We start from the raw sequence: 70,906 nt of genomic DNA, 5'->3' as shown, positions 1-70,906 counted from the left end.
CACGGTCTTTCCTATCCCCTCACGGCCATATACTTGAGGTGGGAGCCGACGCCGCTTCTGCAGCCATTTAGATGCTGCCATTTGCACCCCCATCTCTGTAAGCAGCTTGATTCTCTTTTATAAAATTTGGCTGCCATGTTATTATTATTATTATTTTCTCAGAAGAAAGGCTGTCAGGATGATGGCTTGCTGGGCTTAGGCCTAGGCAGCTGGCCCCTGATTTCCAGGTGATCTTGCCTCTGGGTTTCTTTACCCCATCTGTAGGCTAGGGACCCTACCATCTGGGCTGCAGGTTTGTGGTGAGGATGCTTTGAGAAGATGCACAGAAGTCCCCAAGGAGGGTGGCTGTCCTTAGGATGGCCTGCCACCCGTTAGACAGTGAACAGAGATGCCTCCCAGGAGTGGCTTTAGTGACTATAAAATGCTTGAGTGGATACAACAGGCTAAACATAAACGAAAGGATAAAGCAAAAAAGCTGAGTCTTCTGGAGAATTTTGCTTCTTGCTGGGGCAAGAGGGGCTGCCTTCCTTCTTCCCCCACCTTAAAATAGAGGAGAGGAAAGCAGAAAAGAGAGGAAAGAAAGGGGAAAGAGAACAGAAAGGAGCGAGACTTTCCCGAACTTTCCCATCCCTCCCTGGCCTGCTGCAAAGCCTGAAATTCCATCCTGTGTTTGTTGTCATCCTTAGCCCGTTTCCATAGTTACCCAGATTCCAGGGACTGGCTCGGGGCCCACCACAACCCATCCCTCAAAGTCTCCCTGGCAGACAGAAAGCATTCCTTCTCCCTGCAGCAACGTCAGAGCCGTCAGAGCGAGAGGCGACGCTGCTGTTCCCCTCCCAAAGCCCCCACCCCGGCCCCGCTCCAGGGTGACTTGCCCGGTTTAAGCAGTTCTGTTTGGCAGCATCTTGAGGGTAAACACAATATAACAATCTCCCCCATTTCTCTCCTCTTCATTTGAGCTGAGGAATTACTTTCTCGTTCCAAACATTGCGCTCTTGGAAAACACTCCAGATGGTTCTCATTAAAATTCCAGCTCTTCCCCCCCACCCCCCACCCCCCTTTTGCAATTCCTTTTCCCCCCATTCTTCTCAGACTGCTATCTCAAAAATAAACACCAGGTTAAGGAGCAAAGTCCGATGAATAGGGTCTGTTCCGAGCCCTCTGGCTGGCCACGAGGGGACCGCCATGGCATCTTCCCGACAGTGCCACCTGGCTCTTCCTGAGGCTGCTAGGAGGCATTACGCTTTCTTTGGGACATGCGTTCTGTACACCGTCACCAGCTAGAGTCCAGACACACCTGGGGGACATGTATTGAATTAAAGGGTCAAGAAGAGAGAGTGGAAGGCCAGCTTGGCGTTTGCTCTCCAGCAGGGCCTAGTCCTCAGAGGGCCTGTCCACCAGTCATTGTCTACTGTGGCCTCTGCAAGACACTGGCCACAGGGGTGAGGACATGCTTACTCTAAGCAGCTGGGGTGGGGGAGGGAATGGAGGAATACCAATAGCTTTTGGCCGTAATTACAGCTGAGCAAGCCACAGGCTTTGCTTCCACATCTGGAAAAATCTGCTTATGCAGGAAAACGGTGTGTGTCCAAGGACTTTTATTTACTGTGCTCTTATTGTACGTTATGAAAAGAATTCAAGTTGTAAGACTAGCTCAGCGAACATTCACATCCTTCTGCCTAGATCCCGGAAGTGCTACTACGTTCTGTCCTGCCTCCTCTTTCTCCCAGCTTCCTCTAGGAAATATCCACACATATCTTTTCTTAGACATTGGAAAATTTGAATCTTGCTCCCTAGAGAGTTTAATTGTATGCTAATGTGATGTGTGAGTAGACTGCCATAAGACAGTCCAACAATAGAGTTTAGACGAGAGAGAACATGAGCGGAAGCTGTGCACAGATAGGCTCTCCTGCCACCCTCACCGTCCCCCAGGCAGCTTCGCTTGTGTCCTTTCTCACCTTCCTCCATGTTTATGCAAGTGCATGTGTGTTGAGACCAAAAAAAAAAAAAAAAAAAAAAAAAAAAAGCATGATTTCAGTCACAAATGAGGTCACACTCTACCTGCTGTTCAGTGGTTTACTTCTCACTCGCAGCGATGGTCTTGTCCATCATGTGGGTTCCTCTGTCTTATTCTTTGCTGCCAAGAATTGCCAGGAATGACTCTAGAATGATTCTTTAGGCTGTCCCTCTTGATGGGGGCTTCAGTTCTTCCTTTATTATCCCTTCCCCATTCCGCATAGTGATGCAACTGTCAACACTGGAAAGTGTTTCCTTAAGGACACGTGCCTTGTTTCTCTTTGACAGCGTCCTCTAGGTACAATCCCTGATGAAATAAACTTGTCACTTCCAGGTGTCTACTACCAAACTGTGCTAGACAATGCTTTCTTCAAGACACAGCCTTCAGTACAGACAGTCTTACCAGTGTGAGGTCCTCCGCTAGTCTTTGAAAAAGTGTGGACACTGATGAACGAGATATAACAGCATTGTTGATAATCTATATTTCTTTAATTATTAGTAATGTGTCTTAGCTCAGCTTCAGATGACAGAAAACTATTTACTATTGAAAAATCAGTTGATTAAAATTACAGCAAACTAGATGGAATAGAAGGTTCCAGGTTGAGATTCCACGACTGAATCTCAGTTACAGACTGACCCATGGATGCAACGCCCCCTTCTGCCATGATCTGGAAGCTGGGGACTTGAGAACTTGGGACCTAATCACAGACGTGGCAGACAGGAAGCCAGGAAGCCTCGGCCATACTTTGTCTCCAGGACTGTGCTATCTGAGCTAAACAATGGATACCTACATTCTATCAAGCACATCCATGAACCTGGAGACCTATGGATGCAGAGAAATGTATGCACACCACTACCCCCATCCCCCTCACTCTCTAGACTAGTGATTCTCAACCTTCCTAGTGCTGCGACCCTTTAATACAGTTCCTTATGTTGTGGTGGCCCCCCAACTATAAAATTGTTTTCATTATTACTTCATAACCATAATTTTGCTACTGTTATGAATTATAGTGTAAATATCAGTGTTTTCTGATGGTCTTAGAGGCTCCTATGAAAGGATTGTTTGCTCACCCCACCACGAGGGGTCAATACTTACAGGTTGAGAAATGCTGTTCTAGACCTTGTTTGCCAGCATCCACATGGTAGCTTGTGGTGATATATTGTGTACCCTAATAAACTTATCTGGGATTGGAGGGCGGAGCCAGCTACTAGACTAGACATAGAGGTCAGACAGCCGTGGCGCATACCTTTAATCCTATCACTCAGGAGGTAGAGATCTGTGGATCTCTGTGAGTTCAAGGCCACACTGAAAACAGAGCCAGGCATAGTAGCACATGTCTTTAATCCCAGCACTTGAGATCTCATGTCTTTGCTTGGATGCACACACGCCTTTAATCCCAGGAAGTGATGTCAGGGCAGAGAAAGGCATATAAGGTGTGAGGAAATAGGATTTTCTGGAGGTAAGCTAGTGGCAGCAGCAGTTTACCTGAGATCCTAAGGGGTGAAGACTCAGAGGTTTTCAGTCTGAGCATTTGTGAAACAGGATTGGCTGAGGAGTTGGCAAGGTGAGGTTGGATGTGGCTTGTTCTGTTTCTCTTATCTTTTAGTTTTCACCCCAATATCTGGCTCCCAGTTTTTTTTTTTAAATAAGACCTTTTAAGATTTGTGTTACAGTGGCTTACAACCATCTATAATTGTAGTCCCATGGGATCCAATGTCCTCCGATGAGTGATGTCACTCTGTATGCTGTGAATGTGTTGCTCTGCTTGGTTGATAAATAAAATGCTGATTTGCCAGTAGCTGGGCAGGAAGTATAGGTGGGATAAGAAGACAAGGAAAATTCTGGGAAGAGGAAGGTTGAGTCAGGAGTCGCCAGCCAGACACAGAGGAAGCAAGATGTGAAGGCAGAACTGAGAAAAGGTACCAAGTCACGTGGCTAAACATAAATAAGAATTATGGGTTAGTTTAAGTGTAAGAGCTAGTCAGTAATAAGTAGTCAGTAATAAGCTTGAGCTTATAGCTAAGCAGTTATAATTAATATTAAGCCTCTGTGTGATTATTTTATAAAAGGCTGTGAGATTGTGGGTGAGAGATTTGTCCCGACCATGGGCCAGGCAGGACACAGGAAAACACTACAGTCCTATTTTAGTGTGCAGATGTACATGCACACAAAACACCCATATACATAAAATACATAAAGGAACAAATCTTAAAAATAAAAGAAAAAGGAGTAAAAGTTTGAAACCCACCTGATGGAGACAGTGAGTTCCAGGCCAACCAGGGTTACATAGTTAAACCCTATCTAAAAAGAAAAAAAAAAAAAGGTGGTTAGAACAGTTCTTTGTTGCAATGTATTTAATGGTCTTGGCTAACACCCCATTAAATACATTAGTACTCCCCGACACCTACCTACCTCCTATGCCATTCAGGACAACCAAAAAAAAAAAAAATGTTCTCACATGCTTGTAAGCATACCATTCCAGTCCCTTAGTTGAAAAGGAGGGTGGGAGGGAGGGAGGAGAAAACAGACTGAATGCCATTACTATAAGGCGTCTTCTCAAGCCCCCTTCCAAAGTCCAGGTGTTCATAGCCAGGCTCTCAAAGGCTACCTTTTCTGCCAAGCTTTCCTAAGTTCCTTTAACTGCCAGAGGCCTTTGTCTTTCTGAATCTTCTCTTGCATGGTCTCCAGGTCCATCTCAGTCCACCCATATATCCTTGCATCTTATGTATCCACACATACATCCAACCAGCAGCCCATTTATCCATTAAGTATTGAGCATTAATTGTGCACTGAGCTCTTTTTATATTGTACTAGTTACAGGACTGTCTTATCTGGCCTCACACACTATACTTTCAGGCAGAGCCCCAACTTCAGATCTATTCTATACTTGCATTTCCCAGAGTGCTTTGTGTGTCTGCTGCTTGCTGCTAAATATTAGCAGGATGGAAATTACTGAATACAGATAAGAGTTTTGACCCATGTCCCAGATCCTCATTCAAAAGCAGTGAGAAGAGGTTTTTTTTTTTTAGATTTATGTTTATATTTATTATGTATACAGTGTTCTGCCTGCACGTATCCCTGCAGGCCAGAAGAGGGCACCAGGTCTCATTACAGATGGTTGTGAGCCACCATGTGGTTGCTGGGAATTGAACTCAGGACCTCTGGAAGAGCAGCCCGTGCTCTTAACCTCTGAGCCATCTCTCCAGCCCATGTTTTTTTTTTTTTTTTTAATAAATAATACTTTTCTAAGTTTTGCGGTATTTATATGATTATCTGAAAAAATTACCCAAAGAGCTACTACTTTTTCAGAAAGCTAACTGTAGAATTTCCTTCCTCAGCCTGTCAGATCTTGTCCCTAGATATGACCCTTGCTAGTAGTCCCCTTCCAAGAGTGTATAAAACAGGTTTGTGTAGATTCATAGACGGCTATGCCCACACAGACATCTATCAAATTAGCACACAGACACTAAGAGCTGTTAAAACATGAATTTGAGAAAACCCTATGAATTCATGCAGGAAATGGAATTTGGATGAGTAACTTAAATGTTTATCGTTCTTTAAGCGACAAAGGAGTTTTGAATGCATTTTTATTTACTCTCTGATCCTGGAAGGCTCGGAGAAGTTGGCAGTCAGACTGTTCCTGGTCCTGGAGTCAGCAAGGGGACAATTAGGACTTAAGCTAAAGTCAGGCTGGGGATGTAGTTCAGTGGGATAGTGCTTGTTGAGTATAATGGAAGGTCCTGGGTTCAACTCCCAGCACAGTTTTCCTTAAACGATAACTCGAGGGGTTGGGGATTTAGCTCAGTGGTAGAGTGCTTGCCTAGCAAACACAAGGCCCTGGGTTCGGTCCTCAGTTCTGGAAAATTAAAAAACAAAAAACAGAAAACAAAACAAAAAGATAACTCGAGCCAGGCAGCCTAGGCACACGCCTTTAATTCCAGCACTCGGGAGGCAGAGCCAGGCTGATCTCTGTGAGTTCGAGGCCAGCCTGGTCTACAGAGCAAGATCCAGGACAGGCACCAAAACTACGTAGAGAGACCCTGTCTTGAAAAAAGCAAAACAAAACAGAGCAAAACAAAAAAGATAACTTGAACCCAAGCCTTCTGCTTCATTGTTGTTTTTAACTTGCCATCTCTGAAGGTCATGAAATTATTTTTTAACTCCAGAGCTTAATGTAGGATGCCTTTGAAATGCTCATTGTGAGGCTGGAGAGATAGCTCAATGGTTAAGAGCACTGGCTGCTCTTCTAGAGGTCCTGAGTTCAATTCCCAGCATCCACATGGTGACTCACAACCATCTATAATGAGATCTGATGCCCTCTTCTGACCTGCAGGCATACATGTGGACAGAACACTGTATACATAATAAGTAAATCAAAAGAAATGCTTTTTATTGATAAATGATCATAGGTTTATGGGTGTTTGCCATGGGTCCCAAACTGTTCTAAGCACATCTCCTGCACTGCTAATTGGACCTTCTGAGAAGCATATGCTACAGGCAGTACTCAGTTCCACAGAGACCTGGGTTCAGAAAAGCGATAATCCATGAGCAGATGCTCAGCCGGAGTGTTTCTTGGCTTTCGATTTTGAACTCAAGTCCTTCTGTTTCAAGGTCTGTACACTTAGTTACTATACTATGTGCATTTTATGCAAACATAATATTAGATAAGCAACTATTGTGTGAAACAAATGAGCTGTGAATTTGACATGAAGTCTATGTCAGAGACTTCACGATATGAAAGCAGAGAGGAGGAGAGGTATAAAAGCTTCTAGATGTGAAGATCGATGCTTAAGTAAGAGTACAATAATAAAAGAAGCACATGACAGAGAAAACAAGGGAACATGGAATGATGGGCTGTGTTGACAGAGAGAAAGCTACTGGGTGGAAAGACCACTGGAAAAGAGGGCCCGGCTCTCCCTCCACTTCTGCCATGAGTCCTCCGAACCCAGCCCGGGCTCTGATGCCTTGGTGCCTGTAGACTCCTCCCTCCCCTGCAGCCTGGGTAAGAGCAAATGAGTGGAGGGGCAGGTGCACCTCCTAGCTTCGCCACGGCTCTGCGAACAGGGACTGGGAGGAGCGAGGCTGGCAATGCAAGAGCCATGGAGATGAGCCTTGAAAGACGATAGGTCAGCCCGTGAGGGGTCTCAGTCAAGGGCATGTGTGCGGGTGAACTCACTGGCGAAGAGGAAGAGGCGGGGACACAGCTGCCTCTCTCTTTGGCAGGAGGTTCTCCAGTACCAGCACGGGTGCCAGTTAGAGTGAGTGGCATTCTGGGAGAAGGCCTATGGGGGTGGGGGGAGGACCCTGCTGAGAAGGCAGGTGGGGTGGAAGCTGGGGGCAGAATGGCCAAAAGAGCAAAGACCAGACCAGAGACAGGGCGGAGGGAAATTGTTTTTTTGCCCTTGGGTGGTGGCTTCTCCATAAAGGGGGTCTGAGTCACCAGGGAAGACATGGATAACAGGGATGGGCTTTTACATCACCCTCCCTTACTTCCTCTCCAGTCATTTGGTATTTTTGAATTCTTCACCCATAGTCCCCTTCTCCTGCCCCCAGCAAATCTGGCTCGTGTGTGTGTGTGTGTGTGTGTGTGTGTGTGTGTGTGTGTGTGTGTGTGCGCGCACACGTGTAGTCACGCATATTTTTCTATATATGTACAACCCAGTCTCAGAACAATATTAGCTGAAAACAAAGGAAACTGCTATGCTTTGGCCGATTTTGAACTACAAAAATTGCTTTTGTATATGGTCAGTGAGCTGGGGAAGCAACCCAAATAAAAGCATGGGTAAAAGTCTTTATCCTACTGAGTAATGGACTGAGGAGTTGAACACTGTCCCCAGCTGTCATCATGCGTTCATACTTTGTTTGGGTCAAAGGGTCTGTTGTGAGACAGGGCTAGGGAAGGAAGGGTACAGAGTCTCTGGCTCTGAGCCATGGCAAACGGCAGGAAGGACATGCCCTGAAGTCAGGTGATTGATAAGCTGGCCTCAAGTGCTCCTAGCTGTCCACACACCTGTCTCGTTGGGCTTACAGAATCTCTGTACCTGCCCGTCCCCCACGGTCACTTAGGCAAGGCTTCAGAGGCAATGCCCGAGAGAGTTCAGTTGGCAAACACCTGGAGATCTTGAGAGAAGCCAGAAGCCCGACAGGGCCGCAAGGATGCTCATCCCAGCTCTCTGTTCTGCTTCTCTGGGTCCTGCCTGGTTTTCTGGCGCTTTAAAGTTTGTTGATACAGGACCTTAAATGCTCACTCTTTCAACATAGTACCATTTGAGTTACTCTCTATCCAATGTGGAACCTCGACAGATGGCTGCCATGGATTAACTACATAATGTTTGGAATCTATTGCCAGATGAAAACGTGGGCCCTTAGTTAAAGGCCATTGAGGCATTCAAGATAAGAAGGGTCAAGCATTAACCCAAATGCATGCTTCTGGAGGTGCACATTCATGGAGCCAGTCCTGGTTAGCTCAGAGGCAGAGGCCGGAGGCATCCATCACCTGGATCCCAGATGCCCTCCTGGGCCAGCCCCTCATGCCTTGCTGATTTCCACTGGGTTTACCGAAGGACTTTGGTACAGGAAGGAACTAGGAACTGAACATCAACTTTTTTTTTCTTCTTAGTGTTTGTGCTATCAGTGTTTTCTTTAGAAAGCATTTCCCCACTTTAACTTCTATCAGATTTAGTGTATCTGGCCTTACGTTGAGGTTGAATTTTGTGCATTGTAATAGGTATGGATCTGTTTGCCTTCTTCTACATGCAGAGATGTCCAGTTTGACCAGCACCATTTTTTGAACATACTGTTCCCCCCCTCACTGTATATAGGTTACTTCGTAAAAAGACAAAAACCAAAAAATAAAACAGGTGTCCACAGATGTGTGTATTCATTCCATTGATAAACATGCCTGTTTATGTGGCAATACCATGCTGTTTTTATTACTATAGTTCTGTAGTACAATTTGAGATCAGGGATGATGATACCTCCAGCAGTTATTTTATCATTCAGGAGTAGTGTGTGTGCACGTGTGCGTGTGCATGTGCGTGTGCATGTGCGTGTGCGTGTGTCTGTGTGTATTTGTGTGTGTGTGCGTGCATGTGTGTGTGTGTATCTGTGTGTGTATGTGTGTGTGTGTGTGTGTTTCCATATGAAGCTGAAGCTGTACATTTTCTGTGAAGAATTATTTTGAAATTCTGACGGGGATTGCATTAAATCTGTAGATTGCTTTTGGTAGGATGGCCATTTTTACTGTATTAATCCTATCGATCCATAAGCATGGGAGATCTTTCCATCTTCTGATATCTTCTTCAATTTCTTTCTTCAGTGAATGCTAGCTTTTTTAAAGGAGTTGGGCGGCCCCTGCTGGGTACAAAGAGGCATTGACACCAAACTCTGGAAACCAGTGAAATTGTGATTTTTGGGGGGAGGTAATCATATTATTTTGGTAATTAAACAGGAATATCTAGTGTTTCATGTATCTAAGGTCTCTAATAAGAATTATCTCAATTCTGTCTCCATTCTAGAAATAAGACAAATGAGAAAATTCCAAGAATTCTGATGGGATTTTCTAGGGCACTAATGTAGCCTTTGGAAGGACATAGGTTTAGAAATGTGACAGTCTGGGTTGGAAGACACTTATTATTTGAGTGACTTGTCTTTTAACCTGCAACGAGCTAATTTTAACTTGCAATGACATTAAATTTTAAGTTACCGTCTCCTGTTCAAAGGGGGACAGTGACACCCAGCTGAAAAGAGAAAGCAAGGCTGGAGATCCTCGAGCCACGCAAGTGTTCTATCTATTCCAGCTGCCATTGTTACTATACCACGAAGGGGCGGGTCTAAGCCGGGCTTCGGATGATGGGCAGTTCCTGGACTCTGGTTGTTTTCTTGGGGCCAGAGGCTATATCTGCAGGCCTGTGTCTGGCTCCAAGAAGTCAGTCCTGCATTCTAAGACAGGGCTCACACTACATATGAGTCTCTTTAGAACCATACAGCCACAATCCAGGGTTCTCATTGCAGGAAATACTGTGCAGTGAGCAAGCCTGGGCAAGCCTACCTGGAAGAGCTATCCCAAGTTCCTCTGCTTCTACCTTCACCTTGCTGGTCCAAGCCACCAGCGACCAGAATCTCCTTCAGTGTAAAGTTCTTTGGTTTTTGCACTTCCTGTCTTTATGAAATCCGTACATTATGGCAACTTACATTAAAACAACAAACAACAACAAAAACCAAAGCTGGGTGATGTCCCATGCCTTTAATCCCAGCACTTGGTGAGTTCGAGGCCAGACTGGTTTGCAGAGCTAGTTCCAAGACAAGGGTTATACAGAGAAACCCTGTCTTGAAAAAATGAAACAAAGCAAAAAGACCAAGCAGTCCCCTAGCTCTGATCAAACTTTTCAATGACTCAGGAAAATGTTGAGACGCCTCTTGTCCACCCAGGTCCCTTGCTTGTAACACCAGTTCCACTTAGGGCTTTGTGCAGTTTTTGCTCTGTGGTCAATAGTCACCTCTCATCATGTCCCCTGTCCACTCAGCTCATACGTCAGGTGTTGGTGCACAAACTCAAGGCGGGCATAAGAAATGTCACATTTTCTTTAAAGCAAATGAAATCTATTTGAGTCTACTTTGCTGTACCCCAGCAATACCCCTTTCTATATTTTTTCACCCATTCTCTAGCCACGGTGTCTCTGCGTGTTGGCTGTCGAGGGTACCCAGGTCATGTCCTCTGGAGTGCTGTGTTGATACTGTCTCCAAGGGATGCCTGGAAGCCAATAACTAACAAGTCATAGCTGTACCTCTGTCCCAAAAGTGAGATCTGGATGCCATAGCAGTACCTCTGTTCCCAAAGTGAGAGCTGGATGCCATATGATCCAGGGTCCTTGTGGGATCAGGCTGAGGCTCTGCCCTGAAAACATTTCTTGCTCAGCTCTCCCTGGTCTGCCCCACTTCTTCGAGGCTTCTGGAAGCTTCTTGCCTCATCATACTTGCACAGGAAAACACCATGAGCTCTGCTTCTAGGGGCCCAAACTCGCTCCCATCCTTTATCCTTTCTAGATACATCCGATTTGAATATATAGTTTGTACAGTTATTAGTTTAATATTTATATATCCCTAAGTAAACAAAGATCCCATAGAAACAGGAGCCTTTTTTTTTTTTCATTCATCTTACTATGTAGCCCTGGGTGACCTGGAACTTGCTATATAGAACAGATTAGCCTCAAACTCACACAGATCCACTGGCTTCTGCTTCCTGAGTACTGGGATTAAAGATGCTTGGCTCCCTGCTTTTTTTTTTTTTTTCCATTGCATATTACTAGCACTAAGTATAGGGAATACTATATGTGCTCCTGAAAAACCCAGACCTAGTATCTGAAGGTCCAGAAAGAAGATCACTTCTCTCTTTAGTGAGACTAAAAAGAGTCAGAGATCCACTCCTGTGGAGTGCAGTGTATACTGGGGAACTTAATGCCAGAAGCATGCTTCCTGGGGGCAGCAAGCCCAGGTGGCTCCTTAAATTTGGGCAAGAAGGTGGGGGCAGATTTAGGCTTAGGATAAAAATGACTTCATATAAAGTCACGTAGGATAAAAGCCAGGGCAGGAACGTACATGGTTTTTCTCAAGGTAACATGCAAGGGTCAGGTCCATCCTGGGAGCCAGGGTCTAGGTATAAAGCTCCAGATGACAAATGGTTTTTATCTACTTAGAGTTTGCTAGAGAGCCTTGCAGGGAAAACCAGCTGGGGTTACTGGGTACAGTTGTAATGGCTATGATTCAAGATGACTACAATAGTGTCAATCTGAATTCATGCATACAATGGAGAAGGTGCCAGACGCCAAGGGTCACAGAGCCTCATAACCTCTATCAGTGGATACTTTCCCCTCTGGGTGTTTGGGAGAGAAAGCCACCCTACAGCTTCAGCTTGTCTTCTCTTGTTTGTTCCCCTCAAATTCCATAGTCAATCAGAGTTAGCAGTCTCTGGCTGGCCCTGTTTAGGTCACTTAAGCGGACATAAGGGACCACAATTCTGTTTTTATCAGGTCAATCTAGCCAATCAGGTCATTCCTGGGCATGGAGGTCTGCCTCAGATGAGAGCCAGAAGCCAATCAGACCAACCAAAAAGTGTCTTAAAGAGATTATATCCCATTTCAGTCAAAATCAAGGTAATACTCTCATTTTAATGGCACTCCAATGTTGCCAGGAAAGGCTAGATGTCAGGTCCAAAAGAAACTCGGGACAAAGAGTTATCTATGGTCTTATTAGCATATCAAAGCACTCGCTGGCCTCCAGGCTCCCTCAGTATCACAACTACCTGTGGTCCTTCCCACCCTGCCCCCTACCCTAAACTTCAGCTCACCCTCCCCACCCCTACCCCGCTTCTCATTCCCTTATGACCCTAGGCTAGGCTTCTCTTTTGTCTCCTTTCTTTGGGTTGTCTCCTTCTCTTCCTCTTTCTCCTCTCTATCAAGTCCAGTCTGCCGGCCATTTTCAGAATAACATTTTCTCTCTCTGCTCTGGACCCTTCCAGATACCTCTGGCTGTTCTCTCCTATCTCCAGCAAAAACCTTCCCTTCAGCCATACCTTGAAGCGGCCGTATCCTCAGGTTTTATGTCTGATGCTGAAACCCTCAGTTTATACACTGGATTTATTTTTTATTTTTATTTTTATTTTATTTATTTTTTTTTGATACAGGGTTTCTCTGTGTAGCCTGTCCTGCCTTGGAACTCACTCTGTAGACCAGGCTGATCTCAATCTTAGAGCTCCACCTCCTGAGTGCTGGGATTAAAGGCATGTGCCACCACTGCGAGGCTCAGGACTGTATTTTTTTTTTTAAATTAACTTTTATTATTGATCCTTTGCCATTTTCCTATCATGCATCCTGACTGATCGCACCCATCTTCCCCACCCATCTGCCCTCTGCTCTTGCAACTTCCCCACCAAAACAAAACAAAATTGAAAAGAAAAAACAAAACCCAAACCAGACCAACAAAGCAAAACAAGAAAGAAGAAAGGGAAAAAGAAAAAAAAGGAGTTTCATTGTGGAAGCTGTGGTGTGTCTTCATTCTTCAGTCCTTTTGTCTTCGTTTGCAAGTCAGTACTGGATTCTTTGAGTTTTTGAAGTTACCTTAGTTGAAAATTTTATCCCCAGACAATTAGATAACTGTTTGTCTAGTGATTGAAGGGATGGATGGTGCCATGGGTCTTAACTTCTGATGATTCCTAGGCAGCGCCACTGAGGCAGGTGAGCCTACATGTCTGCGGGTCAAAAGCTGCTACAACCAAATTCCTGGTTGAAACTAACTGTACATGCTGAAGAGATGGCTCAGAGGTTAAGAGCATGAGATGCTCTTCCAGAGGTCCTGAGTTCAATTCTCAGCAGCTACATGGTGGCTCACAACCATCTGTAATGAGATCTGGCGCCCTCTTTGGGTGTGCAGTCAGAGCACTGTATACATAATCTTAAAAAAAAAAAAAAAAAAAAAAAAAAAGAACAAAAGAAACTGTACATGTAGCTCATTTGTTTTGAGATACACTCTTTCTTCTGAAATCTATAAAGACAAAGGCCAGTGAGGGGCGAGAAGAAATGTCCAGTGGGTAAATACGTATGAGTATTTTGGCAAACTATGGATTCTTTTTTTATGTAAGATTTATTTTTATGTGTATGTGTGTCTTTGCCTACATGTGTGCACATGCACCTCACATGTGCAGTCTCCTCAGAGGCCAGAAGAGGGAAGGGAACCCGGTGAACTGGGGTCACAGACAGGTGTGAGCTAATATGTGGGCACCAGGAACCGAAGCCAGGTCCTCTGCAAGAGCACCAAGTGCTCTTAGCACTTGAGCCGTCTCTCCAGCCTCAGCAAGTTCTTCTGTACATCTAGCACTGGCTGCTGCCTCTGAGGTGTTGTATATTTGAAGGGGCGCTGAGATATGAGCTGCCATTACTGTTCTGAATAAAGGGGTGCTCCATTCAAATGGAGACCCTTGCCAGTGGCACAAGGCAGCAACCACAGACAGGGAGCAGAGGGAACCAACAGCTAACTGGGATTACAAGCACACACCACTATGCTACCAAGCCCAGTTTTTACTGGAGTCCTAGGCATCAAACTTAGGTCCTGACTAAGCCAGCCCCTAACTCCTCAGAGATAACTTTTTAAATCTGTACATTTATGCAAAGTCTGAAAACAGTCTGGGAACCTCCGGAATGTCCGTCATCAGTGAGTGGGGTGGGGTGAAGGGTGGGGGTATCCGCTTGAGGCATGCGGAACTACAGGCTACTTCCACCCAGACGCTTCCAGGTTCGGAAATACAGGTCTGTGATTCTCTTCCCGTCTGGCTTCCTCTTTGTCTTTCCCACTCATGGTTTCAACTACCTGAGCCAGAGGACACATGGGAGTAGCTGGGAAGTGGTAAACGTTGACAGGAGCAGAACTGGAGCGAAAGGCAAATGTTTAATCGACTGTGTTCAAACACTAGTGAGTGAATGACTAACCGTAGGCTTGAGAGCCACATAGTCTGCATTCCTGAGAAGTCTCAGTTTCTCATTCAGAACATTTTCACACTGCGCTCTGCTGCTAAAAAATCAAGTGGGCGTATGTTTTTGAGTGTTGATTTATTACTCAAAGATCTGAATTTGGAGAGAGAGAGGAAACATGCTTTATCTACATAGTTTTGAAAACCCAATCCATGGGAAAGAAAGCCAGGGTCAGTTTCCAGCCGGTGGGACGTTCTCGTGGAGGCACTGCAAGGCCAGGTCTGTCCACTTCATCTCCTGCTCTTTCACGGACTCTGTGGTGCCGCCATTGTCCTGCTCAGGCTCTGGAAGCTCACTCTGAAAGGGAAGGACATCCACAACAGCCATGAGAAACGTGTCTTTCTGTATATTTTTGAGATGAGTCTCAGGTAGCCTAGGCACTGTTTTTGGTAGGAACTGAGCCCAGGGCCTTGCGGATGCTAAGCAAGCGCTCTACCACTGCGCCACATTCTCAGCCAATCACCTTGAACTCTAGCCTATCTTCCTTTGCCTCCCAGGAGCTGGAATTACAGGTGTGGACCTAGTGTTGAACAGTTACTTCTGAAAACACAAGAGCATTAGGAATTAAAGCCTGTGAGGTCCTGAGAACAGCCAGCATAGCTGATATGCATATTCTAAACAAAGAGTCAAAATAAACAGATATATGGAAAATACCAGAGGTTCTGTTCAGCGTGGCTTGCTTCCCCTTTGGACACTGTGACTCTGGTTTTCTTAAAAAGGCAGAAGGGCTAAGGGCAGAGACTGGAGCCCCAGACTACTCTTCATTTGCTGGCTTATTTGGGTGAGGTAATTCAAACTCATGGGGTCTTGATTTCCCTTCTCACAAACGGAAGGAAAAAAATAGCTTTTTTCACGCCTCAGACTTTGGTAAAGAGAGAATGAGGACCTCAGATCGGTGCTTGGCACCGTGGAGGGTGTCCAGTGCTCCATGGCACTCGCTAGTATGAGCGGCTGAGAACACAGACAAGAGCCAATGCGGAACCTTTTTGAAAGTGCTTTAAAGGCAAATCAGATTTGCTGGAATGTGTTTCTAAATATAGGACATGTATCAACAACAACAACAACAACAAAAAATGCTACACCCAAAATGCTTATGTGACAATTAATATGGGCTGGATGAGGGACACAAAAATGTAACAGTCGAGACCTCCCCCTAGTGGGAAAACACAGTAAAGACCAACTCACATCCCAATAGCTGTTTTCTAAGTGATAAGCCATGGGACCGCATTAGACAAAATCTGGTATCCTTTCCTGATATATGTGAATTTATTACTGCTGAATCTGTGCTGGGCTCCAGAGTTCACCATGTATTTCTGTGCAGTTACCAGAAGTTACACTTTGTGTTAGCAGACTGCTGCTTAATATTCAGTTAGGATTTCCCACTGAATTCTTGTCGTCTCCCCCCGCACCCCCACCCCCCCCTACCCCCCACCCCGCCCCAGGAAAGGGTTTCTCTGTGTAACAGTCCTGGCTGACCTGGAACTCGCTTTGTTGACAAGGCTGACCTCAAACTCACTGAATTTCACTTGCCTCTGCCTCCCAAGTGCTGGGATTAAAGGCGTGCGCCACCATTGCCCGGCTCCCACGGAATTCTTGTTTTTCCTCTTTAAAATTAACATGTAGTTAAGTGGTATTTATCTACAATCTGTACAAACGTATTTGAATGGGACCAGTGAGATGGCTCAGTGGGTAAAGGCCCTTGCTGCCAAGGCTGGTGACCTGAGTTCTACATGTGTGTCACAGCACACAGGTGCACACACACACAAGAAAAACCCAAATGTGTTTGCATCTGTTTTACAAACATATATTGACATTTAATATTCCTTATACAGAGCCAAAGAATTGTCATTTTTCTTCATTCCCTACCACAGAGATGGTCCCTTAATTTTTGTGTGCAGAGTTCACGTCGCCACACTTCTTGGTGGTGTTCTGGCTTCCCCCCTTGCCTAGACTGCTGCACTGCAGTACCCCCTACTTGGGGCCCCTTGCCCTTTCTTCTGTCAGGCTGTCTCCATCTATGCTGTGAACCCCACTTTCTTTTTTTAATTGATTTTTTAATTACACTCATGATATTCATTAAGTACACTCATGATATTAATTACATTTGTGGTATTCATTGATTACACTTGCAGTATCCACTCCATAATTATATTTATGATATTCACTAATTACATTGATTGTATTGATTTATTACATTCATGATATTATGTCCTGATACTACTGCCCATTTGTGGGGTTTTTCCATCACACAAAACAGAGATTCTGTCCTTAGGAAATCATTGCTCTGTATTCCTTTCTTCTCTATCTTGAGATAACATCTGATCTTTCTGTCTCTATTAATTTGTATTGAATCCCACTTTCTGAGAGACAAATCTGAGCATGGCAGCCTCACTCTGCAGACCTTTCATCCCTAGAGCCTTCGAGGAGGAGACCTAAGTGGGCCACAAACACCCTCTCAAAAGCTGTTCCCAGCTTTCTGCCTCCGAACTACCAATGTAACTGCTGCCCCCTGCTTCGCTGTCTCCCACTGTGTTTCAGACCCTGGGCCTGTCACACGCCTCTCCTCTCTGCGTCAGTACCCTATTTAGCACCGTTAAACTTCTGGTTCTTTCGTAAGCATTGCATCTTCTCCGAAGCATTTCTGCTGCATGCCAGCCAGTAGGGAAGAGAGGACACACATGCTCCTTGCTCCTCTTCATGATTCACTTCACTTGGGAAGCAAGGACACCCATGCTCCTTTGTACGTGATGCACTGAACTCATGCTTGGCTCACCTCTGGCTTTCGATGGGGTGACACCACAACATGGCTCCGAAAATCTAGGTTCCAGCCCTGGAATGACCCCTAACTAAGGTGGTTATACCAGCCAGTTCTCTGAGCCATGAAGGGATGAACTAGCTGTTCTCCAGAGGCTTCTAGATTTAGAGGATGCCACGGCGTGGATGTCTGGGCCCTGGTATTTCACCCTCCTGCCCCCATCAGCCTCCACTAGCCTTCCCCACATTACATCTCTGACTCATTGTCCTGAGTTCGGATCACAACCTACCAGTGGGATCGCCACATCCTCGTATGGCAGCTTGTCCTCCCGCCAAGCATCATCAATCAAATCCAAGATCCTTCCATCTCGTTGTACCTCGCTGTCCATTTTCCTGCAGCTTTGGTCTCGTCAGTTCTGTAAGCCAAAGAGGTCATTTCTTCAGCATGAGGGGACCGTAATCCAGAGGGGACCAGTAATACCAGGATTCCCCATACTTTTAGCTTGAAACTGGTTTTGTTGTTGTTGCTTTGTTTCTTAACACCACCCCAGGAAACAAACATAATCTTATGCGGGGCAGGTGACAACATAAAAGACCACAGTTCCTTTCTCACTTCAGCTAACAGGTGCTAGATTGTGTCGAGATGCAGTCTAGTTGACAGACAAGTTCCTAGTGTAACAGCAACGCCTTTCTGAACAAAGCCCTGGAGGGCACTGTATCTAAATGTAGCTTTCTTTACAATCATATACAATCTTTCCTTGTTTGCAAGGCCTTTGCCAGTCTCTTCTCCAGCTCCTTCAGCCCTCCCCCATTATTTGGCACAAATTTCCAACTGCCTTGGCTCAAACCTCGCTGTTCTTAAGGCACAGGAGCTCAGGGAACACGCAGGGTGACACTGAGCTGGAATGTGTGGAGTAACCGACCATAGACCAGCTGCTAATCCTTTAAAGCAGGAACAATGTGGGCAGCTGGGCTTACCCGGAAACCACTTCCTTTCTTAAACATCATCCATCTCAGTGAGTTCGAGGCCAGCCTGGTCAACAAAACAAGTTCCAGGACAGCCAGGACTGTTACACAGAGAAACCCTGTTTTGAAAAAACAAAAACAAAAAAACCCATCCAGACTGAGCTCTGAAAGCAGCATGCCATGATCAGCAGTGGCAGTTCAAAAACAAAAAAACCCATCCAGACTGAGCTCTGAAAGCAGCATGCCATGATCAGCAGTGGCAGTTCCACATTCTGTGTCCCTCTGGGCTACCTCTTCCTTGTCCTCCCTCCCTCTCTCTCTTGCTTTTTTATACAAAGTTTCTCTGTGTAGTCCTGGCTGTCCTGGAACTCACTCTAGACCAGGCTGGCCTCGAACTCATGGAGTCTGCCTCTGCCTCCCGAGTGCTGGGATTAAATGCGTGTATTTAATGCGTGACTGGGCCCTCCTCTTTTTTTTTTGGGACAGAGTTTCAAACTCTCTCCCTTAAGCTTCTAATCCTCCTGCCTCCACCAATGGGATTATAGGCGTGTGCTATATCTGCTTTGTGAGATTCTGGGAATTGAACCCTTGTGTATACTAAGTAAGCACCCTATCAACTGACCCACATGCCCAGCTGAGGGGGACCCTGCAGGTGTCCATGCAGGGAAGCAAACTGTGAAGAGGTAAGAATGAAAACGCAGTTCAGACTGACTGCATCAACCTGAATCAGACTTGGGGAGTCTGATGCCAGGTGGTTTATTCCCAGCACATTTAAACACAGCATAATCTGGAAACAAGTTCCCTGGTGTAATACAATCCCCAGTGCACAAAGAAGCGTAATCAGAGCAAGACTTGACTCAGGGTACATGTCATTTCTTCCAAGAAGATGGGTTCTAGAGACAGGCTACTTGTACTAGCTTAAGGGCCTAAGGAAGGGTCTGGCCAGGTCTTGTCATACAGCTAGCATGGAGGTCATTTGGGCTATTAGCCACCTCTGGCCCTGGTTGGGGGAGCTTGGGGGAGCCTCTGGCTTGATTTGGCCTGGCCCAGCAGATAACGCAAATCACCAGGCCATTAATCACTTCCAATTCCCTCTTCCTCCTAAAAAAATAATAATAATTACATTTATTTGTATATGTACATGTGGAGGTCAAAGGACATCTTGGGGCAAATGGTTCTCTTTTTCACCAGGTGGGTCCCAGAGTTGAATTCAGTGCCAGGCTTGGCAGAGAGTGCCTTTGTGCCACTGAGCCATCTTGCTGGCCCTCGGCAGTGCCTGGTTCAAGTGCTCGGGATGCTTACAGATCCCTGACTACAGAGCATTCCTCATTTTCCTCCTGAAACAGTTGTAATCTAACTCACAAGACTGGTCATCACGGAGCACTTCTGGGTTTCCAGCTTCCAAGTTTGCTCCTTATCACAAACCGGCCCTACTGTGTCCCCTGCTACAAAGTGGCAACCCACAGGCCTTGAAACCACTAGGGCCAGTGGTTGTCTCAGGGACTCTTCCATTTCTGAGAGAAGGGAGACTCGTGTAAGAAACATCCTTTGGCATTGGAGTCTAACTTTGCCATACAGGTATGCGCTTGCCTCCAACAGTATTAAAGGCAAGCTAGCACTCTCTATCTGGTTTGGGGGTGGGGAAGGGCTTTAACTTGAAAAGATTAGACAGAAGGGGCCTGGGAGACAACTCAGCAGGTGAAGTGCTTGCTCTGCAAGCAAGAATACCCAAATTCAGATCGCTGGCACCCACATAAGAAGCGGGGCACAGTGGCACACACTTGCCATCCCAGAGCTGGGAGGCAGAGACAGGAGGATCTCTGGGAGATTGCCAGGCCAGTCAGGCTAGTTGAACCAGAAAGCTCCAGGTTTAGTGAAAGATTCAAAGAGGAGGTGATGGAGGATGTTGACCTCTGGCCTCCACCCCCCCCCCCCACGTCTAGGCACAAACCTCCTCCACCACCATCGTTCCCTGTACACGCACACACACACACACATTAAAGCAAAAGGTGGCCAGCTCCTACTGCCACCTGGGAACCAGGTGACGGCTTAGCATTTTTACTTGGATTTAACTGCATCTAGCCAGTGGATAATGCAAAGCTAGCAAAAGGATCCCATCTGCAGAAATGTATAACTAGTCCTTCCTGTCAGTTCTGGTCACACCTGCAGAATCTGACAAGTTTTCCTACTTTCCTGTCACTCCTTTGTTCTTGGAGCTGTGCCTTGGGCTACACGTCACACTTCCTCTGCTGATTTTCCCAGGTCTTTACAGATTGCTGCTTTTTTCCCCCTGAAGTGTTCTGACTTCCCTCGAGCTTTAGTAGACTTTCTGTCCTCAAATGCTTGCTGTTGCCTTAACTAATGTATGAAACAAGTTAGGTCAGCTTTGTGACTGATTGGCAGGGTACTTTTGTCTTCAGTGGTAAAGTATAAAAGCTGTACCAGTGATTCCCAATCTTTCCACAAGTTGGCCTCAATATTTTGTAACATGTCCCTCTTCTACACGCTTGCAACCTGGCATGCCTTCCATCCACCTCCTGCATTTCTTCCTCAGCATGCTTGGCCATCCTTCCAAACACAACACGGATGACAGATCTTTGGGGGAGGCACTCAGGTTCTCCCCCTTTACACGAACTAAGAAGCAAGCACAGTAATGCCCAGACAACGGCCACTGTCCCAAGCCCTTACCGCACAGCAGAAACTCTCCGGGCTTTTTAAACCTATTTTTTACACACGTACTCTTCTCTTTCTAGCCCCCCCAAACCCACCCCCCAGCCCGACACCCTCAGTAATACAAAATCTTAGCTCTCAGGCTGTCTCCTTAGACGCCAGGCTGAGCGCAGTTCCCTTCACCAGTCCCCTAGATCTCTGGGCACAATGCGTGACAACAGGGTAGCCTCTCACACTGTCTAGACAGCTCTTTCCAGATAGTAGACGAGCGCGTTTTATGCATTTTCGAAATCTACAGCTTTGTAAATCTATTTCTAAGCTAAAAGCACGGCTCCTATTCTAAAATTGGTCCTCGAGGGCCACCATCCTGGGTCACTAGACGCAGAGTCGCCCGCCGCCGCCGCTTCCGGCCCGAAGGCTTGGCGCTACCATATGCGGAAGTGCAAAGGGGAGGTGGAGCGTCGCCATGCGGGCTCCCTTGCACTCCGCGCGGCGTGCCATGAGGAAGTGGCTCTGAAGGCTGGCTGAGAGCACCTGCTTGCGCCTCTGGAAGCACCGGACGCCCGGAGCCTAGGGCGAACGCTTGGCCACCCTCCGAACCCGGGCCGCTGGCGCGAAAAAAATTCCCCTTACCCACAGAGCGCGCATCGGCTTCCTCCCGGCCCCGCCCTCCTGCGGGGTCACGTGACTCGCGGCGCTCTAATACCCCGTATGTGGGTGAGTCCCTTCGCGGCTGCGGGAGGCGGGACGAACGTCAATTTGTTGTGACGCGTGCGCGCTCCCGAGGAACGGCGAGCAGGCCTGGGGGCGCGCTCGGCCGGGGACGCGCTCTGTAACCGCCTGCGTCCCCAAAAGACGGGCGAGCCGCGGCTTGTTGTGGGGTAGACGCGGCCCTGGCCACCGCGGTGCCGCTAGCCTGCAGGCCGCATGGCCCGCGGCCGCTGCCCATCGCTGTCCATCGCTGCCCGCCTGCAGCCAGGCCTTCTACTGCCCGCCCGCGGCTACCCGGGCGCAGCACCCCGGGGTCTCTCCGACTGCTCCATGTGCGGCTCCGTGCTGGCCGGCCAGGTGCTGCGGCCTCGGCGGAGGCGTGCGGGAGGGCGGCAGGCGGCGGGCTGCTGCTGCAGCTGTCGGAGGACCAGGCTTTTGGGTTAGCAGCTCAGCGGGAAGCCCGCGGGCTTCCCTGGTAATGTTAGTATGAGAGGTGCCAAAACTTGGCGGGAACCCGGATGCAGAGGATTTGCAGATGGCCTCGTGCCTTCAAGTCAAGCATCGGAAGGAAACAAGATTGGTAGAGTGAAAGTTTTGAAAGGGCAGTTCCATAATGCTTTAGTCACGGAGACACTTGACAGTGAATCTGGACTGCAAATAGGGCTTTTGTCCTTGATACAAAACCCGTGGAGTTAGAGCAAACTGTTGTTTCATTTAAAGACTGTACACTTACTTGCCCAAAGTATACCCTCCCCGCCCAGCGCCTGCTCTCCATCAAAACAGGGTCTTATGAAGCCCCGATTCTGCACGCCTTTAATCCCAGCACTTGGGAGGCAGAGGCAGATGGATCTCTTGAGTTCCAGGACAGCCTGGTCTACAAAGCGAATTCCAGGATAGCCAGGGCTGTAACATGTTACACAGAGAAGCCCTGTCTCGGAAAAACCAACATCCCTCCTCCCCCACTTCCCCAAAGAAGCCTTGACTGGTCAAGAACTCACTATGTGTAGACAGGCTGGCCTCCAACTCTTCAGAAATTGGCCTGTAATCTTGCGGTGGTGGCGCACACCTTTAATCCCAGCACTTGGCAGGCAGAGGCAGGCAGATCTCTGTGAGTTCGAGGCCAGCATGGTTTCAGGACTGCCAAGCCTACACAGAAAAACCCTATCTCGAAAAAGCAAAACAACACAAGTTTTACGGTATAGATATTGTTAATTATGCCAATGTTGCTTCCTCCTATGGAGTTGTAGAGGACCTTTACTTAGCCTAACTTCCTGCCCTCAAGTCCTGTATAGGAGCTGACGGTAACATTAGTCCCCACCCCCTTACTGTCATAGCTAATATGTTCCCCACCCCTCTCACTGTCATAGCTAAGGTGCTTCCCATGCCAAGGGCTAGATTTGCTTTTACAAAACCACAATACTATTTTTATATCAGTACAGATTTATGGAAAATACACAGTGTCAATATCCAGTGGGATCAGGTTTCTTCAGCTACCCCATATGTGCTTGCAATACCTTGTTTGGACCACAGTTCTGCAGAGAACTGTTTGCTGCATATGGTTGCTAGGCATTTAAATCCTCTAATCAACTGTTTTTACCTCCCTTTTCTCTTTACCATTTAAAATTTAGCTGGTTGAGTGTAGAACATGTGCCTCTACTTCCTCTATGGCCTCCCCTCCACTGGCTAAGTCTTGAATTCCACTGCCCAGTGTGGTAGTCATCGGATAGCCATGCTATTTTAAATGAAATAAAAGTTTGGTTCCCCAGTTGAATTAGCCACATTTGAAATGCCCAGCAGTCACAGGTTGCCTAGTGGCTACTGTTTGAGTAATGCAGATAAAAATGTTTCTATAATTACAGAAAATTCTGTTGAAATACAATGATCAGAAGTGTTAGATTCAACTTTTTTTTTTTTTTTTGGATGGGAGGTGCAGGAAAAATGCCATAGGTTTTATATTCTGAAAATTATCTGTTGCGCCGTTCGTTATCAGGGAGACATGCAATGTCTGAGTCATCTCATTTGGGATGTTGCAGTTGAGCTGTGTAGTGGTTCCTGCTCTGTCAGCTCAGTTGACCCACCATGAAATTGCTCAAGGGTCTTTCAGTTACTAGGGAGGTCTTTCCTGGCTAACAGTGCCTGGGGCTCTTACTGCATGATGGCCACAGCATGGTGCTTTCTGGTTTTGCCATGTCTTAAGTGCTTGCTTAGCTGGCACTCTTGCAAAGAACTTGCCTTCCACCACTGACTACCCGAAGTTCAGTTGGTACGGGAATGGCAAGAAAAATGCTTAACTCTGTTCCTTTCTTTTCAGACGACAGCAATGAATTGGTGGCCTAGCAACCTCCAAAGGTAACCTGAAGGCCTTAGCTTTAAAACCAACAGGTAGACTTTAATATGTTTAAAGCTGTGGTCTAGCAACCTCCAGAGACAACCTGAGGGCATTACCTTTAAAAACAAACTAAGAGACTTTAATGTGTGTAAGTTTTTTGAAGATACTGCAATTTTTTGATACCCCAAATTGTTTTGTTTTTAGCCCACTGGAACCCTTCAAGACCCATAGTTTTGATAGCTTCCTTTTAGTTTTGCTTTAGCTGGGTTCTATGTAGTCCAGGCTGTCCTTGAACTTGCTCTGTAGCCAAGGATGATTTTGAACTTATGATCCTCCTGCTTCCACCTCCCAAGTGCTAGGATTACAGGTGTGAGCCACCATGTCCAGCTCAGTACTGCTTCTTTTTCTTTTTCTGTGTTAGTTATCAAACGTCATCACAGTCCCTATAAAACAACACAAACCCAGACTTAGCTGAGGCAGGTTAGCTTTAGCCCATCTCCTCCACCATGATTATTTCCCTCCTTAGAGGTGTAGTGTTTCTTTCTCACTTTGTTCTTCAGAAAACAAGCACCCCAAGGCAAACACACTTCCTTCTTTCTACTGTTTTGTATCTTGCTGTTTTTACCTTTTAACAGATCCCTCCATAAAGGATGTAGTGACTGTTATCTCTTTTTTGTAGCTTCATGTATTCCCTCAGTGAATGAATATGTAGTGAGTTTCCTACTTTATAAATAATGCTGCAGGGAATGCCCTTTATATATCTCATTTTGTATTTTTCCAGTGTGTAAGACTGAGCATCTTTTCATTAAACTAAGAACATTTGCATTTCCCTTTCTGTTCTGATTGTTCCCATCTTCTACCCATTTTCCTATAGCTCTTTTTTTTTTTTTTGCTTTTTGTAAGTTATTTATATGTTTAGTAATTACCTTTTGTGATAAAACTATTTCTTTCTTTTTTGTTTTGTTTTGTTTCTTCGTGTATCCTTGGCTGTTGTGGAACTCGATCTGTAGACCAGGCTGACCTTGAACTCAGAAATCCTCCTGCCTCTGTTGTGGCATTTTTCCATTTAAAAGTTTAAGTAGTCATATTTCTTAGTCTTTGTAATTTTACTTTCTGATTTTGGTCACAGTTTGGACGGCCTTTTAAAACTTTCATCTTTATTTTGAAAAATTTCTCTAGTTTACAACCCCCCAACCTTTAAAGGGTGGGGTTTTTGTTTGTTTGTTTGTTTGTTTTTTGTAAACAAGGAACAGTGTTGATTGTTCTTTCCACAGAACTTTGTAATGATAGGAATCCCAAGGCAGGCAGAGTGACTGCACACCTTCTTCTCCTTTAAGGTGCTCCTTCTCTGAGCATCACACATTTACACGTTTACTCATAGTTTTTTTTTCTTTTTGTGTTCCATTTTATAGTGTGATCTTTGGTGTATACGTTGGATATTTCCTCTTAACCTGTAAAGAGAAAAAGTTAAACTAGAGACCTATGGTGCCTTCTGTCCTTTAAGTCCAATATGCTAATGAATTTAAAAGATTTGCATGATCAGGCCTCCTATTTCTGTTCTCCCCCCCCCCCCCCCCCACACACACACACATACACACTTAAAGCATGTGTTTTCTGTTCCTTGGACTTGATAAAAACCTGCATCCCCTTTAATCATTCAGGGCCAGATTTGAGTGACTGAAAACAGCCTTTGAAGGGACACTAGCCAACTCGAGCATGTGGCTCTGGCAGGCCTTGCCCTTCTCTCTCATTCTCTCTTTGTTATTAAAAACCATTAGATTACATTCCTAAAGACAGCAAGGTCTATTCCCTCTTTTGGCCACTTCCTCCTCTTGAGACTGACTACTAAGGTCCAGCTGTCAAAGTATTGAAGTCTAGCAATCAAAAGCACCCTATGGCTCACCTAATTAATATGCCCAATTAAAATTAAACACCTCATCCTAACACAGGGTTTCCCCTTTTACCTTTATAAACCACCATTTGCCTATGGGGCGCGTCTGTCTCCTCTCTATCCGGAGGCAGTCTTTTGTTCTCTGGGACAAATATCCCTTCCCCCTCTCCCTTGTTCTCCTCCCCTTCTCCCTCATCCTCTGACTCCTGTCTTTGTCTCTTATTCCCTGCGCTATGTCCCTTTGGGGCAAATAAATCTCCTTTGTGCTGAGAACTTGGTCTTGTTGGGTCCTGAGCCCATAATTCCCCTTTCAGCCTTCAGCCCAAAGGCTGTTGTGAATTCCGAGTTCTGCCTGTTGTTGGCTGGCTGTGCGGCCCATGCTAGTGTTTGATGTTAGTGGTGAGGAGTGGCCGACCATCAGACAGTTTCTGTGAAATCTGTATTGACTGTTAGGAACTCAGGCTACTCTGCTACACAGCCTTGTGTCACATGGCACCATCAAAGAGGAAACAAGTAACTTGTCTGAAGTGAACAAAGGCCGTGTTAGTTAGGGACACAATCATGTGGCTGGGAGAAACTGAAGACAACCAAATGTCCACAAGAAATCTGAGTCCTCGAAGTTTGTCTGATCCTAGAGAATGGAAACTGGTGCAGAGGGTGTTGCTCAAGAAACACACCTCACATTCGAAGGCTTTTTTTCAGGGTGTGTTGCTGGTCTTCTGTGCCTGTTTTAAACTAGAATTTCTTTGTCTCAGCCCTAGGATTTCAATTTGAGCGGGTGGCTCTCCTTAACCTGAACAGCTTTATCACAGTGCTGCTGCCACCTAGTGGCCAAGAGGCCTTATGCTTCGGTTTTATTCTGTTTCCCACTGAGAAGGCAGAGCAATATAAAAGATGGCACATTGCTTGCACTGGAGAGTCACACTGCCTGGATTTGAACTTCAGGAATATAACTTGTAGCTTTACATAGTCAAATCATCTCACCCTCTAAGTGTGTTTCCTCAAAGTGAGAGCACCTGTCTTTTTTTTTTTCTTTCTATTTTATGTGCATTGCTGTTTGGTCATGGGTTGGTCCCCTGGAACTGGAGTTACAGACAGTTGTGAGCTGCCATGTGGGTTCTGGAAATTGAACCCAGGTCCCTTAGAAGAGCAGTCAATGCTCTTAACCGCTGAGCCATCTCTCCAGCCCTAGCACCTGTCTTTTATGAGATACGGAAGATAGAAAGTGTGAGAGGCAGGCAGATAGTGAACAGTCAGTAAAGTTAGCATCTGTTATACACATTGTTAGTTATTAAAAATGTGATACGTAAATGCCAACAAGCTGTATATTATTAAGTAGATTACTATTTAAGAATAACATGACCTTAAGAGGTAAAATTTTAGTAGGAATAATTTTGAGAAATAATTATAAAGATGAAATTAAGACTTCGGTAGTTACTGTTCATACCTTCATTTTACAGATGGGAAAACCAAAGTCTGACAACACCTAGCTGGTTAGTTGCTGAGCAGAACTGCTTTATGGGCCTCTGTTTAGTGTTGAGTGAGCTCTACTGCCTCCCAGTTCTGGAGCAGAGCAAAGGCGGGCCTGTGTGGTGTAATTTGACTGTCACTGTGGTTTGGAAGAAAGTGGAGTTGAATGTAGGGTCCTTTCCTGTAGGGTTTTCCTTTGGGTCATGGTGAAATATATCAGAACACTCGCTGGAGGCTGGAGGCAGGAGCCCTCCGCCACATTGTGCACGAAAGCCCACGGTCCTTGTTAGGATGTATAGAACTAGGCACAGATACAGCACACGGCTGTGCTTGTCCAGTCTTCTAATCTCACCTCTGTCTCGGGAGTCTTCTGTGTGTCTCTGTCCTACATTCATTGCCAGGGGATGGTGAACATTTTTGTTTCTTTTTCAGCCCCACACTGGGGTATTCCTTGGGAAGGAGCATGCCTTTTATTATTATTATCTAGAGAGCAGTTTGTACAACACTGAATGTGTTGAATAAAGTAACTACTTCCCTGAGAAATACAATTTTTGGTAAAGCGTTCAGACAGAGGGACTGAATATTTACGCCCTAGCCTTCGGCTAATTCAGGGTTGAAACTTTGAAAGTGTGAGGAAAGAGGACAGTTTTCTTTTTTAAAATTTATTTTCTGTGTATAAGCTTTTTGCTTGCATGTTTATCTGTGCACTACACACGTGCCTAGTGATCCCCTAAAACTAAAGTTATGGATAGTTAGGAGTCGCCATGTGGGTGCTGGGAATCAAACCTGGGTCCTCTGCAAGAACTACAAGTGCTCTTGATCATGAAGCTTTCTCTCCTGCCCAATAGGATACTTTCTAAGGAATGAAAGGTGGTTTGCCAAGCCACATTTTGAGGATTTATGAAGACGAGAAACGTACCACACAACTCAGGATGCTTCTGAATTTAAGGGTCTTTCTTTTTCTTTTGTGTGAATTTCCTTTTCTGTCTCCTCCCTTTGTCCTTCTTGGCAGTCCTTCGGTTGTAACAGTCTGCACAGTGGGGGAAGGGGAGATGGGGTCAGCCCAAGGCATGCAGCACTGCCTTGTTGAAACACTGGTCTCAGCTCTCCACTGCAAAGATGAGTCACATTGGGTTTCTGTCCTCGAGAAACCAGTGGTCTAGAAAGGAAGAGGAGAGGGCAAAACCTTTATTTTCAAATTCTGTGTAATTTGGGGTGAAGAATGGGGGGATGTGTCAAAGACAAGGAGTTGTGAGGTGCTGTTGACCTTGTATTTATGTTTCAGGGAACAGAGGATGATGCAGGAAGTTTTCTCTGTTTTGGAGTCAGTGGGGTCTAGGGCTGACTTGGGAGCTTAATTTTTTAAAGACTTCCTTAATTTGTTTTATGAGTATGGGTGTTTTGCCTGCATGTATGTTCATCATGTGCATACCTGGTTGCCTGCAGAGGCCAGAAGAGGGTGTTGGAGCCCTGGAACTGGAGCTACAGCTGTGAGTAGCCATGTAGGTTCTGAGAACCGAAGTCTTCTGCAAGAGCAGCAAATGCTTTTGACTACTGAGCCATCTCTCCAACTCCTGACCAGGGAGTTTGACCTCATTATAATGGCTCTAGTTTTGAAAATCAAGAAACATGTGCTTAAAAACAAACAAACAACCCCCCCTCCCGGTGCTGTGTGAGTGAAAACCGTTTTCCTCTCATCAGTGTCCCAGTTGACTCCTCTCACTCTGTCAAGAGGTCTGTGTGAATGTCCCTTGAGAGAAGATACTTTCTGCCCTTACATTCTTCAAGAAGTAGCCTAGAGAGGGTAGAGGGACTGCCCAGTAGTTAAGAGCATTCACTGTTCTGAAGATGACCAGAGTTTGGATCTTAGCCCCCAGATCTGCTGGCTCCAATGCCTCTGGCCTCTGTGGGCACGTGAACACCTGTGTACACACCCATGCATAAACACACATAGTTAAAAAAATAAATCTTGACAACAGAAACAACAAAAGAGAGAAAGGCAGGCGTGGTGGTGCTACTCAGGAGGCAGAAGCAGGTGGACCTCTCTGAGTTCAAGGCCAGTCTGATCTACATAGCATAGCTGGTTCAAGGCCAGCCAGGACTACATAATGAGACCCTGTCTGAAAAATTAAGTTAAGTCCAACAATAAATAAAACGGCCTAGAATAATGAGATGTTTTATTGATTTTGCAGGGTAGTGTCAGAAGCAATTAGGATTTGTTTTCTTTTAGAATGTATTTGGTGCTAGCATTTCTTAAATGATATTCCTTGCTTGTACAGCCATCTGTGTTTTCTCACTGTGACTCTTTGCTGTCACTCACATTAGGTTGGAATGTTGGAATTCAGAACAGTGACTTTTCTCTCTCTTCACCTTTCCTTTTCTTTTTTTCTCCCCAGTTGCCAAAACAAAGGAGATTTGGCGATGGAGGCTTTGTTGGAAGGAATACAAAATCGGGGGCATAGTGGGTAAGTTTGCCTTTGACTGTGAGCTTCTCGGTGCAGTTTAAAAGCTCATCTGGTTCTGCTAAGCAGATACTAAGCTGAGCCACTGCACATTTGTGGATGGCATCCCTCCCTACATCATTTGGCTTAGCAGTACCAGGGTGTACTCTTGCTCCTATCCTAGCCTGAGTTTTCTCCTGCAGCAGCTCAGAAGGAAGGCATCAGTAGGCTGAGAGCAGTGAGGTAGGCTACAGTGTGTTCCCAATAACAGTTGGAAGAAATAGTTGCAATAGATCTTGCTCAGTTGGAAGAAATGGCAATAGATCTTGCTCAAGGATGAATTTCTTGAAACAGCTTTTATTTTATTTATTTATTTTTTTTAATAGTATCTTTTCCCTGCACAATAGCCCATTTGCTGCCAAGGCCATTCATTTTGGCTGAAAGAGATATGACCTAGGCTTGCCTGAATTTTTCAGAAGCATCCCTAAAATATTCCACAAGACTTGGTTAGTAGTAGTGAAAGTCTCACTTGAAGAGCCAGATGTAAAACATCCATCTGTGTTTCACCAAGTGGCTTCAGCTTTAGGGTACTCCTTAGAGGAGAGCAAACTATTGTGTGGAGTAAGCAGCCATAGTATATGACAGCATGGAAAGCAAAGGCGCAGACGTCCTGCTCTTTGCCTCCGTGGTCTTTCAGTTCTTCAGATAGCTTCAGTCTGTGATATTTTTATCTGTGAAAGATGAGAAGGCACTTGGACATAAGTTGTGTTTGGTCTGTCGGTGTTTGTAGGGGATTTTTAACATCCTGTGAAGCAGAACTGCAAGAGCTCATGAAACAGATCGATATAATGGTGGCTCATAAGAAATCTGAGTGGGAGGGGCAGACGCACGCCCTGGAGACTTGTTTGGACATCCGTGATCGAGAGCTGAAGACTCTGAGGAGTCAGCTGGACATGAAGCACAAAGAGGTAAAGTGGTTGCTTGGCTCTTCCTGCTACTGTCACCTCTGGTTTTTAGATTAAACAGGGCTCGAGCCGTGTCCAGGCTTGACTGTGATGCAGCTGGAGCAACCCCATGTCCCAGTGCCCTTGATTCACTCGTGATAGTTGCATCTTTTGTACTAAACATGTTTCTTAAGTGTTTGTTAAAAGAAAGCACTTGTTCACCAAGTTAGTTTCTTTTTTTTTCTTTTTCTTTTTGGTGTTTATTATTATATTTATTCTTTCCTTTAGGAGAAAATATTATGAAAGTATAATAATATTAATATTTATTTCAGGGGCCCTTTTTACTTTGGACACTATATATAATACACACCTTATGTAAGAGAACATCAGAGGAGACTAGGGATGTGGCTTTGTTAAGTGTTTACTGTGCAAGCTAAGGCTCTGACTTTGCATCTCCAGAGCTCATGTAATGAAGTTGAGTGGTGGTTACCTTTGTAACCTAGCACACACAGAAAGTGGAAGAAGGGTTACAGAGTGTCTGCATAACTTTCATCCTATTACATGTCCGTATGAACATGACCAAGTTTAAGAGGGGTTGGTTTTGTCTTCACTTGTAAGGTTAGGTAAAAAACAAAGTTGAGGACTGGGGGTACAATGGAAGAAGGACACCCAATACTGGAAGGGAAGCAGGATCATTGCAGGTGGAAGCATTGTCTCTAAGTTCCATACCAATTAGTCTGGGAGGGAAGGACAAGGGCTGTAGGTAGATGCTAACCCCAAACCTCATGCTTATTCGGCCAGACTTGCCTATGTGGGATTTGCCCTCATCAGGGCAAGTTGGCTGCTATGCCCTGTATACTGCCAAGACTGGCAGCATGAAATTGTGACTTTGGATACTGTATACGTGTATGAAATTTTCAAAGAATTAAAAATTATCTCCTAGTGGTTGGCCATTTGCACTTAGAGTCAATATCACTTAAGCAATATCGGCTCTATCAAATTTAGATTTCTGCAAATTGTATTTGCCAATCTAGAGTTTATTCTAAAGCTTAGGTAGATTGTTTTTAAGAACACAGTTTACACACAGACAGGGAAGGTGATGAGAAAACACACCAAATGACAGTCACACTGGATTAACAAAAGTAACAACAACCCTCCTCCCCCAGCAGTTTGGTGGGACTGGAGAAATAGGTCAGTGGTTAGGAGCCCTGGCTGCTCTTTTAGAGGACCCAGGTTCAATTCCTAGCACTCATATGGTGGCTAACAGCTGTCTGTAATTCCAGTCCTAGGAGATCTGACACCTTCTTCTGGCCTCCATGGGCACTAGGCATGCATGTGGTGCACAGATACATGCTGGTAAAACACCCATACACATAAAAGAATAAACAGACAACCAAACAAATGACACAGTTTGAGTAGACCCATCCATGCTCCTTTCCTGGGAACTACCTTGGCTTCTTCACTTCCCCTGGGGTAAGACAGAGCAGTTATACGCTGTTATTGAAGTGACAGTGGTTTCTTGGTTCAGAAAAACCACAGTACATGTTGATTTCTAAGTTGTTTATTTTGTTAAAGTCTATCAAAGAAACTCACATTTGTGATTGTTAGACTATTTCTCCATTCTGAGGCTAAGTTTGAACTTAATCCTCTGTGGGGCGTTTACCCACCAACCCCACAGCTCCCCAGAGTTTTCTTGAGTGCGAGCAGCAGGAAATATTAGATAGAAGGATTTATAGCGGAGAATCTTGTGGAGATAAACAGATAGAAAATAAAGGATAGCCTCGAGAGGGCCTGGAACCTATTCCAACGGGCCCCGACTGTCTCTGGCCCAGGGTTTTTATAGAGACGCCAAGGGGTGGAGCAAAAGACCTCCTCCCCCAGCACAGCCAAGTGCAGACCATCTCAGACACCTGCACTCAGGCCTGTGGTCCTAATCATCCTCTATTCGGACCAGCTGGGTAAAGCCACGAGGAACCCGAGAACGGGCTCCCACACTCCTCTGGCTTAGTCTCCATACCACAGGTATTATTACCGTTACGTAATTGCTTCAAAGAGAAAGTGGACTGAATGGCAGGTTCCTAGGTAAGGATTTTAAGATCTTGAGTTTGGCATGGGATAGCCAGGAAATTTAGAATTGCAGATGTCTAGTTGACTTGCTGCTTCTTTGATTAGTTTCTAGACGTTATGTACTTTTGTCAAATATCAATAATGGGCTCTTGTCCAGAGTCTGTGAAATCTTATTTCATGAACACACTTACTTCTAGGGCTAGGGTAATGATTTGGGTGGATAAAGTGCTTGCTGTCCAAGCATGAAGACCAGAGTACAGATCCCCTGAACCCACTTAAATCCCAGGTGGGATGGTGGCCCTTTTAGCTCTTGGAAGGCAGAAATGGGGTCATTGGAGCAAGCTGGCTAGCTAGACTAAGCTGTATGGCAAACTCTGGGTTCAACCGAGAGATCCTTCTTCACTGGTCAAGTAGAGGGCAGTTGGGGAAGACTCCTGATGTCAACCTTGGGGCTCCACATGGCGTGCTCTAGCAGGTTTTGTGTGTGCACCCACACAATGAGAAACACACACACACACACACACACACACACACACACACACACACACACACACGCACGCAAAAAAAACCCCACTTATTTCTAATGTGTTAATAATCTCACATGTTGTAACGACTAGAAAATAGTTCTTTAAGTTTTTGTATTCTGTCTGAGAGGTGCAGGCAGAAGTTGTACTCCTCAAAGGACAGGTACCTGATGAGATGGAAAGCTTGTGGCAGAATGTGAATCTGCACTGCGTCTTTGGTGAGAATGTTTTATTGTGTGTGAATGTCATTTACACTAAGCTTGAGTTTCATGGATGACTGATTTACACCCTGTCCAAGGCTCCTTATCTCATGCTGGGCTGCTGGTTTTGGCCAGCACCAGCTGCTTGCAGACCATGCTTGGAGGAGAACCAGTGTAAGAGTCATTTTGCTAGCTAATGTATTTCTCTTTAGAGAGTTGAGCTAGGGTTGATTTTGATGGAGTTTCTGCCACTGTTGTCTCTAACTCCCCATGGGACAAGTTAACCTAGTGGAACAAGTGAGAATTTAGAGCCCTGTTTCTGTGCCTGCCTTCCTTCCTTCCTTCCTTCCTTCCTTCCTTCCTTCCTTCCTTCCTTCCTTCCTTCCTTCCTTCCTTCCTTCCTTCCTTCCTTTTTAAAGATTTATTTATTATGTGTACAATATGCCCGTACGCCAGAAGAGGGCACCAGATCTCATTACAGATGGTTGTGAGCCACCATGTGCTTGCTGGGAATTAAATTTGGGACCTCTGGAAGAACAGCCAGTGCTCTTAACCTCTGAGCCATCTCTCCAGCCCATGTTTCTGTGTTTTTCAGCTGAATGTTTTTGGACAAGAAACTTCAGCCTGCTCCATCATGTACAAAGTGGGGATATGACCCCTATGCCAGTAGTGCTGTGAATACTGAGACCACCTAGATAGAAATAAGTGATATTTAAAGTGACCACTGCAGGTTGGGGATAGCTCGGTGGTAAGGTGCTTGCTGACTCTGCAAGCTTTCCCCTGAGTTCCTCACATACACCATGGCATGCATGTGCACACAATAAATGAAATAAACAATTTTAAAGAAGAACATCATTTAGATATTAATGAGAGATCTAGATAGACGGCCAGAGCTCCAGGAAGAAAATCTAAGTGAATAGTGGTCAGATATAGCAGCTTATCATGCATTTAGTATTATGTGCACAGTTAAGTCAGTTTGGAGATGAGTGGAATTTAATTACAGGTTTAATCTCAGGATTACCAGGGAATTGGAAAGGCAACCAACTGACATTAGACTTGTTATGGCAGTGATCCCCGTGTCAGTCTGAGGGAACCTTAAAGTATATACTAGCTGAGATATCCTCTAGGTTTATAGAAGGAGAACATGGAATGATGAGAAAGGAGTCAGTTCAAAGAGGGCAAGCAGTAAGGAAAAAAAGTCCAGGACTTATTAAGTATACATAGCACATAAGACAGTAGACTTAAACCCAGGTAAGTCCATCAATTGTAAATGCAGCCACTGACTCAATTAAAAGACCAAAATTAGCCAACGAGGTGAAAATAATGAACCACAATTTTTAATGATTGTAAAAGCACATGAAGGTTGAAAGTACAAGGTAAAATAAAAATGCCTGCCACCCAGACACTTGAAGAGAAAGATGCTGTAACTGTATTCCTCCTAGAAAAAGCGTGTTTGAAGCAGAAGGGAAGAGCATTACTAAGGGAACAGCAATGCTTCATCACGAGGGAGTAACAGTCTCAGGACATGCAATTATCATGACACTGTTTGCATTCTGTACCACGTTCCTTCCCTCCAATTTCATTCGTAGCCATTAAATATGGCTCTTTGTGTTATCAGCATTCTACTGCCCTTGCTCCTCTCAGGACCTCAGGAAGCTGCTCACCCTAAATCTAGAACTGTGGAGTAGTTGACTTTTCCAGGACAAACCTCAGCAGGGTGAGGGTGAGAAAGGTCAGCAGCTTCCCATTGTTCATAGAGACAGTTCTGAAACACATCTGTCTGCTTCCTTAGTGGGTTCCCAGTAACACAACCCCTGCTGCTTACTGTGGTCATCTGTTCAGGAATAGACCCTGTATGGCTCTTCCTTCCTGTCCCCTCACTGTGCTTTCCAAGGTCACTCCAGTTACCTATCCAGAAATCCACATCTCAGATTGTACTCTTAGGAAAACTCAAAATAGGACACAATAATACAGTAAGATAGTTTTAACCTTCCTTATATGTATGCAAAAGGTACCGGGGCTGTCAGTAGGAAACTATGAAGCCACAGTCATGCTTGGGAGCTTTAACACATTTTTCTTAGTAACTGATGGAGGACATTCATAAAGATACAGATTTGAACAGCGTGATCAGCAAACTTGACCCAGTTTATAACTATAGAACACAACATAAGAGAACTGCAGAGTGTGCATTTCTTTTCTAGCACAAACTGAATGATTACCAAAATTGGCTCTGTACTGGGCTATGAAGTAAATTTTGCCATAAACAAAGGCTTGAAATCACAGATTAGCTCTCTTACATAGCAGAGACAAGTTAGAAAAAGATAACCCTGAAAAATCTGTGTATTTGGAAATTAAGAAGTAAAGTTCTGAATGACTGGGAGAAGTCATAATAGAAATAGAAATAGTTTCAATGCAAGATAGAACTGTAATCGGAGTTGCAGGATGCAGATAGTGTTGAAGAGGACAATTTATTGGCATAAGAGTATCAGGAGAAGATAGGTTGAAAATCTATAGGTAGTGATTTATTTCAGGGGATTAGGAAGAAAGCTTGTTAGATCCAAAGAATTTAGAGGAAGGAAATTTTAAAAATATACACCAGAATTTGAAAGTAAGAATTTGGAAATATTGTGCCATGAAAAGACTTTGAAAAGAACATGGATGTAACTTGAGCTAGCGAGATGGCTTACCGGTAAGGATGCTTGCTGCCAAACCTGAAGGTCTGAGTTCAATCCCTGGGACCCACAGAGTGGAGGGAGAGGACCAACTCCCACAGGTTATCTTCTGACTTCTACTCTGGGACTCTAATAATCCAGCTGTAAGTCGTTAATAACAGCCTTAAAATGTACAAAGCAAACACAGGATTTAGGGAGAAATTATATTCATGGAAACTGTAGAAGTCTTAACACAGCTCTCTGGCTACTAATAGAACAAGCACATGGAAAGGCAGTTAAGGTAGAGAGTTGATTAAAATCAACTTGACCTAATTAATCTTAAATGTGTTCTTTTTAAGTGACTGAAGTATTTTATTGCTGTCAAGCAGCTGCACAGATTAAATTATGTATTTTTGTAACAAAGTAGTTTTAAGCTAAAACTCAACACAATAAAAGACAACTTTTCTAGTACTTGCAAATTAAGCGATATACTTCTAAAAGACCTTTCAAGTACTTGGAAAAAACAGTATACTTCTAAAGGATCCTTATTTTAGATTTGTTTACTTTATTTATGAATATGAATGTTATACCTGCATATATCTTTGTTCACCATGTGTGTGCCTGGTACCCATGGAGGTCAGAGGGAGGGCATTGGATCCCCTGGGACTGGAATTGCAGACAATTGTGAATCACTGAGTGGATGCTGGAAACTGAACCCCAGTCCTCTGTAAGAGCAGCCAATGCTCTTAATTGCTGAGCTAGCTCCTCAGCCTCCCAAATACCTTTAAGTCATAAAGAAATCACAGTGAAAATTAGAATATGCTTTGATAATGAATGATAATGAACTTCTTATGGTTCACATTTGTGGGGTCAGGGGAATGGACAGTGGCAGAGAGTGTGCTTATACTTGCAAAGGCCTGGGTTCAGTGGCCTGTGGATCAATATTTGTGGGATTGGATTAATGGTACAGTGGTAGAATGTGTACTTTTTTTGTTTGTTTAGTTTTCCGAGATAGGGTTTCTCTGTATATCTTTGGAGCCTGTCCTGGAACTCACTCTGTAGACCAGGCTGGCCTTGAACTCACAGAGATCCACCTACCTCTGCTTCCCAAGTGCTGGGATTAAAGGTGTGTGCCACCACTGCCGGCTCAGAATGTGTACTTATATGTGCAGAGCCCCTAAGATCAATCCCCAGTACAGAACCAAAATAAACAGAAAAACAACACAGGATGCGCCTCACATGGTACCTAAAGAGCATTTTATCTATCTGTATCTCCAGATATGTTACTATAGGAAGGCTGAAAATCAGTCATTTAAATATCTGTTTTAAGAAATCAGAAAAAGTTGGGAAGATGACTCAGTAAGTGGGTAAATTGTTTGCCCCACAAGCATGAGGACCTGAGTTCAATCCCCAGCACCATGTCAACTCCAGGTATGACTGCATACATCTGTAATTAGCACTGGAGGGACAGAGACAGCAGGGTCTCTAGGGCTTGCTGACAGCCAGTCTAGCTGGACAGATAAGCTCTAAGTTCAATAAAAGACCCTGCCTCAAAAAATAAGGTGGAAAATTATTGAGGAAGACACCCAACATTTACCTTTGTTCTCCACAGGCATGTTTATATATATATGCATGCACACCTACATGCACATGAAAACACACACACACACACACACACACACACACACACACACACACACACACACGAGACTATCTGGACTCCTGTCTTCCTTTCTATTTCCATGTACTGGTTAAATTCTACCTGGTTGTCAGGAGGATACTGCTGGATATTCACTTAGAGTTGAGGGCTACCTATGAGATTGTTGTCACTGGGACCAAATCACTGAAGAATGGATTAGGATTCACTCCCTTACCCTGCGTGGTCAGAGGGATTCTGAAGTGAGGAGGAGCCACTATTGTCTTCCAGCCCGTTTCAAAGATTACTGACTTGTACTTTATGTGCAGAAATTACTGTTCAAGTTTTATAGGTTTCTAAAAATGAAATATTTTTGATTATCAAAAATTTTAAATTTTGTATCTGCTATTTTTATGAGGATTTATTATTTATTTTAACAAAGGGTTGGGGAGAATAAATCAGACAAAGAGTGTGAGTCTTGAACTAACTTTAAATTTGTAGAAGAATTGGTCATGTTTTTAGTTATTATGTAGATTATTGACTCAGCCATTTTTTTTTGCCTTCCTGGGAATAAGGCTAACCATGTAGATACACTGAGAACGTTAGCTTGCAAGAAAGTACAAGGATTATTTTCTGTTTTTATGTCTCAGGGATGTCATTTCAATGCTAATATTGAACTGTATTACCCGTTCTGCTTTTAGGTTGGAGTGTTGCATCAGCAGATAGAAGAACATGAAAAAACTAAGCAACAAATGGCCCTGGAGTATAAGCAGGAGTTAAAGAAGCTGCAGGAGGAAGTGAGGCTTTAGTTCTGTGCTGTGACGTGCGGTGTTCTTTCTCTGTAACCCTCGACTGTTGTCTGGAGAACTGGTTTCTACTTCTTATGGTGGGAAGTGCACAGCCTGGGTGATAGCCTGTGGGAAGTATGCAGTAGAAATCTATCTTTCTGACCTTGAATCTAGACAAAGAATATGCTTGCTATTACCTAAACCAGCAATTGGCTGAGCACCTAAAGGTAGAATACTGAAGTCTTGAGACCAGAAAACTTATTTAATCCAGTTGCTGATTTTTAAATATTGGAAGAAACAAAAGGCTTAGAAATACTTTGGCATTAAGAAAAGCAAGTGCTGTGAGAAGGCTCCTTGGGGAGAGGCACTTGTCACTAAGCCCCATGGCATGAATTTGATCCCTGAACCTGCATGGAGGAAGGAGAGAACCAGCTCCTGCAAGCTGTCCTCTGACCTCCACTTGGTGGGCTGTGGTGTACACACACCTCCCCTCCCCAACATGCCACCTCCCACAAATAAAGGAATGTTTTAAAACTTTTTTTTTAAGCAAGAAAATTGGGAGGCAAGAGACAGCTCAGCAGTTAAGAGTGGACTGTTTTTGCAGAGGACCCCAGTTCAGCTCATAACCACCTATAACTCTGGCTTGAGGGATCTGATACCATCTTCTGGCTTTCATGGGCATCTATACCTACATGCACTTACATACCCATGTAGAAACAAACACACATAGTTAGAAATTAAAAATAAAATCTTTAAAATGAAGAAAATTTTATTATAGTATTCAATGTACTTTTTAACTTTGGGGAAAATTGCTTTCGTTGAAGTCAGTCTCCTGTTTACTGTGCATCAGTCCCCTTAGGAGTATGTCTTGAGAACCACTGGCCTAGAGGGGAACAGTTACTGCTTCCTCTCTTATGTGGAGTAGATCATGGGGTCTATGAATGCATAGCAACTGTAATAAAACTAACTTTTTTTTGTTTTCTTTTTTTTTGGCCTGGAAATTTCATTGTTAGCATTTATTTCTCATGCATATACATACAAGTAGGGATGTACTTTGAGATAAGGTATCTCAGGCTGGCCTCAGATTCTTCATGTATTTGAAGATGACCATGACCTTTGGTTTTTCTGCCTCCACTTAATTGTGATCATTGCATTTACTACCACACCCCAGGGCCCAGTGCTTACTAGATCAGCACTCTACCAACTGAGCTACATTCCAGCCCTATAATTTTTAGGGTTTCTATTTTGCTTTGCAACTCTAACATGCTGCCAATCTCTTTTCAATAGGATAATTTAGCACTGCTTTTGCTTTATAATCCCAATTTTTCTGACCACCACAATTTACTAATTCTTAAATTTTAAGTAATAAATAACTGTTTTTACAGTTAGGCAGACTGAAGAGAAGCTATGAAAAGCTGCAGAAAAAACAACTAAGAGAATTTAAAGGAACTAAAAAAAGTCTGCGGGAGGATCGGTCTGAGATTGAAAGGTTAACTGGAAAAATAGAGGTATGTTCACAGCAATAGTCCCAGTTGCCACTGTCAGCTGATGCGTAGGAAAATGCTGTTTCCAGGGGAGCTGTTTCCTGAAACCAGTTCCTGCCTTCTAGGGGAAGGCATTGCCGCTGAGCTACTCAGTGGTGGGTGGGTGATCCACAGTACAGCCCATCAACACTTGCTCGCCTGTGGCAGATGGGGTTCCAAGCCATCAATAATTCTCAAGAGGGTAGTTCTACCCTACAGGGCACTTGGAAATGTATGGAAGTTTTGTTTAGTTTGTTTGTTGTTATTGTTAAAATGATGGAGCATGGAATTAGCAGTTAGGGTACAAGGAGCAGAGGTAGCCAACATGCTTGGGACTATATCCTAGAGAAGATCCTAGTATTCAGTACCTCCCATTCTGAGAACTGTGACCATAAGTTAGTAGCAGCATCCTGTGTCTCCACACCAGAGTATGTGTTAGTGAATGTGGGGAATTCTTGGCTTTGTCTTGCAGAGATTACTCTGCACATCAGGAGGTTTAGTTTCAGTTCCCATTTAGATAGAGTGGACATTACAAAGGATTTGCCTCCCTCTGCTGAATTTGTACTTGCTCTATAACTCCATGATTACTGACAGGAGGCAGTGAGTTCCCTCTCTTCTCTTTGAGCTCTGCAGTGCATTGTAACAGTCACCTCGGGTGCTTTGGGACCTCAGAGAGTCTGATCTAGAAGTAGGCATGGGATCTAGGAATCTGCGCTTTACCCAATTTGAGAAACACTGTTCAGCAACTTTGTGTGACTACTTAAAAATTTTCTGTCACACACAAATGCCAGTATACTTTACTGTCTGGAAATGTAATTTTTATATTTAGTGTCCTCTTGTACTTTAATATTTTTATAGATTTAGAACTTAGAAGACCACACAAATACTGCTTCCCCTCCAGCCTTCTTCACTGCTACCTTTTCCTCCCAGCCCTTCACATCCTTATCATCAACCTACACTACCAACCACGAGCACAGAGCTTCAGAAGTTATCCTATGGTCCAGGTTGCTTCACTGGCTCTGAGATTCCACTTCCAGCTCATTATTATCCTCTTTAATATTGCTCTCATCATAATCTTCGAGGGTTTCCTCCACAGACATAGTGTATCACACATATCACACTCTGGCATTTCTTAGCATCCTTTCTTCTGTAGCTGTTTTGATCGTCTTATTCACTTAGTCCTATTGGCATTCCTCAGTTCTTGCCTTTATGAGATGCTTTCAATAATATAACCATTTCCATATTATTTCTGCCAATCCATGAGGCCTTTCCATCCTCTGGTGTCTTCTATTTCCTTCTTTGGTGTTTTAAAGTTTTCATTGAAGAGATTGTTTACTTCCTTGGTTGTGTTATTCCACAGTATGTGTATGTGTGTGCATATGTATACTTATTTAATTCTGCAGTATTTTTAAAGCTGTTGTGAATGAGATTACTCTTGAGTTCTTTGTTAGGGTGTCCATTATTGGTTATGGAAAAGCTACTGAGTTTTGTGTGGGGGCCATATATCTTGCTCCTTTTCTGAAGCTGTTGGTTAGTTCCTGAAGCTGTCTGGTGGTGGGATTAGAGTCCAGGATCATTGTGTCTAAAGAAAGGATCATTTGATTTCTTCCTTTATTTATATACCTTTTCTTTCCTTTAGTTTTTTTGCTCTAAGACTCCAAAGACTGTTGAATAACGGTGGAGAAAGTCTATGTCTTTGCCTCTCATTCCTCATTTTAGTGGCAGTGCTTTGGGCTTCTCCCCATTTAATATGTTGGCTATAGGTTTGCCATATGTATCCTTTATTATATTGAGCTATAGTTCTTTACTGTTAGTTTTTTCAAGGCTTTTATAATGAAGGGCTATTGTGTTCTATCAAAAGTCTTTTCTTCATCAATTAAGAGGATCATGTGATTTCTGTCCTTGCATCTGTCAATATGATGCATTATATTTGTGTGTGCTGACTCATCCTTGTATCCTTGCAATGATGTATACTTGGTCATAGTGAATGGTTTATCCTTTTCTTCTAATGCAATGTTTGTGTTTGCTAGTAAGGTGTATTTCTTGCAGGCAACAAAAATAGATATAGATGGATCCTTTTTTTTGGTTTTTCGAGACAGGGTTTCTCTGTGCAACAGCCTTGGCTATGGTGGAACTCACTGTAGACCAGGCTGGCCTCGAACTCCCAGAGATCCACCTACCTCTGCTTCCTGAGTGCTGGGATTAAAGGTGTGTGTGTGCCACCAACACCTATTTTTTAATCCAATCAACTAGTCTGTGAGGGAGGGAGGGAGGGAGGGAGGGAGGGAGGGAGGGAGGGAGGGAGGGAGGGAGGGAGGGAGAGAGAGAGAGAGAGAGAGAGAGAGAGAGAGAGAGAGAGAGAGAGAGAGTTGTGCCCATATGAGCACATGTGGAGGCCAGAGGGAGAAATTGCCTGCCTGTCTTCTGTCAATTTCCAGTTTGTTTTGAGACAAGGTCTCCCTGTAAACTGTAAACTTGCCAATTTGGCTGGGGTGACTAGCTAAGCAAGCTCCTGGAATCCTACTGTCCCCTCCTCCAAACACTGGAGTTACAGGGACACATAGCCATGCTCAACCTTTTACATGGGTGCTGGGAACTTGAACTCAGAGACTCTTGCTTTCTCAGCAAGCAGTCTTACCTCCTGAGCCACCTCCCTAGCTCTCGTCCGTGTCTTGTGGTTGGAGAATTGAAAGCATTACTATTCAGAGAGATTAATGAAAGGTGTCGTTCCTGTCTGTCATTTTGTTGTTTCTTAGTGTCCGGTGTTCTCCTAATCCTCATTTGTTCACTGGAGTTTGTTCTTCCCTGTCGTATCATGGATGTTGAGCTTTCTCTTCTGTGTGTAGATTACTTCAGTATTATTACAATGAGGCCAAGAATTCCTTCAGTTTGTGTTTATTAAGGACATTTTTTCTTTCTCCTTCAGTTCTGAAGAATAGTGTCTTAGTAACATTCTGTTGCTGTGGTAAAACACTATGACCAACACCAACTTGGGGAGAAAAGGGTTTATTTCAGCTTACAGCTTATAGTCTATCAACAGAGGAAGCCAGGGCAGGAGCTCAAAGCAGGAGCTGCAGGGGGAACTGAAATGGAGACAATGGAAGAATGCTGTCTTCTGGTTTGCTTCCTGGATTTGCTCAAGTACCTTTCTTACACAGCCCAGACCCATCTGCCCAAGGATGGCAGCTCCCTCAAGTCACTAATCAAGAAAGTGCCCTGCAGACACATCCACAGGCCAGTCTGATGGAGGCAACTCCTCAGTTGAGATTCCCTCTTCCCACATATGTCTAGTATGTGTCAAATTAATAGAAATCAGCTAGCACAAATAGTCGCAGTGGTTCTAATAGTCTGGGCTGGCAGTATTGTCTTTCAGAGTTTGAATTACATTGTTTCCTGCTTTCTTGGCTTTTAGAGCTTTTTTGAGAAACCCTTTATTCTGATGGCTTTAGCTCTTTGTATGTATTTGTACCTCTTTCTTGCAACTTTGGTATTCTTGGTTTTGTGTGTTTAGTGTCTTAGCTAAAATATGATATAGAAAGGTTCTTTTCTGGTCTTGACATTCTAAATGTTTTTTGTGTCTTGATGGCTCTGTCCCTATATTTGGGGAATTTTAACCTATGATGGTAGTGTATTTTCTGCACCTTTATCTTGAACTTTTCACTCTTCTATGCCAATGAGTCACAGATTTGATCTTTGTTTATGTGTGTGCTCGCATGTGTATGAGCATGCATGCATGTGAATGCGTGTGCGTGTGCGTGCGTGTGCGTGCGTGCGTGTGTGTGTGTGTGTGTGTGTGTGTGTGTGTGTGTACCTTTATTTTAGAGACAGAATCTCTCACTGAACCTGGCACTCCCTGATTTAGCAAGACTGGCTGATCTGTAAGCCTAGGGAACCTTCTGTTAATACCTCCTTAGCACTGGAATTTCAAACGTGGGCTGCCATGCCCAGATTTTCTACTGAGTGCTGGCCTAGATGCTTGCATAGCAAGCATGTTTACATACTGAGCCATCTATATTTAGTCTTGTAACGGTGTCCTGTGGATCTTGTACATTCCCTTCATACTTTCTTATTATCTTTTTTAAAGATTTAATTTAATTTAATTTTATGCGCATTAGTGTTTGTCTGCATTCATGTCTGTGTAAGGGTGTTATAGTCTTGGAACTAGAGTTTCAGACAGTTGTGAGCTGCTATGTGGGTACCAAGAATTGAACCCGGGTTCTCTGGAAGAGGAGCCAGTGTTGTTAACCACTGAGCCATCTCTCCAGCCCCAACTTTATTATCTTTGTTATTGTTCGAATGCTCTAATTCATCCGCTTTGTTTTCCGGCCCTAAAACTCTGTCTTCAATTTAATTTATTAGAGGTGCTTTCCATTGAGTTTTTATTTAATTCAATGAGATTTTCATTTACATTTTTTCAGTGTTTCTGTCTCTATTGAATTTCTCTTTCATATTCTGTATTGACTTCATTTCATTCAGGTGGTTGTTTGCTTTCTCTTTGAATTCCTTCAAAAGTTTATGTCCTGTTTGATTTCAATTAATATTCTTATTTACTCATTCATTTAGTGTGCATGCCATGTCTATCACCCTCCAGTGGGGCCAGTTTGGGTTTATTTTTATTAAAAACTTTCCTAAATCAGTGCTGGCACATATGATGGAATGCCATACAGGAAGACTGATTGACTGGACTGTCAGAAAGCTGACTGATAACAATCTAAGGAGCAATCTAAAGCTGGAGATTCCTGGAGGACAGATGGGAAGATTGAGGGTCTTTTCCTTTGGTTTGCCTGAGTGTCAGAAATGTCGGGCTCATTTCATGAAGTATAATTTGGAATTGCTGTTGACTAACCATGACTTTTGAACTATTTGTCTCTGGGTTATAAATACCCGTTAAAATGTGGTGCATATTTTCCATGTTATTCAAGCGTTTACAATTCTTCTGTAAAATAATAAAACTTTGGCTATCAAAAATATTGTTTTAGCAGAATTTGAAGTGAGAATTGGGTTACTGATTTGGAAATCTGTTTGAATCTCTTCAATTCTGGGTTTGGATGTCAGGAATTTAGATGGCAAGGGAAATATTTTAGCATCATTTTCTGAAAAATTATACAAAATGGTAATAACCCTTAGGTGGCAGCAGATCTGTGAAGAAGCTCCTCAGCCCACTGCCATGGGTCTGTTTCCTCTTCACCATTAGGGTGTTAAATTTAGAAAGACAGACATCCAGAGGCACAGTGAGAGCAAAATTCAGTTTCCTCTGCAGCTCAGTCAGCTAAGTGAGTAATGGAGCCCCTGCTGAGGAGAAGGGTGCAGCTGTACCCAGGGAGTGGGGGCTAGGAAAGCGAAGTGAGGAGTCATCGCAGTCGGGAAGCACTTAGGTGTTAAGTACCTTAATTGCCTCCTCAGGAATTCCGACAGAAATCTCTGGACTGGGAGAAGCAGCGGTTGGTCTATCAGCAACAGGTGTCTTCTCTGGAAGCACAGAGGAAGGCTCTTGCTGAACAGTCGGAGATAATCCAGGTAGGCTTCAATTGTCTGACAGATGGGTTTTGATTGAATTTGACCTTCTGCCATGAACCTTCTGATGGTCGGTCACCATTGTCTTTCTTGGATCGTCTCTGCTAACCGTTGTGAACTAAGCCCATCTTCCTCTCCTGTGGCTCAGCTCTTCAGCATCCTGAGCTCAGATTCCCATGTCACCCTTCTTCCACACAGTCTTCACTCTCCTAACCTTGCTCTTCACCCACCTCACGCCCCTGCCCTCTGTCTGTCTGCTTCCCTATTTCTTTCTGCTCCTGCCATTGGTTTTTCGGCTCTACTTCTGCCTGCTTTGTCTGTCTCCATGACAGCTTGAGCACTTTGGCTAAGGTGCCTTAGCTAGGGAGCTCAGGTAGTTTGACTTTGGAAAGAATCTCACTGCACTGGTATGCACCCAGGGAAAGTGATGTCTTCATGGCTACAGACATGCTTTTTTAGTATAGTGGTAGGAACTTGTAAAAAACTAATGACTCCAGCAAAAACTAAATAGAACTGAATTTAGGATACGTCTTCTTGGGACATAGCCAGCTCCTTTGCCTTTTTTCCTTTAAAAATCAAGAAAACAGGAGGAATGAGCAGAGAGAGTGTGGTTTAGTTGCCCTCTGTTACCTGTTAGATGCTCATCAGTTATGTATATTATTTGTAGTATGACAATCCGTCTACACTGGTAGTTACCCCAGTTTCTAGAATGCCAGGACAGACTTGGTAAGTTCAAAGAGCTAGAGGGAGATGTTTGGTTTTTTCTTTTAAGCCTTCATCTTCTTTGTCCCCCTAAAATACCAGCTGTTTGATACATTATTGTGAATGGTTTTGCTATGAGTAACTCCACTGAGACTTGCAGGATGGCCCTACACCCCACAGAATAAAGACTGTATTGTCATAGTCAAGAAGCTACCAGCCAAAATGGGACAGTGAAGTCCTCATTGGGGGAGGGGTGGGATAAGGGTGAGGATTTAACCTGATTGAGAAGCTCTCTGTTCTTAAAGACTATGATACACTGCTGTATTTCAATTATAGCCCTTAGACTGGGAAAGAACAAATTGAGGTTTTATTTTCAGCCCTCATTTTATTAATGTTGTTTATTGATTACATCATCTTTAAGCCACTGCTATCAAATTACTATTATGATTAATTCTGTGTAATTCAGACTTCATTGTTAGTAAAAATAGAGTTTTTATTTACCATTTACTTGACAGGAGCTACAATAAGACACCTTTAAAGAGCTGACATCTGTTGTGCCCACTAAAGGTGTTTGAATAATTCTTCTCATAGTTTTGTTTAAAAGAAAGTTATCTGATTAGTTAAAAGTATTACTTATAAATCTAGTTCTCTTTCTCCTTTGGCAAACTAAGCAAGAATTAAAGCTTCCTGTGACTAAGTTTGTGTCAGTCAATGCTGTATGATTATCTTTACTAAACATTTAATTAAGTCTCTGTGTGCCCATTACCTAGTGTTAATGGTTGTCATCATCTTGACAATCTTGTGTATGAATGGGTCTTAGAAATGTATTACAGAAACTGTACCTAAATATCTTTTCAGTGTAATGTTGAACCCATGGCCTTACTCATGCTAGGCAAGCATTGTACCAGCGAGCTAAACCCCAGGCCATCTAAACTGGCTTTCTGTGTGCAGTTCATTTGTGTTAACAACATGTGTACATTTTTGTGCAGTTGTTATTTGGAACTTTTTCCCTCTTTCTTTGTTTTCAAGAGGGACATGGCATTAAAAATTGGATTTATTTCCTTTTACTTATGTGTATGGGTGTTTTGCCTTAAAGTATATGCACCACTGTTGTGCAGTGCCACAGAGCCAGGGCAGGGCATTGTATTCCTTAGAACAGATGGTTGTGAGCCACAGAGTGGGTGCTGGGAACTGAATCCAGGACCTCCACCCTTCAGTCAGTAAAAGAATGCTGAATGCTTAGTGAATAAGGAAAATTTCTGGTGTTTTGAAGTAGTTTGTACATGAAAAGATTTCTAATATATTTACCTTTAAATGCTTCTAAAGCCAGCTGTTTAGGAGAAGTAATGATAATTTTAGGAGTTGTTTCTGTGATTTTTCTGACTTGCTTAGTATTGGAAGAGGTATTCTTGAAGTTAGTGCCATTGTAGGAGTATAATGTGAGTTGTACAATTTACCTTTTTTTGTAGTTAGATTAAAAAGGTAAAAAGAAATTAATATATTTTATTTAATCCAGTATGTCAAAATATCATCAGTTCAAAATTTACATTCTTGTTTTAAACTAAGTCGTTGGCACTCCCTGTTTATTTTACAGTTAGAGCATTTCTCAAATTAGAATAGCCACAGCTCAGTGCTCAGTCTCCACATGTGGCCCTTACTGCTGTGGTGCACAGTACAGCCTGGGGTATCATTTCTAGTTAGTAAAAACAGTCTTTTTACATGAGTGAAATAGTAGATCTATAAAAGAAGACTTAATTTTCAAAACTGAGAAGCTAATTTTAAAGTAACAAATCTAGACTAACTGGTTACATGGTTACTTAACACAGCTAAAGCTCCAGTACTGAATTTGCTTTCAGATCACAGTGTTAGATAGAGATCCCAGTGTGTCATATAGTGATCACAGTGTTACATAGTGATCACAGTGTTATATAACAATCACATTGTTACCTGGGGATCACAGTGTAACATAGTGATTACAGTATGTTATATAATGATCACAGTGTTCACAGTACATATTGATCACAGTGTTACATAGTGATCACAGTGTGTTACATAACAATCACATTGTTACATAGGGATCACAGTGTAACAGTGATTACAGGATGTTATATAATGATCACAGTGTTCCATAGTGATCACAGTGTTGAGTTTTCCTGTGTTGTCTTCCTCCAGAGTGCTCATTTGGACAGAGGTTCCCATCTGGGTCTGTGAACTCCAGGCTGGTGGATAGGTAGGGCTGGGGTGAGCTGAGGCTCAGCTAAGAACCACAGTTTTTTTTTCCTTCCTACGCTCAACCAATTTCTGCATTTACTTATTCTTGAGAGAATTCTGTGTAAGATTTCTTCTTGGAAAGAAGAAGGTTAGATTGTGTTTGAAAGTGTGGAGACAATTGCATGCATAGCAGTTAGCAGTCAACCTGGGCTGACTCTTCTGTCACACACACCATTCTAGGGATCTGGTCAAAAGACAAAGCAGTTGCCTTACACTAAAGCCTCGAGCTCTCATTTACACAGACATTGTTTGTGTCTTTGCATCTCTCCCTCTCTCTCTTTCAGTAGCTGCATTGTGTCACCATAATATAAAGTACAAGAGTTTGGTCCTGTACTATATACAGTAGAATCTTTAAATCTGTAGCAAATGGATTCCACAGAGATATTTCTGTTTGAATTTCTAAAATAAAATTGTATGTCTTTTCCTTCACAGATGTTTAAAGTAAGGGAAGTTTACCTTTATGTCCATTTTGAATGTATAGATAAAAACCCAGTCTGGTTGCCGGGCGTTGGTGGCGCACGCCTTTAATCCCAGCACTCGGGAGGCAGAGCCAGGCGGATCTCTGTGAGTTCGAGGCCAGCCTGGGCTACCAAGTGAGCTCCAGGAAAGGCGCAAAGCTACACAGAGAAACCCTGTCTCGAAAAACCAAAAAAAAAAAAAAAAAACCCAGTCTGGATACTGAATTAAAACTTGAGAAAAGCAGACTTTGGGAAGGCAAAATACTCCAGCTGGCATGCAGAGCTGTAAGGTTAGGCACTGCACACCACAGGCCTGTGGCACAGTTGCTGAAATGGTTTTATTTGAGTAGACTTTGATAGACAATGCCACTGAAAGGAACTAATTTCAGATGTGCTGTATTTGGTTTTATTCTGTCAGCTAGAAAGTGTCCAAAAACTACTGATAGTACCAGTTCTTCTTATGGGTATTTTTTTCCTTAGTGAGTACAATTATTGATTATTCTTTTATCATTTCTCTTTTCCTATTTCCTAATAATAATTCCTAATAATAAAAAATTAATATTTTTCTAGGCTCAGCTTACTAACCGGAAACAGAAATTAGAGTCTGTAGAACTGTCCAGCCAGTCTGAAATCCAGCACCTGAGCAGTAAGCTGGAGCGGGCTAAGGATACCATCTGTTCCAACGAGCTGGAGATAGAGCGCCTTAATATGAGGGTCAACGACCTGATGGGGACCAATATGACTATCCTGCAGGATCAGCGGCAAAAGGAGGAGAAACTGAGAGAGTCTGAAAAATTATTAGAGGTGTGTGTTATAATGTCTAGGTTAGGGAATGTGTGTATGTGAGCCTTTCGAGACTGATTGACCTAGAACTGTGTCCCAGGATGCTGAGCTTCCTCCTTGAGCTGAGGCTGATGGCTCAGCTGCTGATAGCTGTATTAATACTGTCCTTGTCATAAAACTTACAGTCAGCCTCCCTAGTTGCTTTTCTCATGAAATAGAAATGCTGTAACATCTGACTTTTTTTTGGAGTATTTTGCAGGCTCTGCAGGAAAAAGAGAGAGCTGAAGGAAAGTTGTAATAATATCTGACTTTTTTCTTGAGTGTTTTGCAGGCTCTGCAGGAAGAACAGAAAGAGTTGAAGGCAAGTCTTCAATCTCAAGAAAACTTCATCCTTGAGGAAAAAAGGCATAAGGAGAAACTGCAAACAAAATTAAAGGCACTTGACACTCATCACTCAGTAGAAAGCATGAGGTCTGTTTGAATCTTAAATATTATTCTGTTGGTCCATATGAAGGTTTGGCATTGAGTGCTGATTTTAATATTGAATATTTATATTTTTGTGTTTGATCATCTTGTCTGACTTGGTTTTAATTTATGAGTTAGATTCTCATTGTCATAAAATTTGTATGGGTGGCTTTGTCTCCTTTTCATTTGCATCTCTAAGATTCTGAGGATCATAAAATTGGGAACTCCTTATTCTCTCCTCATTGAGTCTGGTGAACCTCCATGCCTTAGGAGACCAGGGCATGGTGAGGAGTAGCTGCTTCTCTTCAGTAATAGCCTGCCACTGAGCTAGCCCTTTTGAGAATGATTTTTTTTATATTATCATTATTATTATTATTATTATTGTTGTTGCTATGTTTTGAAATGGGATCTCATGTATCCCAGGCTACTTTCAAAATTACTATGTTGAGGATCCTTCAGCCTTTACTTCTCAAGTGCTGGGTTTACCAAATGTGTGTGACCAACCCAGTCTGAGGGCTTCATGAATGCCATGTATCAGCTAAACTATACATCCCCAGCCCTGGGTTTATTTTTATGTATGTTATTGTTAGGGCAGGTTTATAGTAAAAAATAATAGAGTGACTTGTGTTTAAGTCAGACATCTTGCCTGACCATCTTGTAATTTTTTAGTTAGGAATCAAGTTTCAGCAAAGTGGTTTTGCTATTTTATGTGGCTTTCCCCCTTGAAAAATATGCCAGATCCTAGTAAAGATTGAATTGCTGCTGATCCTGGATTATTCTCCTGGTATAGATTTTTTTTATTTTTTTTTCCACAAAGCAGACCACAAACTAAGAGCTTCTGAGGAGCTTAATTACTAGAGCAGTCGGGACAGCATGCTGGCCTTGCATTGTTTTTGTTGCCAGAATAAGAGACCCATCCCTTTTTCTCCTGTCTCCTCAGGCCGCTGGAGGATTGTCAGGTGGAAAGGAATTACCCCTCTCCAGGGCAGGGGGTCTTAGACAATGTGCTGTCACAGCTGGACTTCAGCCACACCAGTGAGGAGCTCCTGCAGGCGGAGGTGACTCGTCTTGAAGGCAGGTAGATAATTAGCTACACATTTAAAACTTCAAGTTGTTAAGATGAACTTTGATCTTTATGTGGACTCAGTAAAATAATGCAGTAGTGGAAAATAAAGTTGGTTTTCCCCTCCAGCACTGGCAATGGCTTCACTTCCTAATTCATTGAAAACACAGAGGAGAACCTGCCTCAGGGCCTGTGGTCTGCTGAGATGTCTGAGATCATTGCTCAAATCATTGCTCCTGCCATGATTTCCTCTCTGGGCTCTTTCTTCACAATGATATGGACAGAAAGTGTTCTGTGATCTCTTCCATTTTGAAAACAGTTAAACCCCCTTTAACCCTTTTATCTACATTAAACAATCTCCTCTTTCTCTTCTTTTCAAAATTAAATTCTTCAAGATTTGTGTATTCTGACTGTCCCTACTTTACCCTTTACCTTTTTAGGCCCCTTTCAGTTCAGCTTTTCTCTCCACTACCTCACTGAAACTGTTCTTGGGGAGGACACAGTGGGCACGTGTTATTCCTTCTTTCTCTGCTATGGTATGATTTAGATTTTCTTGGCTGTGAATTGAATGCTGGCTAATGGTATAGTGTACTGTAGTATTTATTTGTTATATATAGCACAGTGTAGCATAGTGTAGCACAGCATAGCGTAGCACAGCATAGTATAGTACAGCATAGCATAGTGTAGCACAGCATAGCGTAGCACAGCATAGTATAGTACAGCATAGCATAGTGCAGCACAGCATAGCATAGTGTAGCACAGCATAGTGTAGCACAGCATAGTGTAGCACAGCATAGCACAGCATAGTGTAGCACAGCATAGTGCAGCACAGCATAGTGCAGCACAGCATAGCGCAGCACAGCATAGTGTAGCACAGCATAGTGTAGCACAGCATAGTGTAGCACAGCATAGTGTAGTGTAGCACAGCATAGCATAGCACAGCATAGTGTAGTGTAGCACAGCATAGTGTAGCACAGCATAGTGTAGCACAGCATAGTGTAGCACAGCATAGTGTAGCACAGCATAGCGTAGCACAGCATAGTATAGTACAGCATAGCATAGTGTAGCACAGCATAGTGTAGCACAGCATAGTGTAGTGTAGCACAGCATAGCATAGCACAGCATAGTGTAGTGTAGCACAGCATAGTGTAGCACAGCATAGTGCAGCACAGCATAGTGTAGTGTAGCACAGCATAGTGTAGCACAGCATAGTGTAGTGTAGCACAGCATAGTGTAGCACAGCATAGCATAGCACAGCATAGTGTAGTGTAGCACAGCATAGTGTAGCACAGCATAGTGTAGCACAGCATAGTGTAGTGTAGCACAGCATAGTGTAGCACAGCATAGTGTAGCACAGCATAGTGTAGTGTAGCACAGCATAGTGTAGTGTAGCACAGCATAGTGTAGTGTAGCACAGCATAGTGTAGCATAGCATGGCATAGTGTAGCACAGCATAGTGTAGCACAGCATGGCACAGTGTAGTGTAGCACAGCATAGTGTAGCATAGCATGGCATAGTGTAGCAGGTGATGCTTATTTTTGCCATAGTTACAAACGTTTAGTTTGTCATATTTGTGAAGGTTTTTTACTGGTAAGAGTTTGATATTTTGTTTTAAACTCATTTATCATAATTGCTTATACACTAATTTTTTGTGTGCACAAAGGGTAGGTGAAATATTTACGTAAATTATTAGCCATCAGGCAAACAGAGAACAAGAAGAAATGCCACTCTACACTTTCTAGGTTGCCTTTATACATTCCATCCTTTTGTTTTCACTTGGCTGTTTCTGGAAAGCACTAGTATTAGGTGTGCTTTGTTCATACACACCCTCTGCTTTACTCCTTTTGGAGTACGTGAGAAACTCATGATCACTATTGAGGTGTATGTGTATGCTTTAGACTGAGTCAAATAAAGCTTACTATTACTACTAAATATTATTATTATTATTATTATTAGTTTTTTTGAGACAAGTTTTTCTGTGTAGTCTTGGCTGTCCTGAAACTCGCTCTGTAGATCAGGCTGGCCTAGAACTTAGAGATCCACCTGCCTCTGCCTCTCAAGTACTGGGATTAAAGGCATGCTTCACCTATCACATTGAGCTAAATAAAGCTTATTATTAATAAGTTTTTTGATAATGGATAAAATTGCATGTTTTTGCATTGTTTTTTTTTTTTCCCTGATTGCCTTTCTGATAGCGGTCACTGCCCCTTGTCAGGTTCAGAAGCCTGGGTTGACTTCCAGCTGTACATTGAACACTTTTGCCCCTCAGGCCCTGCCTTTCCATGGGTGCACAGGAGATGTGATCTCTGATTTTACTCCTCTGTTACCCTTAGTGTTTAGCACATGGTAACCATATACCAAATACTAAATCAATGAAAAGTCTAAAATTTCTGGAAATAAAATTAGTATTAATAATTAACAGTGTTCAGTAATAATGGATTAACTTTTTTCTTTGAAAAACCAAGAGGACAAAAGAACTGTTTTAAATAATCTGTGGTGTTTAGTTGTATAAATAGCACCTAAAATAGGAAAGGGGGGTTGTTTTTGTGCTGTTGTACTACAAAGATGATATTTTTGAATAAGTTATTTGGCAAGTTGGCTTTGTTTATGAAACAATATAATACTAAGCATTTGTGGAACAGTCTAGAAATATGTGCTGGAGGACTAAGGGCTAATGGCTAAGTTTGGCAGGAGTAAGAAGTAAAATATTTTAATCATAGAAATTTTAGTTTCAGAGATAAAATATTCATGTTAAAGGACTTGAGGAATTTCAATTAGCACATTTAAAGTAGAAAATTCTAGAAAAAATTATCTTCAAGTTATCAAATTTGAACTTGAATTACATAAAGTAATTTTGGGAATGAGGACTGGGGTGACTATAATCAGGTAGATCTGATCTAGTTCATGGGAAGGTACTGGCCACCAAGGGGTGGGGGAGGGAGGTGCTCTGTGGTGAAAAGATGGTGTGTATAGACACAAGGAGGCAGGTGGAGCAGATGGCCCATGGCAGACAGCAAAGCTTAGCATGTAGGAGCAAAAAGATCTTGTCAGAGAAGAGCAGTGGGGTGAGAGGCATGTTGTCTCCGTGGCTCCTATGTCTCAGGACTGGCTCTTGGTGAGAATAATGAGTCAGGATCTAAAGGCTGCTCTTGAGGTTTGTGTAGTCTGGAGTATGTGTTGCTAAGGTGACGAAGTTTGCACCTGTCATAACAGTTCTTGGTGGCTTTCCCTCTCTCATACAGTTAGAGAAAAATCATAGCGCTATAGTAAAACTGTTAGTAAAGTTGCTGGTATCTTTATACTTCTGTAACCAGCTAAGTGTAAGTCAAGGGGAGGAGTAGAGGTAAACGTTGAAGTCAAAGCTACCTAAAGGTTTGTGATGGATTTGCTGCACCTGGGGATGGGGAACTGGAAGTGACTTTTAACGAAGCTATGAAGTTTACAGTATCAGGAAGATGTGTCTTGGGCATCAAGAAGGTACATTTAGATAATCCATCTTATGGATTTCAGGAATTTTGTGTATTTATTTGTGGTTGTATTTCTGCCATACAGTTTGGAATCTGTGAGTGCAACATGTAAACAGCTGAGCGAAGAACTAATGGAAAAATATGAAGAACTGAAGAGAATGGAGGGGCATAACAATGAGTACAGGACCGAGATTAAGAAGGTGAAGCCCTGGGTGCCTGGGCGGGTCACAAAATCCAGTGTATTTGTGGACCGAGGGCTGAGTTGGGAGACGGTCAGTGAGGGAAGTCTCTTCAGGAAGACTGATGTTCAGGAGTGGATAAGCACCTGGGGCAGTCTGGCTGGGAAGAAGAGGTTCAGTGGGAGAAGGAAGGGATAAGAGAGGATATGGGGAGATGATCAAAGTACATTGAGTATGTATATGAAATTGTGAAAGAAACAGTAAATTAAAAATATGATTGAAATCTGTTCACTTTGAACTCTAAAACTTTATTTTAAACATCATGATGATTTCCAAACAATTATACTGTTTCTTATAAAAAGATATCATGTGACCTGGCATTTTATATTTTCTCATTGGCTAAAGATAAATATGTATTTCCTCTTTGTGATGATGTAGTTAGTGTCCTCACTGGCTGTTGAGTTATTCAGAGCCTTCTTATTAAAGGGTCCTGTCCCCACGTGTGCTGGTGGCACTGTAATCCTAGCCTTTGGGAAGTGAAGACACAGGAAATCAAGGCCAGCATGGGTTATACCAGGCTGTCTCAAAATACCAAACTAAATTAATAAAGGGCTCTGGCTTCCCTTTTTGTTGGCATTTATTTACTTGCTTATTTAGAGGCTTGGTCTTGTTATGTAGCTCAGGTTGGCCTCAAACTCATAATCCTCTGGCTTTTGAATTCTAAGTATTTATATTAGAGGTGTGTGTCACCATACTTGGCTTAATTTATGTTTTTCATTACTTCTTGAGATTGTTCCTAGTTCCTATCAATGTGTGTGTATGTGTGTGTGTGTGTGTGTGTGTGTGTATGCATGTGCGTGTACATGCATGTGTTCATATGTGTGCGTAGAGCCCAGAAGTAGATGTTGGGTGTCTGCCTATTACTGTCTATTCCTGCACTTTTATCCTCTCTTTGAGACAGGATTTCTCAGGGGCTCTTGCTGAACTCAGTACTCATTGGTTGACTAGCCTAGCTGGCCAGTGATTCCAAGGTGACCTGTGTCCACTTTCTCCATGCTAGGGTTACAGATATATACAACTTCTGAGGTGTATTTTATGTGAATGCTAGGAATCTAGACAAGACCCTCCTGCTCCTGCTCTAGGAACATCTTCCCAAAGGCTGTTGCCCTTTTCTTCCTATTACCTTTCTGTTATGTCTCTTCTGTGAAAACCAGATAAACAAACAAAAAACAAAGCAAACAATTTTAATTTATAACTGTGGAGAGAATGGAAGTCTTAGGGTACTCTAGATTCAATTAATTGGGCATAGACTTTGACATTGACCTTCAATGTTTGAGTAACTCATGCTCTTCTGAAACTTAATGCATGACTTTAAGTTTAACCACCAGACTTTCAGAATAATTATACAAGTTGGTAAAATTGCTCATTTTCTGTCTATGTAATCTAGGAAAAGTTTCATGTCTTGAGGTAAGATAAACATTATTGTAGCAGGAATTTTAACAGGTCTTATTAATAAAATCAAACCTGGAGCCAGGTATTGGGGTGAATGCTGGAAGATCAGAGAAGCAGAACAAGACACAGCCACCTCACCTTGCCAATTCTTCAGTTGATCCTGTTTCCTCAGACTGGATGCTTCTGTGTTTTCATCCAGAATGAATCTCAGCTGAACTGCTGCTCAAAAGCCTAAAAGCTTAACCAGCCAAATGCTGCTAGTTTCTGGTCCTCACGCCTTATATACCTTTCTGCTTTTTGTCATCACTTCCTGGGATTAAAGCCTCACTTTCTGGGATTAAAGGCGTGTGTCACCATGCCTGGCTGTTTCCAATGTGGCCCTTGAACTCACAGAGATCCAGAGGGATTTCTACTTCTGAAATGCTAGGATTAAAGATGTGAGTGCCACCATTTTCTAGCCTCTATATCTAGTGGCTGTTCTGTGCCCTGACCCCAGATAAGTTTATTAGGGTGCACAATATTTTGGGGAACACAATACCACCACATTTCCCCCTTTTTTGTCTAAAATTTAAAAAAGCTTATAACTAATACAAGAAAAACTATTCAATAAGTATATACAATACATACAGTGAAGAATTACATTAACGATGTCTAGTCCATTAACATTTGACAGATTCAGACGAAAAACTTCATTAATATATAACAATGTCTAGTCCAGTAACATTTGATAAACTCAGACAAAAACATTTCATTACTTATCCTATTTAAAACAAGTAGCTCCTTTTTAAAAGTATTTTCTTTTCATAATAGATTCAGTAATCTACCTTTTGTCATTTTATATTTTCCCCTTTTTCTTTTTAGAGTAGATTCAGTGATCTACCCATTTATCCTATTTCTTTATCTTTTTTCTCAGAGTAGAGTCAATGATCTATCTCACATTATCTATTTCATTAATGTTTTGTGCGTTTTCTTTGTTAAATTTGTCAGTTTCATACATATGTACTATGTATTGTTATCATATTCACCCCCATCACCCTCTTCTGTCCTCCTGCTGCTGATCTCACTTTCCCATCTAGTTTCTCTGCTACTCTCACTTGGCTTTTCTTTTAGGCCTACTGAGTTTAATTAGGGTTCCTTACATGAACATTGTCGGGGGTTATTTACTGGAGCAATTTACCAGTGACCACACCACTGAAGAAACGACACCCCTTTACCTGGCAGCTTTTAACCTGTCTTTCTTCTAAGGCCTTGTGCACACTAGGCAAGTGCTATACCAGTGAGCTACATCCCCAGACCTTGTTTTCTGAGACAGGGTCTTCCTGTGAAGTTCAATGTGGCCTTGAAATCACTGGCCAGAGCAGGCTGGTCTCAATCTTGGGGTCTTCCTGCCTCTGGCCCTGACTCCTGAGCACTAGAATTAACACTGTGTACTACCACATGCTTGAATTCTAAGTACTTGCTCCAAACTTTCGGTGTTTTTGTGTTTCTCTGTAGTTGAAAGAACAGATTCTGCAAGCTGATCAGACCTACAGCTCTGCACTGGATGGAATGAAGATGGAAATTTCCCAGCTCACTCGGGAGTTACACCAGCGAGATGTCACCATTGCTTCTGCCAAGTGCTCTTCCTCAGACATGGAGAAGCAGCTGAAGGCAGAGATGCAGAAGGCAGAAGAAAAGGCAGCAGAGCATAAGGTAAAGGCCACCTGAGCTCTCTCCTCCATGTTCGCTTGTGTTTTCCAAGAATGAATTCATTCCAGGAGAATCTTCCACATTTGCTTCAGTGAACTTTGAGTAGACACCTGTTTGGGGCTGGTCAGCAAGCAGTGTAGTGAGGGTGAGTGGGGAGGGCTGATGGATACAGATGAGGAAAATGGCCACCCCAGTGCTGTGTGGGCAAGGTGCTGGGCACAGCCATGGAGTTCCCAGTTTAGATTAAAGATCTCTACTGGTGCAAGTGGAGAATGAGTGAGGGTGGGAGAAACCGCGTGGGGCAGGTGTGAGAACGTGGCCTGAGCAGTGAGCAAGGGCTGTGGAGGGAAGTGGATGGGTTCTAGGGACTCGTGGCTGGTGCGGTCGGCTAGGCTTTGTGATTGATAGGCTAGCAGAGCAGACAGGGAAAGAAGCTGTCACTGAGGAAGTAGTTTGGGCAGCAGCCAAGTAGTGCTCTATAATGAGACAGAAAATAGTTCAAGTGTTGGGGAGGATGATGCCTGTCTGTGAGAGATGCACACGGTAGGAAAGCTAGTGGAAGGACACTGGTGTGGCACATTTGATTTCAGAGACAGCCTGGACTTCTATATAGATAAACTGGTTAGCCAGCTCCACAGAAAGCCTGGAACCCAAGGGTTAGCCATTTAGCTTTGGAAGTCCTTGCAGGAAGTTGACATTTGAAATTCCCCTTCCCCAGACACAGTGGCTGTCGTGAAAAGACAACAAGGTGTGCGCAAGAGTGACTCGAATCAGACTTAGGATAGTTCTCAATTTGGTATGAAAGGTAGTGGGCTGGAGCTTTTGAAAAAGGAGCGCTGAGGAAGTTCTGCAGGCTGCCTCTGCCGAGGAAGAAGGCGCCAAAGAAGGCAGGAGTCTGTTCATGAAGATAGTCAAGCAGCCCAGCTCAGCAGACACGGGGACTGAAGATAAACGAGCAGTGTATGAAAGTGCGGCTTCATGTGGTGTGGGAAGAGGAGAGATGAGGGGCAGAGGCAGGGTGTGGATAAGGGTCTGCCTGTGACCCAGAACTTTGCTGCTCCAGCTCCCACTCATTGAGAGTGACATTTAGTCACATGCATGCCAGTTTACCTGCTAACACCTTTGACACATTGTTTTCAAGAGGATGTGTGGGGCCTGGGAGATGGCTCAGTGGGTAAGAGCACTTGCTCTGCAAGAATGAGGACCTGAGTTCAGATTCCCAGAAACCTACATAAAAAGCCAAGCTTGGCTCCATGTTCTGTTCTGTTGCCCTAGCATTGCGGGGGCAGGGGTAGGGCGGGGTGCGCAGAGATAGAGATAGGCAGATTCTGAGAATTCGATGGCTCTGGTTCTCTGCATACATGCATGGCAGGCACCCCAATGCCCTCATGTGCATGCACTACACACACACAGACTATCTGTACACACTTTTAAAAAGTATATCTATGAATGGAGGATGTAGACTAGAATAGCTAGATTAGTGAAAATTATCTGTGGAAAAGCTTTGTAAGATATATTTGATTTATGTGGGTTTTTTGCCTTGATTTTCCTTTTTCAGGAGATTCTGAGTCAGCTGGAATCACTCAAGTTAGAAAATCGCCGTCTTTCTGAAACAGTGATGAAGCTGGAACTGGGCTTGCATGAGGTACACACACAGACACTTCAGCTTTTGTACTCGTGAAGCCTTTGAAAGTAGCTTTGTTAATGTTGACATTAGGTGGAATTAGACTTAAGCTAGTGGGACAGTCCCTTGGTAGGTACGGTCTCAGATGAGATGCAGATGTCCTCCTGCCAGAGGAGGTTTGCTGCAGCAGCAGGACAGTCTTCCGTTGTGTGTGGTAAGATGCATATGTAGTCTGTGTTCTTAGCAAGTCGAGTATCTGCAAAGGGTTCAACACAGTGCGGCTAGTAGCATGAAATGGCTGCCCATACTGTATTGTGTTGTTGTGCTCACAGTGTCCTTTTATTATAAAGTTTGTCAGCTTTGAAATAATTCAGTTTTTGTTGCATTTAGTCAAAAAATCTAGAATAGTAAGTGCTAGATTGAACACAGGATGAATAATCAAATTTTTGACTCTAAAGTCATTACAGTAATTTAGTAGAGACCATGAGAAATATATATATAAGCTACTGTGAAATCAGAGAACAAGATTGGTTTATAGGCAGTGTGATGTTCTTTAAGCATTTTATTATAAAATTCTTATAATTTATAAAATGACACTTCTATTCTGACCCGTCTATTTTTTGATGTAGATCAAATGTCTGAAGATTGAACTCTTTTTTTTCTGAACTTCCAGGGAGTTTTCTGCCTCCAGAAAGATGCATAGTCACACAAGCCTCCTCCCTATTTGCTCCCAGGTAGTTGCAATTTCACAGTCATGGAGGCTTAGACGGGACAAGGTGCAAAAGGCTAGAAGAACACTTAATTTCAATTAGAAAAATGGGGGCTGTTGTTTTGTAATCTTTCAGATGGGTAAGAGTCTCTAAGCATCATGAAGCCATAAAGGATTTTACAACATAAAAATGTAAAATTTCTGGATGGCAAAAGACTCCATTAAAAAGGCTAATAATAGAAGCCAGGTATGGTGGTTCATGCTTATAATCCCAGCTACTCAGGAGGCTTAGGCTGGAGGACCAAGAGTTCAAGGCCAAACTGGGCAAGGCCCTGTCTCAGAATAAAAACAACAACAAAAGGGCTGGGAGTGAAACTTCGAAGGAGAGCAATTGTCTAGCATGGGGCTGTGAATTGATGCCCTCGCACTGCAAAAGAAGGAAAGACAAGTGAAGAGACACGGAGAAGTATCTAAGACACAGGCTGACATAAAGTATCAGCAAATGAGAATGCCTTCCTTATAAGAGTAATAAGGAAGAGATGCAGTAGAGTAAATATTTCATAGAAATGTAAATTCAAGTGAGCAAGGGAAGCTGGTCAACTTCCCTAATAGCCAAAATTTTTAAAAACAAAATTTCTCTTGCTAATGAGCTTGATAATGCTTTAAAAATCAATATATGGCCTCTGTTGGCAAGTATTTAGAGACAGGCTCTGCCATGCATATTGATACGGCCTTCAGGACAGCTGAGCCATGGACATCAAGCTTGTAAATATATACAGCCCCAAGTACACCTGGGTATTTACATCAGCAATATTAGTAGTCATGTTCTTCAGTGTCCTCAGCTTTTGCATTCCCAAGAACCCATCTTGAGGAGTAAATGTTTAGAAGTGGGCACAGCCGTATTGTAAAATAAACTGGTTACTAAAATAGTTGACTTACGATTATACAGTGAAATATGCTCTCATTTAATACAGCAGATGGAAATACTCATTCAGTTTTGCCACATCCCTTTGATAGTATAATGAAAATTGTTTTTTAAAGCAAAAACCCATGTGGATGGGGGGAAATAGAAGAGGAGACAATAGCCAAACATTTAAAACATGTTTGCTTTTATTTCTGTGTGTGGGGGCACATGTGTGTATGTGTGTGCATGTATGGAAGCTAGAGGTTGGTACTAGTGTCTTCCTCTATCATTCTCCACCTTAAGTACTGAGGCAGGGTCTCTCATTTGAACCCTGAACTCACTGACTTGGCTGATCTAGCTAGCCACTTTGCTCCAGAGATCCCGCCTCCCCTTTCCAAGTATCAGGATTATGGGCAGTCCACCGTGTCCACTCAGCTAGCATTTATATGATGTTATAGATCTGAGCTCTGGTCCTCTTGCATGGCAAGTACTTTACCAACTGAACCATCTTCTCAGTCCTTTAACTAAACATTTTATAAAGGAGGTGGAAGATGGATGGAGGCAGGGGTTGGGAAGCCAATTGGCTAATCAGCTAGTTGGCTTAATGACTGGATGGATGGACGATAAATGGGCGGATTAGTGGATGATTGATTAATGGATGAGTGGGTAGGTAACTGAGTGGGAGTATGGACAACAAATGACTTTGTATGCCCTGATAAAGCTAACACTGAGTAAGTGGTAATTCATGAACTAATCTGATTTATACTACAGAACCTTATAAAAAACGTGTGATTTGTCGGTGTTAAAGATTTAGGGACCCTTACGTGATACAGTGATTCCTTGTTCACATTCAGAATTGAGAGCTTTCACAATGTCACAGCCAGACTCTGTCCAGAGTTCTGTGCAGCTGAACTTCTGAATCCTAGTGGGAACACTGACCCTTCTTTACCCTGCTAAGTACATGTCTGCTACCCAGTTGTCATGCTACCTTTACCATTCATGGACCTGGAGTAGTTGTTAATAAACCAATAAGTCTTGACAGTTTCAGAAAGATGCATGCAAAGATAAGTATTATCTTTTTTTTAGGTATGTGCAGTGGTTCTCAACCTTCCTAATGCTTCGACCCTTTAATACAGTTCCTCATGTTGTGGTGACCACCAACCATAAATATTTTCATTGCTACTTCATAACTATAATTTTACTACTGTTATGAATTGTTAATATAAATTTTTTGGACATAGAGGTTTGCCAAAGGGGGTCACAACCCACCAGTTGAGAAACTCTAGTTTAATGATTTTAGACCTCAAAGTGGTAAAAATCCTGTCAGTTTTAGCTTTCTGTGGTTTCAGGGTTACATACAGTGTGAATATCTTGTATAAATTATCAAAACATAATTATTAGGAAGTGCTTTTTGCATGCTACCACCTAGGAAGGTGAATTTACTTTTTCAAATTAATCTAATTATGTTAATGAAAGCAGTAGCTTTGATGAGTATTGGATACTTTAAAGATGGGTAGCAATTGACATTGTAGCCCTGTGTCCTGCAAATATGCCTGAGATGTTGTCAGACTGGGCAGCTACTGAAAGATCTTATAATTCCTAGTTTACAGGTGTATTTACACATTTCTGACTTGACAGGTGAATTATGTTTATCAGAACACTATTGATCAGCTTGCTTTCATAGTTTTTCTTTACAGAAAATGAAATGTTAAGCTGTAAAGATCACCGTAATTTTGTAGAATGCTGTTTAAAATAGATCACAAAAAAGTAGACCTGCATTATCAAGAAATAAGATGTGTTATCCTGAGCTAAGACTAGATCACGGTAGTAATTCCTGCCATATACTTGAGCCTTACTTTTATGTCATCTAACTTTATGTACAACTAGGTGCCAAAAGTGCTTAAGATGAGAGGGTGTTTATTTAAAAGCCCCCTTTTGGCCAGAATTCTTTTTAGAGCCTTGTGTTTAAATTACTTTCTTTGAATTAGTTCTTTTGATTTCCTTCCACAGGTATTCTCTGTGTGAGTGGGGGTAGGGTGGGAAGGGAGCCCCTCATTATATTCTTGATTTTCCCTGTGTCTGATTCTTTACGTTTTCCTCTCCTGTTTCCATCTCTTGGATGTCCATGTACAGGAGGAAGCCATCCTACTCCCTTCCTGCTAGTCACACTGATGCTCTCTGTGTTCATCTTAACACGGCTAAAGACAAATCTTAATTTCTCTAAGTGAAGCCATATATTAGTTAAAACTAGCCGGGCGGCGGTGGCGCACGCCTTTAATCCAGCACTCGGGAGGCAGAGGCAGGCGGATCTCTGTGAGTTCGAGGCCAGCCTGGGCTACCAAGTGAGTTCCAGGAAAGGCGCAAAGCTACACAGAGAAACCCTGTCTCGAAAAACCAAAAAAAAAACCTAAAAAAGAAAGTATTTCAGCCAGCACTGTTATAGATTGACCATAAGTACCCTCAAACTCACGAGTGATTTTAGTATTCTTTCTTTATCAGGCAAAAGAGATTTCACTAGCAGACCTTCAGGAGAATTACATTGAGGCATTAAATAAATTAGTGTCTGAAAATCAACAACTCCAGAAAGATCTGATGGACACCAAATCTCAGCTGGAGCATGCTACTCACATGTGTAAAAAAAAAGATGGCAGGATCTTTAAACCAGCACGCAGCAGAGCAGCCGAGTTCAAGAACACAGAGTTTAAGTAAAGTTTCTTAACAGTCTCTTTGAAATGTGTGTGCTGCGGTGTGATGCACACCTCTGCTTTGGGAAGTGCAGTCATCACAGGCTCTGGGTTTCATTCTGACTGCAGTGTGCACAAGCAGCTCAGGTGGTTACAGCCTTTGTTCTGTGCACCCTGGATGTAGGTGTAAAAGCCACCTTGTTCCCCTGAGCCTTTTCAGGCTGCCTCCCACCACCTCTATCCCACCTGTCCCGTAAGCAGTAAAACTTGGCTTCTTATAAAAAGTGTCCATTGTATTTTTGGTCAATTAATTTTAGGTTATTACCATAAGAAAGATCCATTCAATGAGAAGCCTAATGGCTTCAGTTCATTGTTCTGTGTAGCTTATGTGTGTTCCTACCAGAAGCCTTGGGTGGCACCTCACCCCCACTCTCACCCACAGTGACATTATGTGCCTTCTCTGGGCATGGGGCCGCCCTGCCTGCCTACTCTGAATCACAGTGGCGGCTTGTTTGGCCTCTGCTGTGCTTGAAGCATGAGAGCAGAGCTTGAATGAGTGAGGAACACCTGTCTCCAAGTGGGCTGCTCATTCCTAAGTGATAGAGCCTTGCTGCTTAGCTTCTTATTTAACGTGCAAATGAGCATGATTCTTTCAGCATTTATTGGAAAGAAAAGTTGCTACAAATTTTCATTTATTTTGTCTTCTAATCTGCTATCCAGGCCAACCCATGGCCAGCACAGACATGATGGAATACAGACTGAGCAGTACAAAACAGGCCACCACTCGCCTCGAGAACAAACGTTGGATAGCATAGACCCCATGGCCAGGGGCCCTAGCCCCCCAAGTCCTCCCACCAGCCCTGACAGCTCCACCGTGTCTCTGCCTTCCAACTTTCTGTGCCATGCTCACTCTTTGCCTTCAGTGCTAGATATAAACGATGCCAACTTCTCTGACATCCTGTCTGACTGTATGAATGACCAAGAAGAGTATGTGCCCGCGGTATGGAAACATTCTGATGTTAACGTTTATTTTTATTTTTAATTTTGAGGTGAAGAGGGTGTTTTGTTTTGTTCTTACTGGGTCCCAATCAGTACCCTTTATGATTCTCACGCATTTCTACCATGCAGTTTTACTTGTGAAGGCACATTCAGCCACCGTGACTTCAAACTCAAGTTCTGAGCTGTGGGTGTAGGTAGTCACTGACGTTAGCCTGCACCTTCCTGACCGCCTTTTCCAGAGAAGGCTGATTCTGTGTTGTAGGAATTGCAGCAAGGACTGTTTCTGGATGCCAGGGGAGCCCCAAAGCATGGATAGTGAGAAAGGAAAAGAGGGAATGTTGGGGAGGGGCTGGTGGCAGGTGGCAGAGGGCAGTGCATCTGAGGTGTGCAGAGCGTGATTTGGGTGCCTGTGATGGCCCTGGTGGTGGAGGCTGTCTTTGACGCTGTGCTGACCCCTTGTCCCCACCACTAGGCTCCACGTTCTTTGCCCTTTGTAGGGAAGCACTTGTGTTGGGCCATTCATTGCCTGTTGTCAGCTGTGATCACATCCTTGTGAAAGTTCAGTAACCTTGATTTTTTAAAAATGTACCAGCAGTTCCATGGAAAGGTTTCCCTTTAGTTTTCAAAATAAATGTCTGTTTTACTTACATGTAGTTAAAAACAAAAACCCTCAGTGCCCAGAAAAGTGACTTTCTTCCTGAGTTTGGCAGCATATCTTTCCTGACCTGTGATGATGTGAATTTTATAGATGTCACTTTTTCTGAGTAGTGTGAGCATCCATGTGTCTTCCTTCAGAAGTACTTAGTAGTTGGTGCCAGTACTCTATGGGGCCAGTATAGTAGTTGATCCTGATTATTCAGCAGTGGCCTGTTTGCCTGCCCACTAGACTTTACTGAGGTCCTGCTGTGCCCATGTGGACACACACAAAGCGGGGGAGCTGACGTACACGTTCCTACTGGAGGTGGCACAGGGCGGGCTCGGTCCGCGTTCCTGTTGCAGTGTTCGTGTGACGATGGCAGGAAGTGTAAGAACCTTAATCCAGTGCCCGTCAGTGTCCTGTTAGCCTGGGGAAAGTCATTTCTGTGTTGTCGAATGGAGAGAAGAGACTCCCAGGCTGTATGTTTGTCTGTACTCTGTGTGTTTATTTACCCTGAAGACAGGGACTTGTGCTAACTCAGCATTCGGGGTCACTTCTAAAACCTAACTGTAAATGAGGGCCAACTACATACGCTAGATTTCCTGTATTACCTTCAAAATCTGAGATCTGAAATGTTACTAGAACCGAGAGTTGCAGATCAAAGACCATGGGGTGGAATTTTAAGAAAGGGAAAAATATTGATTTTTAACTGGCATCTAATTTGTTTTCTGCAGATTTTCAGTGCTTTAAAGCGAGAGTGACAGAGTTTTGAAGTGGCAGGCATTGGCTGTATTGTCCTCTGAGTGGCAGGCAGGCATTCAGATCTGAGTGGAGATAGTCTCAGACTAGTGGCAAGCTTTCCTACACCTGTTTATACTTTACATGGACACTGCTTGGGTCAGAAAGAAAGAGACCTGTGGTGCAATGTTTTCAGAACTTACCCTTTTTTTCTTTCTTGGCATTAACACGAAAATATCTCTTCAGAGGAACATTTCCCCTTTTAGCATTGCTAGGCAGAAAATATCACAAATAGTGTCAGAGCATTCATTCCTGCTTCCTAACACATGTCACGATTTGTCCCTCTCCCAGTGCTCGCTGCCCGTCTCTCCTCTGGGATCGATAGCTACCAGGTTTCTGGAGGAGGAGGAGCTACGCTCTCACCATATTCTAGAGCGTCTGGACGCGCACATCGAAGAACTGAGAAGAGAAAGCGAGAGGACGGTGAGGCAGTTCACAGCCCTCGTGTAGCCCTGTACCGCCACAAACAGAGGACTCGGAATATAGTCACCCTGGAGATGATGCTGGCGAGAGCCGCGCTGAAGAACCTGCACCTGGGCCATTTCACTGGCTTCTCTGAAGGACTTCTTCCAGCAGTAACTTGTGAGAATAAACCACTTTGCAGACTTTTCTCACATGAATATTTATTACCACCACAAAGCAAAACTTTTTCTTTCTGACTTAAATGTGAATAGCTGTGTACTAATAAAATAAAGATTTTTTTTTTTAATACAGTTTGAAAGTAGAGTAACTACAGAGCTTCCCTCAAAGGAAGTATGTAGTGGAAGCCTGGGCTCTAAAGTTGCTCAGCTGGCTTCTTACACTTCTTCCATGTTAAGTGCAAAGCCTGGCTAGAAGTGTAAGAAGGGGTCATGGTGAAGTCCTTGGCAAGGAGGCTTTTGCCCCACTCTGAAGTTGAAGAGAGGATGGCATAGAGTTAGAGCTGGATTTGGTGTGTGGTACTCATGGGGCATCCACTGTGAATGCTTAGCATTTGCACGCTGAGGAGAGGGAGGGTCAGATGGGAGACAGGATTTGCAGCCACAAGGAGGGTGTATCGAGAGGAGAGTGGGGTTCTGGGCAGCAGAGGATCATGGGAGCCAGACTAGTACAGGAAGTGGAGCATGCAGTTAGATCAAGGAAAGGGCACGTACTGTACTTGCCAGCTCAAGGACCCAGCTCCTTCCATTCCCCCTGCTAATGGGTCCTTCCCATCAGCACACAGACATTCTAGTGTTTCTTCTTCCTTTAGAAAGAAACAGAGGGCTGGAGAGATGGCTCAGTGGTTAAGAGCACTGGCTGTTCTTCCAGAGGTCCTGAGTTCAATTCCCAGCAACCACATGGTGGCTCACAACCATTTGTAATGAGATCTGGTGCCTTCTTCTGGTCTGCAGGGATACATGCAGACATTACACTGTATATATAATAAATAAATAAATCTTAAAAAAAAAAAAAGGAAAGAAAGAAACAGAAAAGCTGCCCATCTACTCTAGATATTTGCTCCTCTTCAGTCAGCATTTCCATAAATAGCTGTTTGCAGTGATGGTTTCTGGTTTGTCTCCTCTCTTCTGAGCCCTCTTTACTCAAAAGCTACTGTCCTCCCGTGGAGGTCATTAACAACCTAACCTCTGAACGTCATTCTCGTCCTCCTTTGCCACTGCTGTCTGTCTGGCTTCTCCACCTCATTCGCCGTCACTGGCTCTTCCTCGTCTAACTTGTGTGTCAGAGGGCTCTAGATGGCTTTCCTCACCTAGCGTACTCTTCTCTATATTTTCCATTCCGTTCTCAAGCTCTTATGACCGTGTGTAGGCCAGTGTGCTCACAGTCAAGGAATGAGAGCTGCCTCCGCGTTTGTGAGATGTCTCCTTGGTGGTCTGAGAAGAGTCCAACACTTCACATTTCAGCAGAGAACTCAGGACAGAGCTTGTGTTTGCTGGGTCCTCCATGTTGCTCTTGAGTCCTTGCCCTCTCCTCTGTCCAGTTCATTGGGAGGCCCCGCTGCTTCTGCTTCTCCCAGATCCACGCACTGCTCTTTTCTGCTGCCACAAGCCTGTTCCAGACTGCGCAGACTCTCACCTAGAATCTGGGTGTGGCCTCCCACCTGGTACCACTCCAACACCTGACACCAATAATTCATCTTCACAGCGTGTCCAGAGCTCTGCTTTCAGACCATGAATGAAATGCCACTGCTTCCTCCTTTGCAACCTAAGGAGGCTTCTTACTGCACTCAGAATAAAACCCAAATGACATGTCATGCCCACAGAGCCTCCATGGTCTGGACCTGCACAGGACACTCACTGGGCCACCCTCAGCGAGCTGCTCATCCTAGGTTTCCTAAAGGATTTTCTCTGTAGGCTCCTCATCCTCTGAGAAGGCTTTGTTACTTGGATTATACCTCTTGGGGACAGGACCTTTGGCTACCTCATTCCTGGTGGGGTTCTCACACCCTGCACAACACCATCTTCTAGGAGGTGCTCAGATGTGGTGAGCCAGTGATAAATGTCGTCCTTCAGATGCCCCCATGCTGCCCCCTGCTGCTGCACAGGCTTTCCTCTTAGTCTCGTCTTCCCACGCTCTATCACTGTTGCTTTGCCCCCACAGCACCCAGTGGCTTGGTTGTCTTAACCTATGTGCTGTGGGATAATGCTTTTGTACACTGGTTTAATAAAACTCGGAGCCGGACAGGACCAGGAAAACTTTCAGCTACATCTGTGTGGCGTGCCCTGGTCAGGGGCAGGGAGCTGCTCTTCCTCTCACAGCATCCTGAGCATGTCCCTCCAACAGCACTGTCCTTACTCTGCTGCCTTCCTTCATCTCTGTTCCTGAGGGCTGAACAGTGTGCTGCTGCTGTACAGGTAGAACTGGGCAATCATCATGGGTGTGTTAGAATGATGACCATAGGCCTTCCTTTGTACTTAGGTAGAACAAGAGCAATGTTACTGGGGTTAAGAGGAGTTACTGAATATATTTCTTTCTTTTTTTAATTTTTTTCAAGACAGGGTTTCTCTGTGAAACAGTCCTGACTGTCCTGGAACTCACTCGTAGACCAGGCTCGAACTCACAGAGATCTGCCTGCCTCTACCTCTTGGGTGCTGGGATTAAAGGTGTGTGCCATCATCCCCCAGTGAAGATATATTTCTAAAGGGACTGTTCCGGCTCTGAAGATGCTGTACTGTGTAGATTAGTTTTGGAATTTCAGAGTCTCCCAAGCTTCAGATGAAAGAACTCCATGTGTCTTAACAGGCAGGAGCAAGGACAGACCAGTCCCTGGGAGCACTCAGGGACTCATGAGGGTCTATGAATTTCCTTAGAATTACACTGTGTTCTTGTAAAAGCTTAAGTAGTCTATTGTGTAAATTTGTCAGAACATTTTGATTGTAGTTTAATCCCTTAGACTTTGGTTTTTCAGAAGATTTCTTACTACCCAAATTTGTCCAAAGTAAGTGAATTTGTTTCTTAGCAGGTTTTATAAACTGTCACTGGTCAGGGTTCCCAAATGAGATGATGAGGGATGAAGTTTCCTTTTTTTTTTTTTTTTTTGTCATTGCTGTTGATATTTGAGTTAGGTTCTCATGTTGTCCAACCTATCCTGGAATATCCTGTGTAGCTAGGGGCAGCCTTCACCTGTCGTAGGTGCTGAGATCACAGCACCACCGTGTCTGGGGATGAAGTCTTCCATCAGTGTTTATAGATACTGCTTTGTCAGATGTGTTATGTCATCCCTCTTGTCCTGGATTCCTGATGATTTGTGTCTAGATTCTAAGAAGCTGTCATTTCCCCCACTTTATAAGGAAGTTAAAATGGTCTGTGGAGGGTCCTGGAGCCCTCCCCCTAGCAGAGCCAAGAGGAAGCGTGGACTCTGAGCAATGGATGACCCGCCTCCTAATGCTAGCACAGTCCATTTTAGCTAGGTAAACCTGAGCCACTCAGCTAATCTCTCCACACTCCAGTTTTATCATCTGTGAGATAGAGCAGTAAAAAGACTGCTGACCTTGGAGTTCTTCTCCCCCCCAACCCCAGACAGGGTTGCTCTGTGGAGCTTTGTGCCTTTCCTGGAGCTCACTCTGTAGCCCAGGCTAGCCTCGAACTCACAGAGATCCACCTGCCTCTGCCTCCCGAGTGCTGGGATTAAAGGTGTGCGCCACCACTGCCCGGCAGACCTCGGAGTTCTTGTGAAATGAACTTAGTAATATTTGTAAAGCACGTAGCATCCTGCTTGGCACAGCATACTATGGAAGTATCTTGAGTGGGAAATGACTTTTAGCCTTTTGCTCTGTGATGGTTTTCTGACTCCAAGACCTACCTCCCCTCTCCTAGTGACGAGGAAGATCTGGTAGAGCTGTGCAAGGGGTTTTCTGTTTGCACAATGCCCTTGAGTCCAGAATTAGAAGTTACAGGTGAGAAAAATACCGCAGAATTAGCTGTA

At 43.6% G+C, this 70,906-nt stretch overlaps 2 protein-coding genes across 13 annotated transcripts; one reads left to right on the top strand and one right to left on the bottom strand.

Annotated features, from left to right (window-relative positions):
* Positions 1-14,599: 14,599 nt before the first annotated feature.
* Anapc13 (anaphase promoting complex subunit 13) lies at positions 14,600-21,703 on the bottom strand. Of its 4 annotated transcripts, none has more exons than XM_076576928.1 (3): positions 21,568-21,703; positions 17,583-17,710; positions 14,600-14,835 (listed from the first exon to the last, which is right to left on the bottom strand). In XM_076576928.1, the coding sequence occupies exons 2-3, from the start codon at positions 17,679-17,681 to the stop codon at positions 14,710-14,712; spliced, it is 225 nt and encodes a 74-aa protein (XP_076433043.1). In that variant the 5' UTR covers positions 17,682-17,710; positions 21,568-21,703; the 3' UTR covers positions 14,600-14,709. The 4 variants fall into 4 exon arrangements, with proteins under 4 accessions (XP_076433043.1, XP_006978718.1, XP_042137444.1 ...); XM_006978656.4 differs by having other exon boundaries at positions 17,583-17,708; positions 21,562-21,680; XM_042281510.2 differs by lacking the exon at positions 21,568-21,703 and adding an exon at positions 21,163-21,296 and having other exon boundaries at positions 17,583-17,708.
* Positions 21,466-67,210, top strand: Cep63 (centrosomal protein 63). 9 transcript variants are annotated; one of them, XM_042281506.2, is made up of 16 exons: positions 21,466-21,645; positions 23,951-23,988; positions 29,726-29,794; positions 30,561-30,738; positions 38,494-38,589; positions 39,966-40,088; positions 45,507-45,620; positions 49,619-49,852; positions 50,163-50,302; positions 51,237-51,374; positions 54,912-55,026; positions 57,952-58,149; positions 59,705-59,791; positions 63,883-64,088; positions 64,788-65,067; positions 66,793-67,210. In XM_042281506.2, exons 1-16 carry the CDS (start codon positions 21,640-21,642, stop codon positions 66,949-66,951), a joined length of 2,181 nt encoding a protein of 726 aa, XP_042137440.1. In that variant the 5' UTR covers positions 21,466-21,639; the 3' UTR covers positions 66,952-67,210. The 9 variants fall into 9 exon arrangements, with proteins under 9 accessions (XP_042137440.1, XP_042137441.1, XP_076433040.1 ...); XM_042281504.2 differs by lacking the exon at positions 21,466-21,645 and adding an exon at positions 21,648-21,996; XM_076576923.1 differs by lacking the exon at positions 21,466-21,645 and adding an exon at positions 21,669-22,078.
* Positions 67,211-70,906: the final 3,696 nt, after the last annotated feature.

This window comes from Peromyscus maniculatus, chromosome 7, assembly GCF_049852395.1.
Source record: "Peromyscus maniculatus bairdii isolate BWxNUB_F1_BW_parent chromosome 7, HU_Pman_BW_mat_3.1, whole genome shotgun sequence".
Classification (NCBI taxonomy): domain Eukaryota; kingdom Metazoa; phylum Chordata; class Mammalia; order Rodentia; family Cricetidae; genus Peromyscus; species Peromyscus maniculatus.
The sequence above is the reverse complement of the archived record's forward strand: the minus strand, read 5'-3'. Positions and strand labels throughout refer to the sequence as shown.

Coding starts and splice junctions, on each gene's coding strand:
- Anapc13 (XM_076576928.1), bottom strand. CDS start 17,681: ATGGACAGCGAGGTACAACGAGATGGAAGGATCTTGGATTTGATTGAT. Junction 14,836..17,582: donor AGGATGTGGCGATCCCACTG/GTAGGTTGTGAT, acceptor CTTCCCTTTCAG/AGTGAGCTTCCAGAGCCTGA.
- Cep63 (XM_042281504.2), top strand. CDS start 21,856: ATGGCCCGCGGCCGCTGCCCATCGCTGTCCATCGCTGCCCGCCTGCAG. Junction 30,739..38,493: donor TGGACATGAAGCACAAAGAG/GTAAAGTGGTTG, acceptor TTCTGCTTTTAG/GTTGGAGTGTTGCATCAGCA. Junction 55,027..57,951: donor ACAGGACCGAGATTAAGAAG/GTGAAGCCCTGG, acceptor GTTTCTCTGTAG/TTGAAAGAACAGATTCTGCA.